Source organism: Abrus precatorius, unplaced genomic scaffold, assembly GCF_003935025.1.
Source record: "Abrus precatorius isolate BTA unplaced genomic scaffold, Abrus_2018 Scaffold6, whole genome shotgun sequence".
NCBI classification, from domain to species: Eukaryota; Viridiplantae; Streptophyta; class Magnoliopsida; order Fabales; family Fabaceae; genus Abrus; species Abrus precatorius.
Window position 1 is genome coordinate 13,024,081 of NW_020874406.1, and position 70,436 is coordinate 13,094,516.

Genomic DNA, 70,436 nt, shown 5'->3' on the forward strand with positions numbered 1-70,436 from the left:
CACAAGCACAATACACAAACTCGTGCATATACACAACATCCACACTCACTATAGTACTGTGATCACAGATTTACACCATGAATGGTTGCCGGTTACCCCTACCTCACGGATACCACGTGGACAGTCACGAGTCGCTTAGCAAAGATAGTGGTCAGAGGTCTAGTTAGGAAGAGAGTGTGTGGCCCGGGGTACACCCGTTTCGCAGTCGGTGTCACCACCACTCCTTCTTCCCCAAGGTATTTCTACCATCCTCATCTCCCACATCTCCAGTGTATCGCTGAACCATTCACAACACTTTACAACGACATTAACACGCCCATTCACACATATTTCATTCACGCATGCAATAGTCATGCTTACACACGGCACATAGCCCACATTGCATTCAAATACACGGCACGAGGCCCACATTCATTTCACATTACATGGCACATAGCCAGCATTCATCTATATTACACAGCCCTCAGGCCCACATTTGTTCACACACCGCAAAACATAGCAAAATTCCATCAACCACATATTCTCTCATCCATACACATAATATTCATATATCACGGCACATGGCCCACATCATATTTCACAGTAATTTCCTATCTTCTAGTCAGCCACATCACAATATTCAACTAAATAATGGTAAATCGCATACAAAGAGTAGGATAGAGTTTCTCCCTTACCTTGGATTGAAGATCCACATGCTAAATCAACTAAGAAGTGCTCCCCCTCACGGATTTCATCCTAAACACATGGAAAACTCCATGAAAACCCAAGGAAACCACGAAAACAGAGAAAGGAGATGAAAAATCGAAACCTTAACCATTAAAACTCACCTCCAAGCTTCCCCCACACGAATTCAACCTTCAATCAAGCACCCAAACGGCTTTGGAGGCAATTAATCAGTGGAATAGGGCTTTAGGAAACGAGAGAATCGAAGAGAGAGGGAGAAATAACTCTCCTTGAACCCTAACCCCCTTTAAATTCTTTTTTGGTCGCAACACTCTCGCTCCAACGAACGCCCTCTCGCTACAGCAAAAAAATCAGAGAAAATTATACTCTAGTTTTTACAGAATCTCGCTACAATGAGACCCTCTCACTACAGTGAGACTGCACCCAGAAATGCACCCCAAACTCTCGCTCTATTGTTACAGCGAGACGTCTCTTGCTACAGCGAGAAGGCGACAATTCTGGTCCTTCCTCCCAGGGCCCTCTCACTACAGCGAGAATTCTCTCACTATAACGAGAACAGTCCAGAATTACAACATGCACTTAGGCACTTAGCCTATTTTAGCTCTATCCAGTCATGCATACACATAAACATCATTATCAAATAAATCAACACACATATGAATATATATATATATATATACATATATATAATAATAATAATAATAATTAATATTACCAAAATTTAGGGTGTTACAACATGGAAAACTATGAGCCATATCATCAATCAACTGATGAAGGTTAATGTCAGGTATAAAATTAGAAAAAAAATTAGTTAAGTATTAAAATAAAAAAAATTAGTAGGTAGTAATTTGCCTTATTTAGAGGTAGTTAAAACATATTTAAGCCAAAAAATTATAACTATTATATATATATAGAGTAAGGCACTTAACGCAACAGTAAAAAAAAAAACAATGGAATAAGTTCAAATGGAAATTGAATAGTTTGTAATAATATTATGTAATAGATTGCTAAAAAGTTATAATCTCAACAAACACGTAACAAGCACGAACATAAGAAAAAAAAAGGAAATAGTCTGAGAGGAAAGAGTACAAAGAAGAACAGAGAAAAGAATGACAATAACCCTAGTATGCCTAAACTCTCATCTCAACTTCTTGTACTAATCTATCAATCCTTCATGAAATTCCTCTGTTGAGAATTTGGTATTTGCGTCCTTGCATCTCTGCATACCACCTGAATTATCCTATCATGTGACACTTGTCTCATCTCAGTAACTGACTTGTGATTATTCTTTTTGCTGACATGTCCTCCTATCTCATCATTTCAGCTCAGGTCCTAACTTAGCCTCCATTTCATTTGGTCATGTAACAATATCCCTCCCATTAAAATTAACCTTGTCCTTAAGGTTAAGATTAGGATAGTTAGCAAGTATCACATCCTTGTCTTCCCATGTAGCTTCATGTGGAGCAAATCCTTCCTATTGCACTAAAACTTAAGAAATAAGTTGATTCCCTTTCAAAACCGTCATCAATTGTAAAACAGCTATCAGTTGTAAAATTGGACACTACTCTATTGTTAACAAGGACAATGGAATATAAGGAGTTAAAGGATCTCCTCTAAAGGCTTTCAGAAAGGAAATATGAAAGATCGAATGTATCTTAGTAGACTCAGTTAGCTTCAGCTTATAAGCAATCGATCCCACTTTCTTAATTATTTCAAAGGGACCAAAATAATGCATGGCTAGCTTCTGATGCTTCATCAGTGCTACAAAATGTTGTCTATATGGCTACAACTTAAGTAAAACCAAATCTCCTAATCAAAACTCTAAATATCTTCTCTTTTTATCTGCTTGAGCTTTCATATTATACTAAGCTCTATTGAAATTTTGTCTAAGCTAATTAAGAATCTCATCTCTTGGCAATAACAACTCTTGAAGTGAGGGAAGATCCTTCTCATCCTAAGTATATCTAGTCAAAGTAAGGGGTTTGTGACCATACACTTTAAAGGGAGTCATGCATGCGTTACCATGAAATGCAGTATTATACCAATATTCAGCTCATAACAATACCTTAAACCAATTCTTTGGGTTATGGAAGGTGAAACGCCTTAGATACATCTCTAAACATTTGTTTAGAATCTCTAATTGACCATCATATTGTGGATGATAGGTTGAGGACATAGCTAAAATAGTTCATTGTAACTTGAATAACTGCTGCCAGAATTGACTGGTGAATACATTATCTCTGTCAAAAACAATGGACTTAGGCATCCCATGAAGTTTTACTATATGTTGCATAAACAATTCAGCTACTTGTTTGCTCGTATAATTAGTTTTCAAAGCTGCAAAATGCCCATATTTAGAGAGTCTATCAACTACCACCATGATGACTGTATACCCAAAAGAATTAGGTAATTGATAAATCTGTAATTAGGCTATATTTTACAACCTATATATTCATATTTGACCTTTATTTTATTTGGGTTTTACACTAATTTATATATTAATTATGCAGTTTGGTATAAAGAGGCCGCAAGTGGATGTTGGGTGCATTTTGGGCCCAAATTGATAGAAGATTAGAGCTTCGCAGCAGTCAGCATGTTCAGACCCTTTCAACAAGCACGGGGTGCTTCGAACTCATGCACGACCGTGCTCATCTGCGGGAAGCCCAATTATGAAGAATCTTTAGAATTTTCAAACCCTATTAAAAGGAAGACCGAAGGCACCATTGAGAACACTATTTTTACATCAAGTCTTTGGCTTTGGGATACACCTCTCATCTCGTCTCTCTTGCACAGGATCCTTGGCACATGTTTGGCAAGACTTGGAGCTTCAAGCGATCGTACTTTAAGACCGGGAACACATCTCATACTCTAGTTTGCTATTTATTTTCATTATGGCTTTGTTTATGATTGTTTTAGTTCTCTTCTTTAGCATGAGTAACTAAGTCCATAGCTAGGGCTATGAGAACTATTTTTCATGAATTTATAGAATTTTGATGTTTGAATCTAAATTTAAATTCTGTTAAGTGATTAGATTTTATCCTATTGCGCTTCTCTTTTAATGTTAATTAATTATATCATCAAGCGACCGTACCTCGGTTAATTAATAGATCTATAGGGTAAAACGAGACAAATGATTAGGTGGACCAAACAAATCTTTCTCTTCTAATCGTTATTAAATTAACAAGTTCATAGGTTCCTTAAGCTTTCTTAAATTGATGTCTTGCATGACCATTAGGGATGTTAATTTAGAGAAAAGAATATTAAAATTGCATGACCGTTGGGTATTAATAGTATTAGTATGAATGATTGGTAATCACAAGAAAATCAGATTTAGAGTTAAACAGAAAAATAACATAAATGATTGAATGAGAAAACCCATATGCCCTAGGTTCCTCTCCGATAAATTTAATCAAGACATGCATTGTATTCCTTGCTCTTAATTTTATGATTAATTTTATAAATTTTTGTTTTAATTAATCTCATATCTCTGAAGCTTAAACAATTGAATTAGGAAATTCTTAGTAATTGGAAAACAATCCTTGTGGGACGATATTTCAGGAACTTAATTTAAGAACCTTTTATTACTTCTCGATGGGTATACTTGCCCTCCAAACAAGTTTTTGGCACCGTTGCCGGGGATTGCTTTTTCAATATTAAGAAAATCTCAAATTTAATTGATTTAAGCAATTTGTGTTTTATTTTATTTTAATTCTGTTTTGTTAATTGTTAAATTTTTCTTTATATTTTATAATTTTCGTTTTTATTTTTTTTTAATTTTTTTTATTTCACAATTTATTTTAATATATGCTCACTCGTTCTAAGTGCTCTACAACTTGTTTATTTGATCTAGAGATTGAAAGAACAGTTCGTAGATAAAGAAAAGAAGTGAGAGCGCAAAGAATGGCAGAGGGAAGAAGATCAATTCAAGATTATGAAGCAGAATCCTTATTCGAGGCATAAGAACGATTTGGAGAGCTTTTGAGGAGATGTCCTCATCATGATTTCTCAACATGGAGACAAGTGCAAATCTTTTATAGTAGCTTATCAATTTCCACCAGGGCTACAATTAATGCCGCAGCAAGAGGGTCCTTCATAAGAAAAGATCCAGATGATGTATACAAGCTAATAGATGAGATGACATTTTCTAGCTTCCAGTGGCATATCTCTGACTCTTACGACATCAAGAGGAAAGAGACCGTCCTAGTCTACCAATCAAAGAGCAGCAGCCTACTAATGAACCAAATGACAACCCTTACAAAGAAACTAGAATCTTTGATGAACGCTTAAGACCAACCTGTAAGAGCTCCTACAAGCCCAGAATCTAAGCAAGAGGAGGCAAATTTCATGGGTAATCACAGTTCAGGGTGGATGAGTAATCCTCCTAATTCTTGAGGGAATGGCTTTGGAAGTCAAAATTCAAGTGTTTATCGCCCTCCTCATATGCAAAGTCAGGGAGCAAGACTAGAAGGAAAAGAAGCTCCTAGATCTTAGTCCAACTTTCAAGAAGAGATGATGCAATATATGCATTATTCTCATAAGATGATGACATAGCTTGAATCCAAATTGGACCAACATATTGAGAGAACCGATAAGAAGTTCGCAGAGGTCAAATCTGAAATACAGGCCAACTTTTCTAAGATGAGTGCATAATTGGAGCAAATTATGAACCTTCTGAATCAAAGAGTGATGAGAACATTGCCATCTCAGCCTGAACTTAATCCAAGGGAACAATGCATCGCCATCACCCTTAGAAGTGGAAAGAAATTACAAGAATCGCAGAATAGAGGCACATGCACACCCATGCTTGTTGAGACACACGCCCATGCTGATTCTACATGCGCGCCCGTGTTGAAATTGAAGCACGACCATAGTTATACAAGCACGCCCATGACAGTGACAAAAGCACAACCGTACATGATCGTGCTTCAAGCGAGGAGCCTGAAAAAGAAAAGAAGGAAGAGCCTTTTGTTCAACCAAGGCCCTATGAGCCTAAGATACCTTTCACACAGCGGCTGCACGGTCACCCAATGAAGAGTTCCACAAGTTCTTAGACTTATTGGGCAAAGTGCACATCAATATGCCTTTCATTGATGCTATCTCCAAAATGCCCAAATATGCTAAATTTTTAAAGGAGATTTTGACCAATAAAAGAAAGTTGAAAGCATATGAAACTGTGAAGCTCACCCAGGAGTGCTCAGCTATAGTCCTTAAAAAGCTTCCGCCTAAGCTTAAGAACCCAGGGGGTTTTACTATTCCTTGCACAATTGGAAGAACTCATATTGATAAGGCTTTATGTGATTTAGGAGCAAGTATTAACCTTATGCCTTATTCTGTTTTCAGGAAGCTTGGAATGCATAAACTTAAGCCGACCTCTATGTCAATTCAGCTGGCAGATAGGTCGATCACATACCCCAAAGATATAATGGAGAACATACTTGTAAAAGTTGGAGAGTTTATATTTCCTGCTGACTTTTTGGTACTTGACATAGAGGAAGATGATGATGTCCCCATCATGCTAGGGAAACTCACACTGAGGCTAGATGATAAGGAAGTTGTATTTCAAGTTTTCAATTCTTTCAAGTACCCTTCTAGCTAAGAGTCTTGTCACTTTGTGAGTACTGTAGATGTTGTTTCTCATCCTCCAATTTATGTGAAGCATGGGACCACAAGAAGAAGGCCAAGGTGAAAGCAATATAAGAAGAAGAAAAGATAAAAGCTTAAACCATCCATTAATAAGCCTCCTAATTCAAAGCTTAAATTTTCTTCTCTTTATTCTAATCTCCATCTTATAAATATTTTTTCTGATGTAATAGGTGTTGGGAAGGAAAAGCTGCTGGGGAGGCAATTACATATCAAGGGAGTCACCTCTGAGACTCGTGTCTTCTTCCTACCTTGATTTAACAGGAATGTCAGGCTCGTGACGTTAAACAAGCGCTTCCAGGAGGCAACCTGTGTCTTTTATTCTATTTAAATTTTATTTCTTTTTGTTTATTTTAATTTTCCTATTGTTATTTTATTTTTAGAATAAAGAATAAGCATATTGAAAGATTGCAAGAGGGAGTTGATTGTTCCCGCACACACTTTTGAGCTCTGATATGAAAGCACACGGCCGTGCATTCAGTCGCAGTTGTGAGAGAAGCTTTACATCATAAGCATGGGTGTGCTTAAGATTTCAGCATGGTCGTGCTCCCTTACTCGAAGCCGTCACACTAAGAATTATCAGGAAACTTCTTTCCTTTTATTCAATTGCCCTTTTTGCATGTTTTTAATTTGATTGCTTTCAAACATTCAAGACAATATTTTGCTTTAAGTATGGGGGAGTAGTTCATGATTATATAATTGTTATTGCATGTTCTTGAGTAAAGTGTCTATGCTTTTTTTTTTTATGATAATTTAAAACTTTTTTCCTCATGAAACCCAATTTTCCCAGATAGAAGAGCATGTTGAGTGATTATTATTGGCATTATACTTTCATTTGGAAACTAATAACTAGCTAAGTTCCTTACTTTTATGCTTTACATTAAACTTTAACCCACATATGTGAGTTTTGAGCCTTAAAGAGGATTTCTATCTTAATTTAATTAATTGTACCCCTTTCCTCATTGTTTTGTGTTATTATCTCCTTAGGATTTGTACTCTAGAACTTGACTTGGAACCAACTTAAGACTTCTCTTTTAATTGAATGTTTTTAATATGATTGAGGCATAGTAGGATTTTTATTCTTAGCCTTTAGCATGTTTGAGATACAACTAGTTGTCTACTTTGAGCTTTATTGATTTTCTCGGTCCCTTGCGTTAAATTTATAAAATATTTTGATGACCTTGAGTTTATGAAAGGAGCAATTGAGCTGTTGAATTGTTTGATTAATTTTCCTCTATATCTCTCATGTGCAAAAAGAAAGTAAGAAAGTATGAAAAAGAAAATGAAAAATAGTAAAAAAAGAAAAAGGGTTATATATGATTGAAAGGAGAGAGGAGTAAAGATATTATTTATATACACAAATATAAAAATTACTCCAAGAGATTCATTTGTAAACTTAGGGGATGCTTATAATTTTTATAATTGATTACTCCTTTGTATTTTCCCTTTCTTTCATTTATCTCACCTCAATTATTGTAACTCCTTGGCCACATTATAACCTGAAAAAGACCTCATGATTTTGACTTGCATTTAATTTATTTAGTGGAGAGTCGATTTATAGTCAAGCATATGGTAGTACACTTTTCTTTAGGAAAACTGAGTGATATCTTATTTTGTCCCTTAGTGAGAGACAAAAGTAAAGTACCTTTGTTTTGACGTTTGAGTGAAAAGTATGGAATTGTAAGATTCTAATTGGGAATCATTTTGATTGCTTATGCTCATTGATATTACTCTTGTTGCTCTATTTATCTCTGTTGTTTCGGGTTCTGTGTGTGGTATTATGTTTTAAGTTATTATGTTATTCACTTAACTAGCACTTTGCTTGAGGACAAGCAAACAGATAACTATGGAGGAGTTGATAAGTCTGTAATTAGGCCTTATTTTAGAACTCATATATTCATATTTGACCTTTATTTTATTTGATTTTTACACTAATTTATATATTAATTGTGCAGTTTGGTATAAAGAGGCCGCAAGTGGATGTTGGGTGCATTTTGAGCCCAAATTAATAAAAGATTAGAGCTTCGCAGCAGTCAGCATGCTCAGACCCTTTCAACAAGCACGGGGTGCTTTGAACTCATGCACGACCGTACTCATCTGCGGGAAGCCCAATTATGAAGAATCTTTAGGATTTTCAAACCCTATTAAAAGGAAGACCGAAGGCACCATTGAGAACACTATTTTTACATCAAGTCTTTGGCTTTGGGATACACCTCTCATCTCGTCTCTCTTGCACAGGATCCTTGGCACATGTTTGGCAAGACTTGGAGCTTCAAGCGATCGTACTTTAAGACCAGGAACACATCTCATACTCTAGTTTGCTATTTATTTTCATTATGGCTTTGTTTATGATTCTTTTAGTTCTCTTCTTTAGCATGAGTAACTAAGTCCATAGCTAGGGCTATGGGAACTATTTTTCATGAATTTATAGAATTTTGATGTTTGAATCTAAATTTAAATTCTGTTAAGTGATTAGATTTTATCCTATTGCGCTTCTCTTTTAATGTTAATTAATTATATCATCAAGCGACCGTACCTCGGTTAATTAATAGATCTATAGGGTAAAACGAGACAAATGATTAGGTGGACCAAACAAATCTTTCTCTTCTAATCGTTATTAAATTAACAAGTTCATAGGTTCCTTAAGCTTTCTTAAATTGATGTCTTGCATGACCATTAGGGATGTTAATTTAGAGAAAAGAATATTAAAATTGCATGACCGTTGGGTATTAATAGTATTAGTATGAATGATTGGTAATCACAAGAAAATCAGATTTAGAGTTAAACAGAAAAATAATATAAATGATTGAATGAGAAAACCCATATGCCCTAGGTTCCTCTCCAATAAATTTAATCAAGACATGCATTGTATTCCTTGCTCTTAATTTTATGATTAATTTTATAAATTTTTGTTTTAATTAATCTCATATCTCTGAAGCTTAAACAATTGAATTAGGAAATTCTTAGTAATTGGAAAACAATCCTTGTGGGACGATATTTTGGGAACTTAATTTAAGAACCCTTTATTATTTATTGATAGATTCACTTGCCCTCTGAACAGTAATACTATGATAAAATCCATGACCAGATTTTTCCATATTTGATTGGGAATTGACAGTGATTGAAGCAATCCAAAAAGGGACGTAGTTAAGGATTTTGGCTTGTTGACAAACTACACACTCTTGCACAAAACTTCTAATATCATTCTTTATGTTTGACCAATAAAATTCACTTTTAATTTGAGCAATGGTTCTAGCGATTCCTACATGACATCCAATTGGAGAAGCATGATACTCCTTCAAAATGTCACGAATTATGGAATGATGTATCGAGATAACTAGTCATTTCTTCCAATAGAGCATGTTCTCCCTGACAGAGAAATTAGGATTTGAATTCTTATTTAGCACACACAACTTTAATTCCTTAGACAAATAAACATATTTTCTAATAGCTAATTTAATCTTCTGTAACAGGCAAGACTTAGGCTCAAACCAAGCCATTAAAAATGATTTAAAGAGTCCATCTGTTGAAAAATAAATAAATGGGAGAAAAGAAATTTGGTGCCCAGCATCTTGGATTCTTTTTTATTACTCTTTATGTTTCTGTGACTGATGTTGTTGTTAAACATTACAAACATTTATATAATAACTTGATTTCTAAAATTAAGAAAACTAAACTACTGGTGCAAATACTTTCGCCGTAAAACAATTATAGTAAAAATAATAAAAGCAAAATATTATTGTTGCTTAATGCAACATTTTTACGTTTACGTTTATAATTTTATTTTGATTAATAAACACTTTTCATATGCTTTATTTTTATAGTTTTTACCATTTTTTACTTTTTTGAAAAAATTGGGCCTATTACATATAAATGTTTTAATTTTGTATTTTTGGTTATTCTGACCTCTAACTACTAATTTGGTCATAACTTTTTCTATAGATATCATTTTTGTCTGATTCTGGTTGCATTGGATTCTACACATTTAGGGATTTAAAATGCATGTATGGATTGCTGGATTTGGAGTCATTTTTAATTTTTTATGATTTTTTGAAGTTGAGGTAGATTTGTTGAATATTTTTGCGAGATTGCATTTGGACCCTTCTTATTTAATAATTGTATTTGGGCTTTTAGATATTATTGAGGCCAGAATTTTGGCCACTTAATTTACCCTAATCAAAATCCATAAATAGACTAATAAGATTCTGAATTAGGGTATGATGCGATTGAACACTTTGAGATTTTGAGATTTGGCCGAAATGAAAATTCTTGCTTTTACTTTCTCATACTTTCGTAGATTAAGTGCTTCAATGGAAGGTTAAACCTCTCGTTCAATCCACAGAATCCAAACACTGTAATTTCGACTTGAGTTCTGCCCTAAATTACTCTGAGTTTGTTCTCTTTTTCTCTCTAATATCAGAATTGTGTATTGTGATTGTGATTAACTTTTCTATTGTTAGAATTCAAATTAAGACTCCATTGATGCTTGATTTGATAATTAATGCAGATTAGATTAAATAATTATTTGATTTAATTCATAACTCTGTTCAATTAGGTTATTCGATTGAATTAATAATTGAATTGGGTGATTGTTCAAACTTGGATTTAAATTTTTAGATACTGTAATAGTCTGAGTTACATGCATTTAGTATTCTGTGGATTGATGTTTCTTAATTTATTTTTACTTAATTTTATTTTGTTCATAATTCAATTTGATTAATTTGTAATTTTCAAAATCCAAAAAACCTTATTTACATTTTTTAAAAGAAAATCTAAAATTGAATTTGACTGAGAATGTATCTCTATGAATCGACCTATGTTTGGTTTTATACTACTAAATTTTTTTAAAAAAACTTAGTTCTTTTGATAGCGACTTGACATCGTCTATCATTGCTCTTTGAATTACGATAAACGGGAGAAATAGTCATTGCTATTTTAACACTTCCCTCAATGATTATTTCCTCTCAAAGTAGACCTTGTTGTCATATGGAACTGTCTTATGAACTCTTCAAACTTTGAGTTCTTAAACCTTTGCTGACATACTTCATCTTAATTTCACTTTATAGTACTTTTTCTCTGATAAAATGATAATGCACCTCGATATACTTGGTTCTGGCATGAAAGATAGGATTTCATTCCAAATGGATTGTGGACTGATTATCACAAAATAATTTAACTGCATAATCAGTCGACTGATATAGATCCTATAGCAATTGCATTAACCATGCACATTGCCGAGTTGCCATAGCTGCTACTATATACTCTGCCTCTGTACTGGACAAAGAAACTATTGGTTGTCTCTTGCTACACCAAGATATTACTCCTGACTCCAATGAAAAACTATAACTACTCGTCAAACATCGAGTGTCGTGATCACCAACATAATCTGTATCATAATATCCTACGACTTCACACTGTACACTATTTTTTATAAAATACACCATAATTAATAGTACCCTTAATATGTGATGAATCCACATTTTACTAAATTTTTATACATCATTCATTACTTTTTATAGAAAAGAATAGACTTAGATAGTGTAAATAAGATAAATATTCTAATTAGGCTAAATAATATAGGTTTCTTAGTTTTTGGTTAATTTACATTGATTTAGATAGTTTTTTTTTACATGTTTTGATCATTTGAATAATGTGGCAGGAATTCTCAAGCTTATTTTGAAGAATTATTGGATTTTGAGGAATTAAAGGTGAAAGTAACTACTTTCAAGATTGATAGTGACCACTATAGCAAGCTACTTTCAACAAAGGGACCAAAGTGATCACTTTCAAAGCTAAAAGTGACGACCACAGTGGCCCAGAATCCACTAAGCCTGCACGTGGCTACTATGAAAGTTCATAGTAGTCACTCTAGAGTGTGCAGAATTGAAGGTGCTGCTGGTAGCTACTATCAAAGTTCATAGTAGTCACTCCAGAGTGCAAAAAATGTACCAGTGCTGCGCGTGTCTACTATCAAAGTTGATAGTGGACACTACAGAAAGGCAAAAACCAACTGATGTTGCGCGTGTCTACTATGAAAGAATGAAAGTAATCACTATGGAGGGCGCCAACCTTAGTATAAATAGATTTTTGCCAAATTAGGGCAAGTGAGTTCTTACACTTTTCGTAACTTTTCTCTTATTTACTAAATTAGGACATTTTCCAGAGCCTGGGGCAACCTTGGGTGACAGCCAAGGGTCCAACCTAGGGTTTAGTTTCTCATTTCTCTTGCTTTTACATTAATGCTAATAAGTGTTCTGCATTTCTAAACTGTGTTTTTCACCCCCATTTCCATGGAAGGCTAAATTTTGTGTAATTCTTAGTGAGTTCACATGAATTCTTGAGTTCCTTAATTTTAATGATAATATAACTCCTTTCTTTTCATGGATTACTTCTTCCTTGCCTCTTGAATTGAATTAATGGTGAATGAGGGGAACATTGCTTAATTAACCCTAATTCGTTTAAGGAGATAGGTTTAATTCTAAGATTGCGTAATCTTGGGATGAGGGATTAGAGTCTAACAAATTGCATAATTTCGTTAGGACCATAAGGTTGATTTTTGCTTGTTAAATTAACCTCATTCATGGGAGAGAGGATGAGTATTAAACCTTGAGTGGAATGAGGATAGGATCTATGTGGATGAACTAAGGATTGTTACTTTCTATTGTTTGAATTAATTAAACTTGTTTACTTGTTGCTCTTTATATTGATTTGAAACCACAAACCCCCCCCCATTTTAATTGTTTGTTCAATTAATGCCTTCAACATGTTTAATGAAGATTAATAGCTAATGTTCAAGGGAGACAATCTAGGGTAACCCTAGTACTACATTAATTTGTTTAAATTTTGATGAGTATTTGTGACAAATCTTTTAAACACAACAAGAAACCGCTAATCATATATCTTAAAATTCAACGAGTTACTTCTAAATGTGACTTCTTTGGACTCTACATAAATTGGCTAACCATGCCCACTGTGTAAGATATATCAGGTCGAGTTAAAATAAGGTATTTTAGACACCTTACTAACTCTCTACACATTGTGCCATTTTTCAAGTCTTTTCCTTCAACTGAGCATAATCTTGTGTTTATCTCTATTAGTGTTGAGATTGGTTTACAATCTAACAAGCTAAATTTTTTCAATAAATCTTAAGCATACTTCTGCTGACAAAAAAAATTCCATTATTTGTTCTCTCAACCCCAAAAAGTGCTTTAATTCTCCAAGCTCTTTTATTTGAAAGCACACAGGCAAATTGCCTCTTATCTGGTGAACTTCATCTACATCATCTCCTATGATAATGAGATCATCAACATAAACTAGCACTATCACTAATTTACCCTCTCGTTCTTTTACGAACAAGCTTGAATATGTTTGTGCCACTTAATGTCCACTCTGCACTAAAAATTTTGCAATTTTTCCATACCATGCTCTAAGTTCTTACTTTAACTCGTACAATGCTTTCTTCAACTTACACACATAACTCATGTGAATATTGGTCTCAAACCCCTTGGGCTGCTCTATATATATTTTTTGATCTAATTCACCATGTAAAAATGCATTTTTGACACCATCTGTCATAGCTTCCAAAAGACTTGATAGTTGTCAAAGCTAACAACACACATACTGTAGTTATCTTCGCCACTGGATTAAATGTCTCATCATAATCCAATTAGTACTTTTGTGAAAAATCTCGAGCCACTAAGCGAGCCTTATACCTTTCCACTAGTCCATCTGTACGAGTCTTCACCTTATATACCCATTTACAAGAGATGGTTGTACTTTAGCAGGTAATGGCACCAATAGCTCCTCCTTCATTGGTTCTACCCATTCCTTTAATCGAGATGCATTTTCATATATGTTTGGCTTTTTCATATCACTGTCTTCAATTAATGCTATGTTAGCATATTTTGGATTTGGCTTTTAAATGCTTGTTGATTTTCTACATTGTAACTGAGGTACTTCCTCCACTATTTCTTCTAATTAATTAGCTTGGTCTTTCCTCCTTCGAAGACCTAGTGTGCACTCCTGTTTGCCAAGGTCTTTTCCCTTTATCTGGTGACCTTTCTCTTTCTTAATCAACAACTATTATCTCTTCTCGCATTGGGGTAACTTCTTTAATTTCTAGTTTTTCCTCCAACTACTCCTGTACCTTCTCGTTAATCTCCTTGGAATCTGGCAACAATACTGCTTAAGAAGACCATTAAGAAGATACTTCATCAAATACATTTATGGAAATATAGCAACATCCTATTGCTAGATCACAACAGCTCCATCCTTTTCGTTGACTATCATAGCCAACAAATATACAATGAATCGCCTTCTTCTCAAATTTGCTACGTTTGTTGACTTGGTATAAACACATAACAAACAAAAATTTGAATACTCGAAAGTAACTCACTGATGACTTTGTTCATAGCAATTTCTTATGCAGTGAAATGAAATCAAGCCTAACTTGAGGTAGCCTATTAATAATATAAACAATCACCTTCATACATTCTCCCTAAAACTTAGGCGAAACATTCTTAGCAACATGTTCCTGCAAGTTTTTGCCAGATGTCGATTCTTTCTTTCAGCAACTCTGTTTTGCTACAGAGTATTTAGACAAGTTAACTGTCACCTTATTCCGCACCTATGCAGGTACTCTGTAAACTCCTTTGAAGTATATTCTCCACCATTATCAATGCGCATACAATGAATGTTACATTTTGTTTCCTTTTCAGTCTTCTCCCTAAACTCCTTGAACTTCATGAAATCTTTTGATTTCTCTTTCATAAAGTCCACCCACACATATCTTGAGAAATCATCAATAAATGTGATCATATATCAATTTTTGCTTATTAAAGGTTGCTTCACGGGTCCAAAAACATCTGAATGCACTAATTCTAGTGGTGTCTTCACTATATATGTTGACTCTTCATAAGGGATCTCGTGAGCTTTGTCATACTGACATCCTGCACAAATATTATTATCTCGTATCTCCAAATTCGATACGCTCCTTAACATTGTTTTCTTCATCATTGCCTTCAACTTCTTATAACTCATATGACCCAAGCCTCGCATGCCACAAATCTACTATCTCATTATTTTTTATCTTGTCTACGTATGTCTCTTGTGCTAACATCATATAAATGACTCAATTCATTTTTTCTCCATCCATGGTGGACTTAAAGACTTCAAACTTTGATACACTTTTATATCTTTAGGCCCAAACACCACATAATTGCCTGAAGATGTTAATTGTGAAACTGACAATAATTTCTTCTTCATCCTAACTATATGGCACATCTAGTCCACTTGCACTTAATGATGTCCTAAGCAAGGAATAATAGTTGTCTTGCCAATATGAGCAATAGACAACCTAAAGTTGTTGGCTGTCACCGTCACACTCTCTTGTATTCTGTCTTATTTAAAAGTTTCTCCTCATCTCCTGTCATATAGTTAGAACAGCCAGAATCAACAATACAATCATTATCATAATTAACTATTTTGTCACTCACTGTAACTAATGTCATCTCTTCTGTCGGTTCCTCCATGCATGATGCTATAATTTCCTCATAGTTAATTTGTTATAGTTCTTCATAGTCTAATTCTTTGTTAAAATTAGATTCTTCTACCACAAATAATGCTTGAAAATTCCACTATTCATCACTCTCATTGAGTGTAACGACATTATGTTTTATCTTCTCAGCTCGGCAGTCTCGAACAAAGTGTCCTTTATTGCCACACTTGTAACATAGACCATCTTGGCGGTAATATTTCTTTTCATCTCTACCATCTCTATATCAGGGTTGTCTTGTTTCTCCTTGTTGTGGACCTTCTCCACATCGACCTCTCTACCAACCTTACCTGCTCCCTGAGTTTTCTCTTTTATTACTAAATCTGGTCATTGTATTGACTTCTCTAGGCACGTTTTTTTTGGCAAAGAGTGCCTTGTCCTCCTCATTTATAGACACATTAGACATTTGTTTGTCTAAAGCTTCTTAGTTAGCCAAAATATTTTCTAGCTCCATCAAAGAAGGTTTATTTGTTCATCTTCTTGTAGTTGTAACAATCCTATGATATTTGGGATTCAAACCATGAATATTAATTCTTCTTGTTCTTACATAATTAATTGTACTCTCTGAATCCAACTTTGCAATTTCATGGCAAATAGACTTCACCTTGGTGAAATATTGGCTTATTGTCATGTCACCTTGCTGAGCTGACATGAGTTCATTCTCTAATATTTGCAGCTTTGCATCACTTTTCCTTACAAATAAAGTTGCTAGGGTATCCCAAGCCTCTTTCAAAGTTTTCAAGTCCTTGATTCGCTGTAAAAAAACTCATCCTCCATAGTGATGAAAAATACATACATAGCTTTCTCAGCTTTTATCTCCCATTAATTTTTCTCTCCCTTGTCAATTGGTTTGATTTTTTTGGCACCACTACCAACAACACCCCACAAGTCTTGTCCAAGCATAGAATATGCGTGCTTTAGGTATTGTAATTGTCCTTGTTCAACTTCTCCATCGACCTAGTTGAAGTTGCAATGTCTGTCATGGTCCCAAACCAACGAATATGAACAGCACAGTCCCTTGACTGTATGTCGTTGACAATACTTCATAACGATCCCTAACCGTAAAGAAAACTCACACTGTATACTGCTTGGAGCAAGTCAGCCCTCAATTGTTTGCTCTGATACCAAATGTTGAAAAACAAATAAATGAAAGAAAAGAAATTTGGTGCTCAGCACCTTATATTCTTTCTTATTACTCTCTATGTTTTTGTGATTGATGTTGTTGTTAAACATTACAAGCATTTATATAATAACTTGATTCCTCAAATTAAGAAAACTAAACTAATGGTGCAAATACTCTCATCGTAAAACAAATATAGTGAAAATAATAAAAGCAAAACATTGTTGCTGCTCCTTGAATTAAGGCAAATGGAAGAAATAGTCATTGTTATTTTAACACCACCCGCTGCCATATTTTCCTTTCCTGCTTTATACTCAATTTGAAAGTCAAACCCCAAAAACTTGTACAACCAATTATATTGTTCTAGAGTTTGAATCGTTTGGTCTATAATGCTTCAAACTTTTTTTTATCTATACAGATCAGAAAATGATTCCCCAACAAGTAATGTCTAAATTTGGCCAAAACTTTAGTTATTGCATACATTTTCCTTATATATGTGGATTGTTTCTGTAGCTTAGGAGACAGTTTCTTAGAAAAATATGCAATGGGATGGTGATTCTAACTCAACACAACACCTATTCGTAACCTAGAAGCATCAGTTTCAAGTACAAATGATTGGGAAAAAATCTGGAAGAGCTAATACTGTGGCATTAGTAATTGCATGTTTTAAGTTTTCAAATGCATCTTTAGTATTCTTGTCCCAATAAAATCTTTCATTCTTTAGTAATTCAGTCAACAGGGCTTATCCATTGCAATTCCATGTCCTGAAACATTGTGGCCTACGTAATCCACTTCTTTCATACCAAAATAACATTTTGACAACCGAGCAAACAATCTATGCAGCTAAAAAATTTGTAACATTATCTCCAAATTGTGTAAATGGGAGGACTAACACGAGCTATAAATTAGAATATTATTAAAGAAAACCAAAACTACTGCTGAAAAATCTAGTTCATCAAGCTTTGAAATGTGGTTGGAGCATTGGTAAGGCCAAGTGGCATCACTAGCCATTCATAATGTGTATGGTGAGTTCGAAAAGCAGTCTTCATTTGATCCTCTAGCTGCACCAATATATATGGTACCCTGAACGCAAATTTAGTTGAGAAAAGTATTGAGCCCCATACAACTCATCTATTATAGGCATAGGAAAACTATCTTTAACAATTATTACATTTAGAGCTTTATAATCTATGCAAAATTTTCAAGTCCTATCTTTCTTTTTCACTTAAGTAATTGGAGAGGAGAAGGGACTACTGCTATGCTAAATGATACTCTTTTCTAACATATCGTCCACCATTCTTTCAATTTGAGCTTTTTAATTGTGTGGATATCTATCTGGTCTCACCTTCATTGGACTTGATCCTTGCATTAAGTTAATTCCACAATTGTGGTCTCTATCTGAAGGTAAATTATTGATGGAGTATAAAAAATCTTTCTATATTTGTGTAGCAATAAAGCTAGCTTAAGTTTCAAATTAGTGGAAATACCATGTAATTGATTCATTGGTGTTGCTGGACTCTCCAATTACAACATAAAAATTTTAGCAATAGAATGTGTTTAGTAGAGCCTCTTAAATTGATGAAACTCAACTTGGGCTGCTTGCCATGATTGCTGCACATGTATGGTGACAAATTGTCCATTAAGAAAAAATCTGAGAGTCTAAGTACTGTAATCCGCAACATGTGGATCCAAAGTAGCTAACCAAGAAGCTCCCAAAACAAAATTTACGCCAGTAATAAGTAGTAAAAATGCTGCTAATTGAATAATATTGTCTTGTAGCTTAACTTGCAAATTCTTAACATAGCTCTCAGCTGTCAAGGTATTGCCATTACCCACAAATACTTGAAATTGAAGGGCAAGTTCAATGGGTAACATAAGAAAATGAGCAATTTGAGGTTGGATAAAGTTGTCATGGCTGCCATTGTCTGACAATATTTGGATATTCACTCCATGAATTTGTCCATGAAATTTGATAGTCCCCAAACCATTGACACCTTTAAAGGCTTTAAACGATAAATGATGATCAATGTCGGGGTTGATATCGGTTATAATTTGGTTATCCAGTGGTTTAGGTTCAAGGGAAACAAAGTTAGTGTCTCCAATTTGTAATAAGGACGTGTTTGTTCAGAGATCTATAAGTGGGGGTAAATTTTTCATCACATGTGAAACACAAACCTTTCTCTCTTCTAATTTGCATTTCAGAAAAAGTCATTTTCCTAATACTGTTAAGCTTTGTATTTAAAAGTGAAGGTTTAATAGGAGGGGTAGGTAACAAGGGTAGAGGGGAAGCATTTTTGGGCATTGTGTTTGTGAAAGGGTTATGGTATTTGTGGGTATTAGAGGTAAAATATGGGTGAGGCGTTTTGGTGTATTTTTCTTCAAATAATCGAGCTAACGATACTACCTTAAGAAAGGACAAGGGACCTTGAGCAATAACATCTCTTCTAATATCTGGTTTAAGACCACTAAAAACAAAATCCAACAGAGTGTCCCAAGTCAATTTGGAAACCTATTTAAAGAGAGTTGTATAATATTCATTCATCGATCCAGTTTGACATGGCTTAAAACAAGTAGATCAAAGGCATTTATATGGGGATGAACCAAATTTAGTTTCAAGAGCCTTAGTAAAATTGTTCCATGATGGGAATAGTTGAGATTTCATTATCATTTGAAACCAAAGAACAACATTCTTGTCCATATGTAGAGTAGCAATCATTAATCGTTGTTCTTCAAGTATATTATAGTAATCAAAGAATTGTTCAACCTTGAAAATCCAATGCAACACTTCTGTTCCATTAAAACGAGGAAAATCAAGCTTAACGTTCCTTACTTAAATGGCTGGATGATTGTGTTTTCCACTCTTAAGTTCCATCCACCCGGCAGTTGTTGATTATGCAACTCAGCCATTACTAGCTCTAATCTTTCCAAATGCTTGCAATAATCCTCATCATGTTTCAAAGCTTTACCATCTTACTTCTCTATCATATTTAACATTCATTTCACGTTACTTTGAAGCTCTTTTAATCTTGTATTTTCGACCATGAAGGTAATGAAAGCACTAAATGTAACAAACTTAAACGTAACAGTAAAAAAAAAAAAAAAAAGAACAAGTCCAAATGGAAATCGAATAGTCTATAACAATATTATGTAACGGGTTTCTAGAAAGTTGTGATCTTAGCAAACACATAACAAGCACAGACATAAGAGAAGAAGAAATATCCAAAGAGGAAAGAGTACAAAAAAGAGCAGAGAAAGGAATGACAATAACCACAATACACCTAAACTCTCATCTCAACTTCCTATACTATATCTATCAATCCTTCACAAAACCCTTAGTTGAGAATTTGGTATTCGTGTCCTTGCACCTCTATGCACCATCTGAATTATCGAATCACGTGACACTTGTCTCATCTCAGTAACTAACTTGCGATTATCCTTTTTATTGACATGTCCTCCTATCTCTTATTTCAGCATTTTCTAGCTCATCTCCACACACATACACACACTCTAAACGATATTGAAACAAGTAAATACCATTTTCAAATTGTCTCATCAATTCTATTAGAAAAAAAAAAGATTCTAAAGTAAAAGAAGCACAGACAAAAAAAAGGCATAGAGACCGCTTAATAAATGAAATACATAAAGACTTTGTTTTCCTTTTAGTTATTTGAGAATTATCCAATTTTAGTTATGGGGTTGAAAATATGCTAATATGCTTAACTTATCATAAATTTCATAATTTAAATAGAAGTAAATACTTAAAAAAGAAGTTAAATCTTTACTTTCCTTTTACAATATTAATAGTTTTAGTAATAACAATATTAATAGTTTTAATAATAATAGAAAATATAATAAAATTAACCATAAAACAGTTGTGTTTATTTTTTATTTTTTGTCTAGTATGGTGGAGAAAATGGATATTATTGCAGTCCAGTCCAATATGCCCTCTAAGACAAAAAGTTCCAATAGTCTGTAGAAATTTCTGATATCCAATATTTTATGCAGCCTTCAATTCTACCATATTTCATTCTGGCCCAATAAAGCTTTGGTAGCTAACGTAGCCCATGGCTATGTTGCGTTGGCATTAGGTGAGCCACAAGCTGGCTTGAACATCGAGCTTAAAGATTAAAATAATGTAATTTTAAAAATTAATTACTAAAATAAGGTAAAATCAAAAATAATTCCTTGTCTGGGGCATTTTAAGCCACGTCAGACATAATTTCGTATAAAAGCCAGACGAAAGTAATTTTTTTTATATTTTATTTGCTCATTTCATATCAAAGAGGGACGAAACACCTGGGCACGTGGCTTTAATTTCGATAACAATGAGATGAAACCGTAAGATAGAGATACGTGGTTGAATTGCAACGAATTCGCCTTAAAATTGGACGAAATTAACAAGATGTTGACACATGTCAACATCCTATTAATTTCTTCATCAAGATGGACGAAAACACTGTTTTACCCATTGGTCCTTCCACTTCTGCTGCACCCAAATATCCAACAAAATTTTAGTATATGAAGTGCATATGGGGATCGATTGAAATCAGATTGAAGCATTTCTGAGTTCGTAAGTTTTGAAAGAAGAAGTTCATTCAGGTTAGTAAATTTTAGATTTTTTTATGAGTTTTTATGTTATTGAAAATTAATGAAATTATAATGTGAAATGTAGTAGTATATTTGTGTATGTTAATAATAATTTAAATGAATTATTTATATAAATAAGTATAGTGTTATAATTGTTTATTGATAATTTTTTTTGTTTATAAATGCAGGATGAGTAAGATTATTATTATTGTATATTGGAATGGAAAAATTGATGTTAGAAATGAAGGTGTGACATTTGAAGGTGGCAAAAAAATGATAAAGATAAAAAGAGGAATAAGTTTTATGAATTTAAAAAAAAAAAAGATTAATGACAAGTTGAATCTTAATAAAAATCATTTCATATCCAGAATAATTTGTCGTTTTATGGTTGATTCAAGTGCTAAACAATATACTGCATTGGATATATGTGATGATGAAGACATTGATTGTATGATTAGTGCGTATCAACAACAAAGTTTTACAACTATTATTGAATTATATGTGGATATTGCATTTGGTGAGAGTTCAAGAGTTAGGTCAAATAGGTTGGACTTAAGCTTATCAATGTCGCCGCCTAACCTTATGGAAATGGGAAATATAAATATTACAGAAGGTATAAATTATATTAAAAATTTAAATTTTTTTATATTTAGTGAGTACACATATTGAATAAGTGTATGTATTTTGAAGGATGTGCAGAATTATACAGTTATGAAGATGAAATCAATAGTGATGATGATCATGATGATGATGATGTTGATGAAGGACATATTCCGTTAGATAGCTCATCGGATACAGATGTAGATGGTGATTTTGATTTAAACTTAAATTTACAATAACAGGATGTTAGAGGTAATATTTATAGAGTATACTGATTAAATTAATTATCTTTTTTAATGATAAATAATATCCGTTTATATATAGTTGTAGGTGAAATACTTTTTTGGAATATAAGTCCACACTACAATTATGTAAATTGGGACCACCCAGACCAAGATATTGAAGGAGAAGAAATTAGTGCTGACAATTCATGGGTTATTGGAGATCCGTTACATGTGGGTTTATTATTTGACTCCAAAGAGGAAGTTAAAACTGCCTTAAAACAACATGCAATGAAAATATACCAGAGTTATTTTGTTGTTGAGTCAAAGCCAACAAAGTTGTATGTGAAGTGTTTAAACTATAACAATGGTTGTCCTTGGAGAATAAGAGCATCATTGCTTAAAAATGCAACAAAGTGGAAAATAACAAGGAGTGGGGGTAAGCATACATGCCTCAACCCAACAATTTCTCAAGATCATACAAAGTTAGATTCAGATTTGATTTGTTCATGCATCATTGGTAAGTTCTGCACAAAAAGTAAATGGGGTTAAGCGTTTTGACAATAAAGGGACTAACCAATTTTGTTTTGTTGTTTTGTACGTATGGTTAATCTTGAATCATCATTGCCTATAAGTTTAATTCAAGAAAGAATGACAAGTCAATTTGGATATAAAATTTCATACAAGAAAGCTTGGAAGGCGAAACAAAAGGCGATAGTACGAATATTTGGTGACTGGGATGAATCATATGGTACATTGCCAAGATGGTTAGAGTACATGCAATTTCATGCTCCAGGGTCTGTTTATAAGATTGAAACGAAGCCTTTTGTTATTGGACATGAGGAGGACAACAGATTTAGAGTATTTGAGCGATTATTTTGGTGTTTTCATCAATGCAAGGAAGCATTCAATTTTTGCAAGCCTATTGTTCAGGTGGATGAAACATTTTTGTATGGTAAGTATCGTCACACACTGTAGATTGCAACGACACAAGATGAGAATAATTGTGTCCTACCACTTTCTTTTGCAATTGTTGAAGGAGAGACTTTGTCACCGTGGGAATGGTTTTTGGCAATCATTCGGGTGCACGTAACAACCAAGACAGGATTATGTTTAATATTTGATAGGCATCAAAGCATCAAAAGTGTTGTTTCAAACCCACATATTGGATGGCAACCTCCTAATGCATATCATGTTTATTTCATATAGCAAGCAATTTCAATCATAGATTCAAGAACATTGAATTGAAGAAGCAGTTGACGAAATTAGGTATAATGTCTCTATTTATTTGGAAGTTGTCCTCTTAACTTATTTTGATTTTAATTGTTTGTCAATGGTGGCTTAATTGTTATTTACAGCATATTTACCTACCAAGATTGTATTCGAAGAGAAGTTGAGAAGATTTCGCAATGAATCACCAGAAATATAGAGGTGGATTGACAACATTTCCAAGGAAAAATGGGCTTTGAGTCATGATGATGATGGATGTCGTCATGGGCACATGACTACGAATTTGTCAAAGGCTGTAAACAAGGTGTTGAAGGGAGCAAGAAACTTACCTATAACTGCTCTTGTCAAATGCACTTACGGACGCTTGGTTGAATATTTTGTAAAGCGTGGAGAGGAGGCTTTGAATGACCTAAACGCTGGTAAGAGGTACTGTTCAAAACTGCTCTAGAAAATGCAGAAAAATCAAGAAGAATCATCATCACATCAAGTGAGATGTTATGATATAGAAAGAACAAGATTTGAAGTTGAAGAGGCATTCAATCCTATCACACAAAGAGGCAGTAACAAATGGATTGTTGTTCTGTGTAGAAAATACTATAAATGTGGGAGATTTCAAGCATATCGATTTTCATGCTCACATGTTATTGCTGCTTGTGCATCAGTAAGTATTGACTTTTGGCAATATGTTGATGATGTTTACTCCATACAAAATGTCGTCAACGCATATTCATCACAGTGGTTCCCCTTGGGAAATGATAGTAATGTGGTTACACGCAGTGAGTGGAAGTTAGTTCCTGATGAGACGAGAATCAGAAGTAAAGGAAGACCAAAATCAACTCGAATTAGGAATGAAATGGATTGGATTGAGTCACAAAGTAGATCAAGATGTAGTCAATGTCATCAAATTGGTCACAATAGACGTCAATGTACTTTGATTTCGCCTAACGAGTAGTATATCGAAGCTTCTCGTATTCACGTCGAATGGTGTATTAGGTTTATTTTCATATGAGATTGTCTGTATTTATTTGGAAGTTAGTTCATTATGTATGTTATTATATTCATTAATATTATGCATTTAAGAACATATATAGTAAATCGAGCAGTATATGCATTTAAACAAAGTACTAAATATCATATCACTAAGAGGTAAAGCGACAAACATTTCGAACAACAGAAATATAACACTAGCATACGTCATGTATACAAGTAGTGGGCGGAAGAAATGTCAAGGCCAATCCTCATGTGGCTCGTGGGGTTGATGTGGTGTTAAGATGCACTCCCTAGGTCGATCTCTGGCTCTACGATATGGGTTACGACGTACCTCTGGATGTGGAACATCTAAGGCTGATTCGAAGTCAGCATTCAAATCAATTCCATGACTATATAGGATATTGTATGAGGATTGACCAGTAACAAAATCTGGATCTGGTGATGGTGGTGATAGTGTAGATGGATGAAATAGAGTCGGAGTGATGAATGATGATGGACATGGGATATAACAGTTTGTGGTGATGGAGGGGTCTGTGGCGGATGTTGGGTGGCCTGAGATGAGTGGAAATATGTAGGTGGCCTCACTGGCTGTAAGTGAAAAGGAAACTGCGATGGAACGTAGAATACTCTATCAGGACGCTCAGGTATGGGAGGAAGAGACCACTCTGTGGCTTGAACCTCAGTGTGTCTACGGTGTAATCCCCTGCCTTCCTTACGGTCGCTAGGTTGATTCACATGTATGACTGGGTCCTCAGTATTGCCACTCTGTACCGGAGGGTCAGATGAAGAAATAGGCTCCATAATACGATTCAAATCATTCTTTAACACTAGCATAGACTCACACAAGTCTCGCATCTCATCAAATGTGAAAGAATCCTGGCCATCAGTCATCAAATAGTGGGCTCTCTCAAGACCATCACCCTACAAGTTAGAAAGGGAATATGTTAAACAACATCATTACGTCTTAAGAACACAAAACTTAAATGAGTGCATATAAGTACGTATGATTACACTTACAAGCAAGAATGAGACAACTGCATCCCTTGTCATCCAACGTCTAGTGTGGGCTCTATACCACTACATATACTCTGAATTCGAACTTAGCTGACCAATCTGGGGGTCATTAGTAATGACCCAAGATCTCCTTCTCTCCCATATGTCTAACACATCCCTAAGCTTCTCTTCCCAATTTTTTGATGCCTTCTCTCGCAAGGTCAAGTCATGTAATGCATCTGGCTGGAATGGGCCACGAGGTATATGTTGAACCATACCAAATTGACGCATAACTCGATCTGGTTGGTGTCACTCACACACCTGAAAACATATCAAAGGCACTATGGCCCTCCACAAGTCTATCCCCTCACGACATATAGGAGGTAACGAATTTATCAAATCAACTGAATATGGTTGCCAAATTATCTATAAATAAGGAACAAATATTAAGGTTAGTTTTCATAAATGATTAACAATTTAAAGTATGACTATAAGTTATAATGAATTAACAAATCAAGGTTTACTTCATCACGATTAAGTATGTCGAATTCATATCTATAATAAGATATGTCCTTCCTCCCTTTCCTATTCCATTAGTTTGCCAACCACATACAAAAATATGATAAACAGTTTAATTACAATAAATATGTTAATAAAAGTTGAACAAGAATTAATTATAATATTACCTGGTAGCATATGGAAGATGGAGTCGTATGTGAGGGGGATTATTAGGAGCTAGAAAGGGAAACCTATCTCATGCCCACATGACAAGTAAAGCAGGTAATCCACCTATCCCATGCCGATCAATATTGGTAGCCATACACATTTCTCTATACAATACGGACAATACTGCAAACCTCCAACTATATTCACCAGTAACAGCAAAATTCTCTAATAAAGGTAAGTACCTCACTGACACTCTACTGCTGGAGTGATCGTTCAGCATAAAACCCTCAATCAACCGCAACATATAAGCCCTAGCAAATCAGGTGATCTGTACAGGATTCTGTGCATGCATCGCCACATGGGTAAAATGCTGGTCTAGCCAACTCGTCTTCAAGAAGCTACCAACAAAATCTACACGTGATGGTCTAATCCCTAGACTCTCCTCAACAATATCAGCATAATTACCTCTAATAGGTGCTATCAAAAGTCTTCCATCAATCCGTAAACCTAACAACACAGATATATCATGCAGAGTGATCGTACACTCACCTTGAGGCAAATGAAAAGTGTGTGTCTCTGTCCTCCATCTCTCTACTAATGCAGTGATCAACGAGAGGTCCAATGGAAATTGACACACGTGAGCAATCCCGGTAAATCCCGCAAGCTCTAAATGTGGAAGGATCTCCTGTGGAACACCATCAAAACCAGCTGGTATAAACTGGCTCTTCCTAACCTTTAAGATAAGATGTTCCCGACCATTCTAAATATGTTCAGACACGTGAATCTTCTGTAAACGCAATAATGAAGGATCATCTGGTCCTGGATGAATGAATTTATTCTGTCCAGAAGATGAAGTCATCTAAAAAAATATTATATATAAATGTGTGTTAGTTTAATTGTTTATATCAAATATAACATGTTCTATAAATTCATAACATAAATCCTAATAAAAAAATGCTCATATATATTTTTTTATATTAGTTATCAATCATTATAAATTATATGATTAATAATTGATTTTAACTAATTTGTATCACTCTAAAAATTTATATTGCATAACTAATATTCTTATTTTATTAACAAAATTTAATTAAAATAACTTAATATTCAAGAAATTTAATAACACTCTAAAATAAATTTTTAATAAATAAATTTATAATTTCATCATAAATAATATTACATAAATAAATTATAATTATTTATTCTAAACTATATAATATGACTCCAATAACTTAAATAACCTAATTAAAGTTATTATTTCATTAAAAATTAAATAATTTAATTAAAATTACTTAATCTCATCTTATTAATATCAATCTAAATTAACAACTCAATAAATATTTTTATAATTTAATCATAAATAATATTACATAATATAATTGTTTATTCTAAACTATTTAATATCACTCCAATAAATTTAATTACATAGCTAAATTTCTTTTTTCCTACCAAAATTAAATTATTTAATTAAAATAACTTAATCTCATCTTATTAGTATCACTTAAAAATCTAAATTCAATATATACATTTATTATTTCATCATAAATAAACTTATACAATTCTAATTATTTATTTTAAATTATCATATATCACTCCAATATTTTTAACCATAAACCATAATTAACCATAATTAAATTTATTTTCTTCTTTTAATTATTTAATGAACTCAAATTTTTGCTACTATAATTTTAATATAAATGTATATGCTTAATTTTAATGCTCTCAAATTTTACCTTTTTTTTGTAATTATCTGTTCATTAATCATAAATCAATCCTTTTATTAAAGTGTATATTCTTAAATGTTATTTAATCTAAAAAACATAATTTATGTTATAATTTTTTTACACTTTTTTCTATTTATCATTTCTTATATAATTAATCAACCATACAACTATTTTATATTTTTCTATTTTTAACTTTATTTTAATATTTATTATTATGTTTAATTATTTTTTACAATTTTTTTAATTTTTTACTTCAAATTATAATTATTCTAATTGCAAACTCTAATTTTTTTTCTTAAAATTACTATTAAAATTTAATAATACAAATTCTGATTATTTTGATATATGTACAAATTTTTAATCTACTATTACTCTAATTTTTAATCTAATATTACTATAATAACCTATTTTAATCAACCTTTTACTATTATTAATAAATATAAAATTTAAAATTTTTAAAGAAATTGAAAAACCTGGATGGGGAGGGGGCAGCGGACGGCGGCAGGGGCAAAGGGTGTGTTTTCTGGCGGCAGTGGGTTCCCAACGACGGCAACAAGGTCACTGCACGGTAACTCTCCGGCAATGAGCTCCTCTTCTCCGTTCAGCCCGTTCTCCCAAGGTCTTCAAAGTTTCAGACAAACAATAACCACAAATCACTCCAAACCTAATCAATCTGGACAGTTTTATGCAATAGAACACGAATCTCACTCAAAACTCACTCTAAAATGATAAAGAAAAATCCCAGCGAAGCTCCAAATCGGTAACAATGGCAGTTTCGAAGAGGAGAAATGCAGAAGAGCAAATGAAGAGGGAGCGTCGGTAACCGTTGCGAGACGACACGTGGCCCAATCAACGTGTTTCGTCTCTGCGTCAGATGAAAAGATGGTTTCGTCTTATGCAGTGACGAAACACGTTGATTGGGTCACGTGTCGTCTGGCGAGAATTTTTATTTCAAATATTTTACCCTTTTTGTCTTGGCATTATATGAAATTACTGTCACGTGTAACACTCCAACTGTTTCATTTTTCTTTAATACGAAATGCTTAAATAAAAAAAAAAAATTAGTTTCGTCTAACTTTTATACGAATTTATACCTGACGTGGCCAAAAAATATCCCAAACAAAGAATTATTTTAATTTTTACATTATTTTAATAATTAATTTTTAAAATTATATTATTTTAGTCTTTAAGCCTGAACATCGTCATAAGCTGGCTTGGACCCTTGACCCACAAAAACAAAACTGACTTGGACCAAAAGTTAATTTTAAAAAATATATTTATTGACCAAAATAATCGAAAAAGTAAACACAGAAAAAGAAAAACCGGAAGGTCCGAATATGACGTTAAGCCATCTATAAGTAAGCACCATTAATTTGTCAGTTTTTCTCATTCCAAAACTGAAAATACTAAGAAAATAAATCCAAGAGATTGAATTTCACACTCAAAATTATGATGAATAAATCCTTGCTTGATAATAACCTATTAAAAAAGTGTTCAATTAAATTATCTATCCCAGTGCACCAAATTTCAGATACTTGTAGCTAGTTACGATTGTATTTTAGTATGGCAATTTAAAATTTCAAACATGGGCTAAATCCCTCTAGATTTATTATCAAAATTTCATATTCTTGAAAAGCGCCATTTTCAGCTAGCGAATAAAAAACAATCTCACTGCATATCGTGAAAAGTGGCAACTGAAGGAAGAACTCCTTGCTACGTTGTATTGAATGACAATTACGATAATAATTATTTCAATTAAAATATTGTTAACTACTTTTAATTTCAAATGATCATAAAAACACTACAAAATGTAACTAACTCGTGATTATTCACAAATATTTATAATTAATACACAGCATATACGATAAGAAGCGTATACAACGTAAAGCCAGTATCGTAACTGTAGCTTTTATAGCAAAGTTCCAGTTTTTTGTCAACTTTGTGGAAAGATGATCTTCACTGGATATGGATACGGTTAAGCTTGACAAACTAACAAAAAAGTGCTAGTTTCTTTACATTTAGCAACATGCACCTGCCATGGTTATGGAAAATTCATTTGCAGCAGACACAATCACTCACTGTTTCTTATAGAATAGGTTTAAAAAGAAAATGTTAAATATATATAGTTTATAGAAGACAACGAAAAGGAGTTGCCACAAAGGTTGTGGAATTCTTCAGTGGAAGTTGACGGTTGTGGAATAAGTTAGTCCCACATTCCAATTGGAAGGAGCAACATTCCATGCAATAATGGTCTCTTTGGTGGTGTAAGAAGTAACCCTGAAAGAAAGAGCTTGGCCTCTTAGAGTTGCAAATGCTTGATATGAAGCCCCCCAATTGTGGCTCATGCTAATCCATCCACTTCTGCTTCCTTTCACAGACATGCTTGAAATATCTCCTCCTCCTCCAACATTCATCACGTACACCAATAGCCAGTACCCATTTCCTTGGAAAGAGAATCGAAGCCCTCCCTTCCTTACACATGGCACTCTGATATAAATTAATCATCACATAATAATACACGTGTAACCAGGGACACATAAGAATATTTATACAAGAAATTTAGGATAACCAATTAATATCAGACTAAATTATATGTGGTTTGAATAATTTCTATCAGGTGATTTAAATCATATTTGTACAGTCTTGTTGTTTGTATTAAACAAAATAATTAATACTGCAAAAAATACTATAAGGTTAAACTTTAAATTTGAGTTCAAATTAAATATAGATCCTAGGCATATTTGATTAAATCCGATACCAACTTAACAAGCAAAATTTTAAAACAATTGAATTATTTTACTCTTATAAAATAAGCAACTTTTTTTATTTTCTTTTTCTTATTTTTTACTCATCAAAATAACACATATTTTTCACTTTATTTATCTGTTTCTCATTATTTCACGTTTCATCCAACATTTCCTAAAAGTAAATCTAAGAAATCGAGTGTTATTCATAGTTTATTAACTACTTTTTCTTGATTATACCTGCGGTACATAACTGGAACTATGCCAGCTTTCCATTGCGCGATTTTCATGAAGGCGGGTTTGGACATGTCAAAATGCACTCGAGGTGGGTTGCACCAGCCACCATCATTGGAAGGTTCGGCCCAATTTGGAGGGCAGAGGTTGGTGGCAGTGACCGTGGTGAAGGGCACATTTTTGTAACATGCACTGGAATGGTAGCATTTTATCTGGTAACATGTCCCGCATGCATAACCATTGTTGAACAACGTCGAGCTTAATGCCGCTGTATCTGTCCCATAACCATTTTGAAACAAATTCCCGTACCCACATGCTCCTCCTTTAAGTCCACCCATTTTCGTAATAAGAACAAAAATTCACGTTAATTAATGCTAACTATATAACATTGGTTCAAATTAAGTAAGATGTTATTCACCAAAAATTAAGTTGCTGATTAATATGATAACACCCCCTTTATTTTATTTCATTTTGGCTGATAAAAATAAAACACTAATGTTGAAATGGCTCGTAAATTAGTGATAAAGGAATTAACATACCCATGGTAGCAGAAGCAGTCTCATCACCATAAAAAGTGGCATGGGCAAGAGCCCACTGACTGGGTCGAAATATTCCTCCAGCTATTGCTCTATCTCCCATGAACATGAACATCGTTGTAAAAGCAAGCAACAAGGTACAAGCTTGAAGAATGGAGGCCATGGTTTAGTTTTGTATAGCTGATAGCTATCTCTTTCTAGAGGAAAGGAATTGTAACGCGATGCTCATTGACAAGTACATGTATGCTTTATATACAAATTACAATTCCTATATAAGAAGTTGCTTCGTGATCCCCACGAAGATATAGCGTCTCTCATATCTCCAAAGTCAACAATTAATTAATATTATTGTTATTTTTGTTTTTTGCCCCGCAGCTATACTGATGATGATGATTATAATATAAACTACTCTTTTGTTTTTAGTTAATGAAACTAAGATGATTGATCCACAGACCAGAATCCGTAGCCAGGGAAGGAAAAAGAAGAACATCAGTGAAAAACGTGCGAACATGTTTCATAGGTTTACGTGATGTATCTCATCCACCGAGCAGCCATAAGAAAATTCATTCTCCTTAGTCATTGTATCGCTTCTTTAAGATTGTTAATTAGTCAATAAAATTTTAAATATGGCTGACTTTCATTTTTAATTTGCCCGTTCTGGTATAACCACTAAATCCACTTTTCGAACTAGCGAAGTCCAATTATGAACTCCCAACCAAGAACAAATAAAATCACCTTTATGTATTCCTTTCTAGTGGTTTAAGAAACACATTTTTGTTGGTTTAATTGCACACGTTTAATCTATTTAGTTTGAATTATGTGTTATTTTAGCTTTTTAGAGTATTTATTTAAATGTTTTATTTTTGAAAGTAAACAAATTTGATCTTACAGTTAATTTAATTTAAGTACAAATTTAATTTTAATTTTTTCTATCAATTTAACCCTTCAAAAAGATAAAATTAATGAAAAATATTTTTTAAGAATAAAAGTGGTATTTTTATTTTTATTTTTTGGAACTGAAAGATTAATCCAGTATCTTCTATGATCAAAATGAAGTTTTCCTCACTAGTTGAGGTTATGAAAAATATCAATCAGATTATCTCACCATAATTGTAAATACATTTTTTACATGAATAAAATTTTTAATGTATTCAACTCTCTTCCCTTTCCTCAAGATTTCATACGACATAACGGAAATGAACTTAAATGATTTTAACTTTTATTCAAAAAATAAAATGGGTAAATAAATATAGCCTTATCCATAATTTGGTATAAGTAGTAAGAAATTATATAATTAAGAATACGTCTTTACCAAGAAAAATATAATTGAGTCTACGTGTATTTATTAAACCTCGCCGTGAAAAAAACAGTATATATAGCTGAAAGAAAGTTAAGTGTTAATTATTTATCTTCTTTTTTATTAAATTATACCCCCAACCAAAAAAAAAAACACCTTGATCAACGGTTTTAAGAATCCTCGCATAACTCATCTCTCCAATGGACGATTCTGCTATACAAAGTTCTTATAATAACAACTTCCTATTAGATATGGTGGTGGCACATAACACATTATTATACATTAGAGATCACACAATAATTTCATAGCCTTTAGGGGATCAATGACCATGCAGTTTCCTGACTTGATAAATTAGTCACTAGCTTCTACCTATGATGATCTCATCTCATTGCTGGTGGTACTAGCATGCGTGTATGTATAAATAAGAATACATAGAATATGTAGATCAGAATGTCCTTACAGATCTTGAACAGATCCCGCGACAGACAAATTATGATGAAGATGCAGGCTCGAGAATATATCTTACAACAGATTTAGCAGCGATCCTAGAAGATTGTACAGGGCATGTAACTCCATTTAAGCATTACTTCCTTCTGGTAATGTAATCAATCTTGTAGTTGAATCATACACCATTTTAGTACCACAGCTGAGGAAAAAATTAACTTTGGATGGTTAAACTAATGATCTATTATAATTCATAAATCATATCAGTTTAATGATGTGTAGGAAAATGAATAATATGGAATGGCAGGGATCGGATAATGCAGGGGTAGTTTTATACTTACCTTTCACATTTGACAGTGTTGGTGGAATCGCCACTTGAAATTGACAGTATAGTTCCAAAGAAAGAGGTATTTTCAGTGCCACAGTTAGGACAGGGACCCTTTAGAGGATACTATGTTAGTATATGAAATGGTTCAATATAAAGGAGATAGTGTTGCCAAAATTATACCTTCAAAATCAAAAAATCTTTTACAATTGCACTTGTAATTGACTGAGCCAGCCACACAATGAGGGGAACAGCGGCAAACCAAGTGAAAATGAAACTAAAAGGCTCTGGAAGCTGCACTCAACAATTCACAACATCTGTTACAATTATTACAGGTATTACCATTTTCAAATTTAGAAGAATTTATTTCTTGTCCATGAGATTAATCAATCTCATTGTACTAGCTTTGGTTTCTGCTCACCCTCAGATCCGATTGCTCATAGGTAAAACTTGATTGGTTAATAGCCAAAATTCAATACCAATGTGGCTTACTTCTTTGGGATTTAGTGTCTGGCCACAAGGTATTTAAAAGGATGAATAGATATCAAGTACTACAACAATATCCAGAATGAAGCACGTTACAATGTACTTAGATTTTATCAAATGGTGATCCACTTTGCATTTCACTCTAGAGAATCTTTTTCTGTTAAGAAGATATAAACAATAAAGATAAACTGCTTCCTGATCCAAAAGGCAACGGCACATAAGAGGGGACTGTAAAAGTGAAACTATTGTCTCACACATAAAGAATCAAACTACATCTAAATAACCAGTTAAGAATGCTAGAATGAAGGGAAAATAAGGAGAGCATACCTTTAGAAGATATGAGATCTCAAATCCAGTTAAATCATCGAGGAAAAAGAACCTAGCAGGGAACAAATGGAAAATACAAAAAGTCATGTGGGTGGTTATATTAAATGGCAGTAGCCGGAATCAAAATTTGCGCTAAATGCACCATGAAGTCATGCACTCTACACACAGAAAGAGAGTTACTCACAATCCTAATGCAATCACAGTTGCTGGAACGTTCAGCAGGAACATCTTTAAATAATCAACAGAAAGGTCACTGTAAACCTGTAAAAGGATGTCAATTGGTAAGGAATAAACATTTAACAAGAAAAGCCACTTCTATGTATGTTTCTATCTAATGTTTCGAGAATGATTATTCAATCCACTAAACAGCTTTACACAAAGATTCATGAATAAGTACAATTGACAACAGTGCAAATACTTTTTCGACTACAACAGTTTATAAGCAAAAACCAATTTGACAAGCAGTTAAGAGGAAAAGAATGGTCTATAATTGTTTAAAAAGTATAAACAGTTTCAAGTTTCAACTGTTAAATTATTTTATTTTATAATTAAAAATAGGTCTAAGCATGAATACTTTTAAGCCAACCAAAAAGAAACTGCATGCCATGCACTTTGAACTTATACAGCAATGGATTAAAATTCAAATAAAGGATTTGTCCAAATTGTGCCTTTTCTACATTTTCGACAGCTTTAGTTTTGCTTGTCCGAAGTACTTTTTTATATATTTTTATTTAACATTTCTAAAATGATTTAACCCATGAATCGGCTACACATAATAAATAATACTTACCTTTCTACTACGAAGACTGCACCTTGGACCCTCAGCCACAATTTCACTCCCTTCCATCTAAAAAATACAAAACATGTAACTAAATTTTCAAAAGTTTGCATTTAATTTAGGATTAGTACACTCTTTTTTCTAATTGATGAAACGTATTTTTATAGAATATTTAAAATGTTAATACTTTTAGTAAAATCTATAATTAATTTATAATTCATTTCCTAATTTCTATAAATGGATAGTTGCTTTGAATCAGGGATAGATCCAATAAATATTTAAGAAAAGGGCTAAAAGAGAATAAGGTTTACTTCATTCCCACATCATATACTTTTCGTTTCTTTTTCTCAATTTACAGTGAGATACTAATAATCAATTCACACCAGTTCATATTTGCACCCCGCCACGATTTAAAAAAAAAATCGTATAAAAATTGCAAACCTTTAGCCTGAGTTTCAATTCATCAAACTCTTTGTCGCTCACGATTGGTTTTCCAGACACATAAGCCATAGACGCTTCCAGAAATTTTTGCTCATCAGAACCTATATACATTGAACAAATAAAGACTCAAAAACAATATACAGTTACAGCTAGGAAGGAATTCATACGTTACTATTCATTACAGCTGCAGTTATACTGTTAGTGAAGTTGTTCCATACTTAGCATCACAACGCTGCTCCCTTCCCACATAAGTTCTTCCTTGAGATTATCAAATTCCTCGTTTGACATAATAGCCTTCCCCTCATAATAGAATGCCTTTTCAACAAAAAACAATTAATTTTCTTAGAATTATAACACATGAATCAAGATAAAGCCAGCAACAAATTAATGGGTGTTAAAAAAGACCTAGTTTTGAGCAATACCTGCAGTGCTTGAAGAAATTCTTGCTCAAGTTCACCAATTGATTTCTTCTCTTTTTTATCTAAGCTACAATAGGGTAAGATCTTACTATCAACAACAGCATCTTTCTCAACATTGCCTGAAAGAGAAGAGCGAGGGGAAACAGTGTGAGACCAATGTATGATATAAAAAGATGGTGTTAATATAAGACAAGACCTTGTTGATCGGTGGTGGCCTTGGGGGAGAACACAAATAACCGGCGGCGAAGGCATAAGTGGCGGCCATTGAATTGAATAAGGAGGATTCTAGAAGCAGAAATGGAGGAGAAGGAAGAGATTGGAATCAAGGGTGTTGGTGTTGGGGCAGTGAATGGACGCGGGTGTGTCAATGTGAAGGCTAATTTGCTTGCCATGATGATTACTAAAAAAACAGTGTGTTGGTGTTGGCGCTGTTAATGTTAATTATTTGTGGCAATTGGAGGGAGAGAAATAAAGAAGAGAGCCACAGATAAGGCAACAACGAACGTGTGGAGGGAAGGGAATTGCAACGGCTCATTCTCCCTTTCTTCTTCGCTTGCTTTCACATCATTTAGTGATCCTATTCCTACTTTGGTACTTTGTTTCGTTTCACGAATGTTTTTGACATGTCTTGTGAACTGCATCGTGTGCCCAAATGGAATCTCCGGTTCGTGGCTACGCGTTCGCGATGGGTTATCACGTGGCAGAGGTGGATCCTACAAAACGCTAAATATATTTATTGAGATAACCTAATCAAACTCTTTCTTAACTAGATTGGTTATAGCTTACTTAACGTCAGTTTTAATTATAGAAGTGTATGCTGTTAGTGAATGTCACACTTCATGTAAGTTTTTTTTTTTATTTAAATGTTACTATTATTAATTTGATTAATCAATAAAAAAATATTTATACAAACTATTCTAAGAGTTTGTCTTAATAAATATTTTGAAGTGATAATAGACTCACCCTTAACTTTATACATAGACTTTTTTAAGGAATTCATCATTCTTATAAGTTATTTTCAACTCATTTTAGAATAATTTAAATAAATTCATTAAACAAATACTTACATAAATAGATATTTAAATATAACATTTTTTTGAATTTATATAATTAACCTTGTCAAATCAGATAAAATTTGAAAACTTAATTATATATATATATATATATATATATATATATATATATATAAGCCATTATAACTATAAGTTGTTCCAAAAACATCCTTAACGACTTCAGACTTTTCCCAATCGGCCTTGAATATTTTGCCTTTTAAGTTTGGGGCTTTCATCATCGAGAGAATCTACTGTAGCTATGAGCTTATGACCCAAACAGAAGCTTTCTTTTGTGGCGAGGATATCCACAAACCACAATCGGCCTTGAATCTTCTTTTTCTTTAAGAACAAAATGGGCTTTAATGATCAAAATAATATAGAATTGTAGCCTTGAACTTATGATCCATACACTTTGATTTGAGAGAAGGAAAATCTCTCGCTCTATATATATTCGATCAAAAACAAATAATAATAAATTTGTGAGAAATATTTGGAGGAGATTAAAGAGAAAAGCAGGTAGTAAATTTTTATTACCGTCTAAGATAGTTGTTTCCTCGTTTATTTTTGTAATTGGAAAAATATTTGATATATTTATACATTTAGGAGGAAGTTAAATTTTTATTTTTTGGAAGGAAAAGAAGGAGAAATATTTATGTTATGAATTTTTATTTAGAACATATTGTGATAGTATATTTTTAAGTTCTATTAGATTTGAAAGTTTTGTATAAATTCTTTTTTTATTATTATCCTTCAAACTCTTTTTTTTTCTCTCTCAAACAAAATTTTATAAAAAAAATGCGGAATGTGATATATATTATAGATTTTTCTTTAAAAATCTGAGAGTTACCAAATAAGTATTACTATTAGTAAGCATCTAAAATCAAAATTGTTGGTAATTTATAGGAATTTTTACTCGTTTTGATTACGTACCTTGGGTGAGAATTTTAAAATTTTAATATTAGATATTTTTGGTAATTTATAAAAGTGACTTTACTCAAAATTATAATTTGTTAAAATAATATGGTTTAATTTTTTATTTTGAAAGTAAAATTAATATATATTTTATTATTTAGGAAGTCAAGTATTTACAAACTTACTCTCCCTTGTTGTTACATTTTAGTATTAAGATTAACTTGCACGTGTGAATTATACTCTCTTTTATTATAATGATTTTACTTTTTATTTATATTTTTTAATTATTTTTTAAAATTTAAAGATTCAAATTGTTACTTAACTTTCTTTTATTATTTTATATAAATTTTTTAACTTTTTATAAATACTTGTTTTTATATTTATAAAAATTTTGTTAATTTTTTAATTTAAAATTTACTTTTTAAAATTTTATATCTTAAATTTATGAATATTAATATATATATATATATATATATAAATTATTGACATGGAATACAATAAAAATATTATTTCAAAATAAATTATATTTTAAATTATTTTTTTATTACATCCTTTTCATTTTGATACATAATATTCATAATTATATAATTGTGTTAAAAATATTTATTTTAACAAAATACTATTTAAAATAATTTTATTGTATCTATACATATATAATTATTTAAAAAATTATAATTTTTTTCTTTAATTATTAGATTGTACATATTTATTTTGAAATAAAATAAATTTTAATTGAATGAAATACTAAAGTAGCTATAATTAAATATAATTTGAAATTCTCGAAGTAATACAACATTATGTTTTTTTGCTTCTCTACTTCTTATCAAACACACGTTTAGAAATGAGCTTAATTTCAGTATATGTTTAGATCTGTCTTACTACGTCAAATTCCCGCGCATACCTTAATATAAACTTGATTTTGTATTATGAAAATCACGCTTGATTGTTTTTAACTGTTTTTTTATTATTTTGCCAGAAGCAAATTAGGCTGAGAAACAACAAACTTTCGTGTTTGATTAATATTTTTTTATTAAAAAACATAAATTACTTTACTTCAAAGTCAATTTTATAGCAAAAAACAATTATATTAAAACTAAGCTAGCCAAAATCTTACAAATTACACTCACTTAAGTGTGCAATTTGCAGCCACTATACGTACTAAAAAAAAAAAGATGCGAAACCGTGTTTGTTGATTGTTATATTTCAATTTATGGTCGATTGGGTATTGAAGACTACAAATATTTTGAAGAGAAACTCGTGTTAGAGATGAATAGTTGGCTCGAAAATTCATGTTGCTAACTGGGATTTATTGGATAGGATTTGTTTATTTGTATATTTTAAAAAATAATTTAAGAAAATCCAATTTTACTTTAATAGTGTAGGTCTTGCTAAGTAGTAATTAAAGATCAAACGATAGAATTTTTTCATAAAATATTATCCGATTATGCATTTATTTTTTTTAATAAATTGTTTAAATTTTTGTAAAGCATACGAAAGAATCTAAATAAAATAACTCAAGTTAATTTCTTCAGCCAATAAATATTTTCCTGTTCACAAGGAAAAAATAAATTTACTTGTATTTCACCCAATAAATAATGTATGCTAATCCATAATATATATAAAAAAGTTATACACTAAATCTGGAAAGAGAGAGGGATGAAAATGAGATTTGATCTAAAGTTTCGTAAAGATGATAATTAGACCTAAAATTAATCCACATTTGCAATAATAATAATAATAATATTGACAAAAAATTATCCGTTAAATAGTTTATATTTAAATACAAGTATTTATTTGTAAAAATTGAAATAAATAATCTGTGTTATATATTGTGATAAAAGTATGAAATAATTGTTTTTATTGGATTAAAATGCAAATAATAAGTTTGAGATATGTATACAAGAATAAACACTAAAACTATTATTTTTATTATTGTTTTAAAAATTAAATCGGTCTAGTTAGTTCTCTGATTTGTTCGATCCAAAAAAATAAATATTCTATTAAAGGATATTTTTATTTAAAATATTATCATAAGATATGATAATGACTTTTGAAACTTTAAACGTCAAATAAACTGTAGTTATCGTCGTTGTTGGGATTATTAACGTCTCTCTCATAATTTTTGATGTGGTGACTTCGTATTATCAAATATCAATGGCAAGAACTCTACGAAGGATGAATGGATGGAATACCAATTTATGTATGTGGCTGATGGTTTTGGTCGTTTGCCTCTCACTTTGCCAACCATTCTCTCATCCAGAATACATAATTATGTCGTTTACTTATCTATTCTATCTCTGTGGATTAATTTTGGTTTTTTTTTTTTTTTTAATAAAAATAGTTTTAGTAACCATCTAAATATAAACATTGGCCTACTTTTAGAAATTTTATTCTAAAAAGAAAAATATCTTAAAAATTAATAAAATTTCTCTCATAAATCACTCATATATTTTTTTAATTCTTTCATTTATTAGAAATAATTTTTAATTTTTATTTTTTAAAAGTTTTTTCATTTACTTTTAACGATAAGAGAAATTTTATTACATTAAATTGGTTCTCTTGCTATAATTTTTCTAGAAGTTCATTCGGTTATTTTTAAGATTTATTTTGTTATTATATTACGTAACTATTTTATATTTTAAACTAAGTTTAATTCCTTTTTAATATTATCTTTTATTTTACTTTTAAACTTAATTTGATTTAGTTTTTCAATGTTAATAAATTATCAAATTTTTTGTTAATAAAAAGGGCTCAAAGCCCAAACAATAGCAAAAACCTAGGTAATACTTTTAGGGTACCAAAACCTTATAGCATCCAATAATAAAAGAGAAAGTAAACTTAAAGGGGCTGAATCCAAAAAATAAGAAGACATCTTGCCATCAGCCCCTGCCTTAGTTAGCCAATCAGCACAATGATTGGCTTTTCTCAAAACATGACTAAATATAATAAAACGAATATGTTTTAACAAATTCTTAAGCTCACTAATTATAAGAAACAAAGAGTGATTACAACTAGGATAATTGACAATAAGAAAAATGGTCTTAGAAGACTCGTATTCAATCCAAATCAACTGAATCTTTTTCTGAACAACCATCTTGAGCCCCCAATATACTCTCCAGAGCTCAGCAGCTATAGGAAGATAGGAATTAATGGCCCTACAAAACCCAGCTAAGAATCTTCCTTTACAGTCCTGTATAAGACTTCCGCAGCCAATTTGGCCAAAAATAGGATATGAAGCTCCATCCACATTAAGCTTTAGATGTGACTGGATAGGGGCATGCCACTTTATCTAGCTTTGGGGATCCATCACACTCCAGATAAAACCTGCCACAAAAAACAAAGGAATCAAACTCATGAAAAATGCTTTGTAACAAACTTCCAGTGAAAGAGGTTGATTCTGGAAAATAGCTTGGTTCCTATTTCTCTATAAATTCCAAAGAGTTATCCCAAACAACACATCTATTATAATCTTGAGAATGCAAATTATAAGAAGCCCAATTTTCAGGAAGAATAAGAGAATTCCAAATTTGATAGACAAACCAGCAATTCTTAAGAATATGAATGACAAATTCTGCATCCTCATTACACCTAAAGTAATCAATAGACCTAGTCATTTCTCTTTTGTATCTTTCCACATTAGTTAACAATCTATTATGAACAATTTTCCAAAGAAACATAGAGATTTTGGGAGGACCTCCTCATTTCTAGATTTTTTTTTACTTTTATACTAAGTTTAATTCCTTTTTAATATTATCTTTTATTTTACTTTTAAACTTAATTTAATTTAGTTTTTCAATGTTTAATAGATTATCAAATTTAATATATGTTTTTAAATAAATTAAATATTAAGATTATTATAATCTTACTCAATCTTAATTTAAATTTAGATTTTAAATTTTGACACATCATCTTATTAAAAATAAAAATAATTTATTTAATTTATAAAATATATTAAATTTTAAAATATTGATTCACTTAAAAGTTTATTTTAATTTAATAATTTAAAAATTCACTAATTTTTTTATAATCCTCGAAATGAAAGGCTTCAGAAAATTACACCAGTTGTATTTTGCCCCTGCCGATAACTTCAATATCAATTGACTTATCGGTGCCAGTTCTCCCCTCACGCGTCACATTTTAAGGAGACTTAATTTCCTACGGTAGGCTGTTTGAATATCAGATGCCTTTCTCTTGAAATATATATAGTGAGAGTGAAATAATTAATGTTACGTTATTTTTTAAACTTTTGTAAGTAATTTATAAAAACGATAATCCGTCTTCCTACAGATGTGCACACACACCTTATTCATTATAAATAATAAAACAAACAAAATTTGCCAAAGAAAAAATTAAACATATTTTTTAAAAATATCTTTCATATACTTATTTTGAAAAAAAAAATTAACTATACTTTTAGTCTTTTTAGTTTGTACTAGGTATGATTTTCATATTTCAATTTTTTTAGGTAGTTAATTTTTTCTATTTTTAAATTATATAAATTTGGTCACTCTATCAATTTTTTTAATTTAAAATTATTTTTTTAGCTTTTAGCCAAATTTTTAGAGGTTTATAATAGAATTAGAACTTGAAATAATTTTAAAGTTTTAAATTAATAATAATATTAAAAATTTAATAAAATTTCAAGAATTTATGTGAGATTAGACTTTAAAGAGGATAAATTTTGAGATATTTATTTAAGTTAAAATTCAAAACATTATTAATATAAAAATATTTACAATATTAATTAATGAAAAATCACCATATGTAAAGCTTTTAAAGCAATTGTTATAGAAGTCTATAATTTTTAATGATATGATAATAATTATTAGATAATAGTGTAAAACATATTTGAATTGTCAAAAAAAATTTATAATTTTTTTTTATTTTCAATACAATTTGACATTTTAGTTTATGAAATTTGATTAAAAAAAATTAATCTATATGATTTGTAAAGATTGTACGTAAAAAAAATTAGTGATTTTAAATTAAAAAAAAATGAAAAAAGATCAAATTTACTAAATTTTTAAAATACAAATTTAAGTAGCTCAAATAAAATTTAAAACTCAAATCACCCATAGTTCAAATTCAAATAACAAAAACTATAATCAAACTTTCTTAATATAAATTGTAAGTTACACGTAATTCGCTCGTAAATTTGAGTGTTAAACAAATGCACTTATAATTCTGAATAATTTTCTCGTTGGCAATGAATTATTTATAGGTTAATATTTGTGAAATTGCTGAACGTGAAATTTATTTGGTCCAAACAAGTCCACAGGTGCTATAAATAAGGGAAGTGTTTTTCTGAAAAAAAAAGGGACCACAAAATAATGTCTTATTTGATTATTTAGTGCATTTTGCAGACATAGATGCATATAAAAAATGAAACTAGTTTGTTTAATATAATATCAGATACAGTAAATCGATAACGTTGGGGCAACGAGCCACACGATTCATTAGCAACAAATATACGAATCGCTAAATGTCACGGAAAAATTTACGATGCCTTTCGTGTGCTTTCCTCTTTACGCATTGTTTGAGGGGAAACTTGATTAAGGTTGGTAGAACTTGAAAGTTGGGGAAAGATTAAGCGGAAAAGAAAATTGAGACGGTTAGGCAGGGTTGTGTGCCGATCACGTGCTTTAACCTCCGGTCAACCCTAACCATTAACGGCAATTTTTTTAGAACATTTCACATGGTTGATTGTCTGGTTGAGAAGTTGGCCACGTGACCACCGGTACGGTGATTATCATTAGTTGTTACTACGGACATTGACAATTTGACATCACGTAGAATTATAGAATTCGACCAAGTATTATATATACCTTACTAACTCGAATTAGGCTTTTCAGAGTTGAAAGTGAAGTGACACTGGATACCAAGATACAAAGGCAACAACATAGAAAAGAAAATTTTAAGTAAACCTATATTTTTATGGGGACGGTGGCACCAAGAGTTGAAAGCTTGGCAAGTAGTGGGATTCGATCCATCCCTCGAGAATATGTGAGGCCGAAAGAAGAGTTGACGAGCATAGGGAACGTGTTCGAAGAAGAGAAGAAGGAAGGGCCTCAAGTTCCTACAATTGACTTGAGAGAAATAGACAGTGAAGATGAGTGTGTTAGAGCGAAATGCCGAGAGAAGCTGAAGAAAGCAGCACAAGAGTGGGGTGTGATGCATTTGGTAAACCATGGGATCCCTGATGAACTCATAAACCGTTTGAAGAAAGCTGGAGAAGGCTTCTTCTCTCTCCCAGTTGAGGAAAAGGAGAAGTACGCGAATGATCAAGCTTCTGGGAAGATTCAAGGGTATGGAAGCAAACTAGCCAATTCTGCTAGTGGCCAATTGGAGTGGGAAGATTATTACTTCCATCTTGTTTTCCCTGAGGACAAGCGTGACTTGTCCATATGGCCAAAGAAACCTGCTGATTATACGTGAGTCACTCCATGCTTCTCTTCTCTTCTCTCTTCTACTTTCCCATTTCATTCATTCATATTTTAAATAACTATAAACTCTCTTACCCTTTATTCCTACCAATCATCCTAATTATTAAATGAAAAAAGTATTTGATATATTTTATATTTTAACGTGATACTAAATGAACCTTTTTATTTAATATTTAATTTATAAAATAATAAAAATATTATTCGAGGACATAATAAAACTCTTTTATCTTTTGATTCCATATAGTAACTATCAATACCATTCCAGTGTACGTGAGATCAATTCTTTCATTGAATATGGTTAGGTATTGAAAGCAAAAACCTATTCCAACGTTAGTTTTTTCCTCGTGATCACATGCTTAAGGAATTAATTCCCTTTTTCTCGATTGTCTTTATTTGAAAGTACAAACTATGTTTATGAAATAAATGGTATTAATTGTTTCTTAAACTATTTTATAAGTCTTTATATAGTTTTATTAAAATGATCAAATAGATATATATAATTTTAAAATTTCTAATGGATTATCTATATTTTCAGAGGTTGATTTTTTATTTTTGGTTTTTAAAATTTACCATTCAATTTTAGTTTTGGTATCTAAATTTTAAAAGATTGATTCTAATATTTATTATCACTAGACTAAATATAAGTCTTGATAGTTATCTCTTCAATGATACATGCCAGCGCATGCCTTTGCTGCAGGTACTTACTTGGGACAAACACCTAAAATAATAAATTTATAAAGACCAAAAATTAAATTAAAATTGAGATATACATAAATTGTAAAAAAATAATGTTTACAATTTTAAAAAAATATGCACTTCGATTTTGATTTATATTTTTAAAGTATATATATTTTTTGTTCTTATAGTTTTTTAAAAGTTTTGCGCTATCATTAGCAAAATATGTCACCGCATGTAGCTTTTAAGAGACATACATCAAGATCAATGCCTAATTAATTAAATGAATCAAAATCTAAAAGAGTAAAAATATAGGGATTAAATTTTAAATAAAATGAAATTAAAGGGGTTAAAAGCTAAAGGAATTAAAATGATAATGACTAAGAAATAAACTTTTAAAGTATAAGAATTAAAATAAAAATTTATAGGAAAAAAATTAATCCGCTTTTAAATAACTCCTTAGTTAATGCTGAAGGTAAAATATGCTTAATTAGTGAATGTTTAGGTAAATTATTTTATTTAACCGGTATAAGTTTTTGAATCTTAATTATAAAATTTTACACAATCAATAAGAATTTAATTGAATTAATAATTTTTTTTAAAAAAATCTTTAAATCATAATAAGAACTTATTTAACAAAAACATAATAAATTATAGGTAGTAATTGAAACCTAATTGGAACTATTGCTTCATGTATGCAAGCAGTGAGGTCACAAGCGAGTATGCTAAAAAACTAAGAGGGCTTGCAAGCAAGATACTGGAAGTGCTATCTCTTGGATTGGGGTTGGAAGGAGGGAGATTGGAGAAGGAAGTTGGTGGAATGGAAGAACTTTTACTGCAGTTGAAGATCAACTATTACCCGATTTGTCCCCAGCCAGAATTGGCTCTTGGAGTTGAAGCCCACACCGATGTAAGTTCACTCACTTTCCTTCTTCATAATATGGTGCCAGGTTTGCAGCTTTTCTACGATGGCAAATGGGTCACAGCAAAATGTGTCCCCGATTCCATTCTCATGCACATTGGTGACACCATTGAGATCCTTAGCAATGGCGAGTACAAGAGTATTCTGCATAGGGGTCTGGTGAACAAGGAAAAGGTTAGAATATCATGGGCAGTGTTCTGTGAACCCCCCAAGGAAAAGATCATCCTGAAGCCACTTCCTGAGCTTGTTACTGAAACAGAACCAGCACGCTTTCCCCCTCGCACTTTTGCTCAGCATATTCAGCACAAACTATTCAGGATGACTCAGGAAGGTCTTCCAGAGTGATCATCATTCAATTGCATACGCATGTGTAATCCATCGTGTTTGTATCGTATGCTTCTGTCACCAATAATTCTCAAGTGTTGCACCAATAATATAGGCCATATATGTGCCCCGAATTTGCTTTAGTTGAGTTTTTGGCTTCCTTTATTAAATAATACTTATATATTCGAATTTTCATATTTGATTAACTTTTTTTTGCTTATGATTATCCAAATTAAGTTTAAATTTTCTTTTGAGCTTGTTTTGTAAATTAAACGTTGTTGATGGAATTTAATATATTCGATTAACATGTATTAGCATATATTTTTCTAATAAAAAGTAAATTATTAATATATATATATATATTGATAATATTATTATTTATTTGACCTCCATTATTTTTTTAATATTCTTTTGCTTGATTACAATCTTTAATTATTTTAAATTTTTAATGTGGTAACTCTAGAGAAAAATAAAATATTTTTGTGATAATAAAGAAATTAATCATATTATTTATTAACTCGAGACACATTTCATTATTGATGTAGAGATTAAGTTCATTCAAATTGTTTGAAGTCCTAAATAATTAATCACGTTACATCGTTAAAAAGTTATAATATTAGTTTGTTTCGACAAAACAAAAGTTACAAATTGAGTGTAGTTCACACAAATTTATTGAAAAATTCTAACACAACGTACCAAATTTCAGTCAGTATATTTTGAAGTTTTTTTTTTTTTTTAAATGTGTACAATATAATATATTGTTAAAATTTTAAATGAAAAATTTAATTTTAATTATATTAAGAACCAACATATCATAATTATTTAAAATGTATTAAATATTCATGTTTATAGTTAAAAGTAAACAAAATTAAAAAAATTACTTTTTATTTGAGTCGATTTTAAATAAATTTTATATTTTTTTAAATTTTCTCTATCATATTAAAAAAAGGATAAAAATATCTTACATTATACATACATAAATAATTAAAATTCATTTAATTTATTTTTTTATTGACAAAAATATTGTACGGTGCATATAATTTTAATTTAATCCTAATAATATATTCTACATATAAAAATGAGACTGAAAATGTTGTTAATAACTGTATTTTTATTAAATATTCATCAGTAAAAAAATAAAAAAATGAAAATATATTAAAGTTTCTTATTAATTTACAAAAAAATAAATATTATTATAATTGTTCCCCTTTATCGCTAAATACTAATATGTGCATATATATATATATATATATATATATATATATATATATTACTATATAAGTTTGGTAATTAATTTTTTTTTTCTAGTAGGGGATGAAAGTTTCATTCAAAATTTTAAAAGGAATGACTTAAAAATAATTTTATATAAACAGTCAATAGTTAATAATTTATAATAAAATATTTTTAATTTTAATATTATATTTATTACACATTATAGAGGCGTTCAAAAAATTTAATTTTATAAATCCAATTCATAACTAATGTTAAATTGATTTCAACAACACATGATGAAACTAATTTAATAATAATAATAATAATTTTGTTTTAAAAAATATAATTTTTATTTTAATTAAACTTAATGCATTTATTATATAAAAGTAAATATAATTAAATTTGTAAATTTATGATTAGTTAATATTTTAATTAATTAAAGAGTTTATTTTTTCCTGTAAAAATTTTTACATACTATTTTTATTAATTATTATAAAAATATAAAAATTATATGACAATCGATGATAACGTTTTTTTTTTATATTATCAATGTATTTAAACTAAATTTTTAATTAAAAACATAAAATATAAAAATAGTAATACATTACTATCTTTGATTTTATTTATAAATAGTAATAACTATTTTTATTCAAAATATAAGAAAAAAATTTAAAAACATTAGTTATTAATTTTTATATTTTTATTTATTGTAAAATTTGTCATACTAAAATTCTCACTATTTATTTATATAAATAAATGAATTAATATAAATAATTTTTTATTAATTTAGATAAATTAAGTAATTTTTTTATGTGCAATGAAGTATTTATTTTTATAACTAGACAAAAAGATGTATTTATTTTTATAAATAGGTTATTTAACTGAATAATTTAAGAAGATATAGTTAAAAAAAAAAAAAAAAAGGCAAGAGGGAAAATAGATAACAGTAAACACTTGCAGGAAAGAAAAGCCAAGAAAATAAAAGGAAAGAAGCAGAGTAGAGAGCATGGGCATTAGCCATTAGCGATAAGGATAGAAGAGGGCGAATCGAAAGTGATAACGCGCGCGCCAACTAGGGCTCCGACACCGCACTTCACCCTATCACAGTACTCATACTTCTACAGTTCTAATTCGAATCGTAATCTGTGTAGCGCGTGCGTCTTTTTCTCTCCTTCTCGGATAATGGAATGGTTGTGTTTGTGTTGAATCATGATTTAGTGCCAATGCTTTCACTTCAAATGTTATTAGCTTTGCAAGCGTTTCTCTCTTTGTTCGCTATGCTATGTCAATGTTACCTTCGATTCTCACACTTGTAACCAGTGCGTTACACTGTTCAAATGTTTTAGGTTCATCTGCCACTATCATGCTCTATTGATAATGGTTAGGACTCAGGGATATGTTACTCATCTCTGCTTCCATTTTTATAATTGATAATGCTGTGATGTATTTTAATACCCACAAATGATTATGGTTTATGAATACTGAACAGATGTGTGGATGTAAGGAACACATAGGTTATCTGTTTTTTTTATTTTTAAAACAAGATACTAAGTCCCTGTAAGTCCGAGAAAACAATTGTGTATCAAAATTGGTGTTGCACTCCATGTTTTCTGCGCGGTTGATTCTACGGTTCTCTTCGGTTTGGGTGGCTGTGATATCTATTATGCTCACTGATTTAAAATTTCTTGACAGGTCAATTGGGATTGGGATGTCTTCTGATAGTGCAAAGGAAAGTGCTTCAGTGGTTGATTCATCAGTGACTGAATGTAGACATGACATTGGAAATTTAGATGACCCAGGTTGTGATAATGTTCGTTCACTTGTCATTTACATGTCATGTGAGTGAATGAACTTGCATGGTGGGGATAAGAAAGGGAAATAATTCTTTGACACTCCAAGAGTGGGTGGAAGATGAGAGCGATAGGAAGAAAATTAAGAAGAAGAAGAGAGGTGAAGTAAAAGATGTGATATAAAATAAAGAGAGATAGAAAGAAGGGAAAGATGGAGAATGGATATGATAGAAAGTGAGTGTGAAATTAAGATTTGGGGTAAGAAATGGAATGAGAAAATCATTAATTTAAAACCACAGTACATTCCATATAAGATAAAATGCGTATAACAAAATGACGGACAAAAGATAGAGGTGAAGTTACAATTTTCTAATAAAAATCAAATATGCTTGGTCGTGTGTGTAAAGAGGGGTAATGCATCCCACTCCCTTTTACTGTTTAACTCTACTTCCGAATGTGAATCACCTTGTCAGTCCATCATATCTCACAGATCCAAACATACCCCGAATTAGCAAAATTTACTTGCAGTTTCGGTGTGTCCAGAGGATCACTGACTTCAACGGTAAGGAATGAAATAGGGAGTTTATCATATCCTCAAAATCATTTCATAGATGCATGTGCATCTCTATTTATATAAACATGCATGTGCGTTCTTTTCCTTTCATTTTTCTTTTGCATTAATATTTGATTTTTTTTCTCTCTTTTGATCTCTGATTTATGTCTAATCCTTTGTTAGAGAGCTCAAGTTGCAAGTTTAAGGAAGACATTAATTCAACTAAAGCAGAGAGAGTGGGACATTCTCATGGTCAGATAGTTCATCCGACTGAAATTGGAGTGGAAAAATTGCACAATATAAAATATTTTATCATTAAGAGTTTGAACTATCAAAATCTACGTTTGTCTATTGAGAAAGGAATTTGGGCTACACAAATCATGAATGAACCAATTCTGGAAGAAGCTTTTCATGTAAGACACCTCTTCTGATCTTAAATTATATTGTTGAAATTGTTATTTACTTCAGAATCTGTCAAGATTTAGGGAATGAAATTATCCTAAGATAAAAACAACTTTGATAATTATTTGCTTATATTACAGAATTCAGGCACTGTAATCCTTATATTTAGTGTCAACATGAGCGGTTCCTTCCAAGGGTATGCACAAATGATGTCCGCCATTGGATGGAGGAGGGACAATGTTTGGAGTGAGGGGAGTGGTAAAAGTAATCCTTGGGGTCGCAGTTTTAAGGTCAAATGGCTGTGTTTGAATGATTTGCCTTTCCACAAGACTCTACATCTCAAGAATCCATTGAATGACTATAAACCTGTCAAAATTAGCAGAGATTGCCAGGTTCCCTTTTATTTTTCCCTCTTGCACCTTTTGAAAATTAAGCATGTATTATGTGACTCTGAGTTAAGTGCCCTTTCTAGGAATTATCTCCAGATATTGGCCTAGCTCTTTGCGAACTCCTTGATGATAAGCATGTTACAGACGGCCTGCTAAGCAGGTAAATCTTGTAGAGAGGTGATAGATATTGTGTTTTGGCTGCATTTAAAGAGGCTCACTGCTTATTGGTTTTTGTATGTGCAGTTCATCGAGGGATGATTTTTCTTTGAAGGAGCATTATGCAAATACGCCAGGTTCAATGGGAGATGAAGACTCTAATTTTCCTCCACTGCATTTGTCATGGTCAATGCCCCTGCCTTATTCTTCCTTGTTTTATCAGAATCAACCTGAAGCAAATAGATTTCATTCAACAAACCAAAGATTCAGGGGGAAAATGTTCACTGAAATATTGCCTCTCTCTTCGGAGTCATCACAAGTGTCATCAGGGATTAAACGTTCTCATTTTAGTGAGCGCATTCCAAAGCTACAAGTGATCAAGGATGAGGCTTCTCAATTTGATTTTCGGGCTCTGTCTTCAGGAAGCCCTTTAGCTAGTACCCTAACCGAGGATGATTTTCTTGACATGGTACTGGGAATTTATCTTTCATCATCTAATCAATTATTTTTTTGCCCGTTTTATTTCAAATTATTGTTTAGTTGTCTCTAAGAAACTTATTTAGGGAATGACTTGCGATCACATGGACTTGGCAAAGTCAAAGCCAAGTCATTATACAAGCCAAGTCAAAGCCAACGCAAAAGAGATTCCATACTATGACTTGCATAGCCTTAACCCAGACTCCTTTGAAGGAACTCTTACTAATGTTTACCCTCATTATACAAGCTTATATGCATTTTGGTGTCTTAAAATTTTGTTAAATTGGATATTCGGGAAGTGAGAAGTTTCAACTTTGCAGTTTTAATTTTGTATAGTATCAGACTATAGAACCATTTTACGTTGAGTTCCTTAAAATACTCCCTGCCCTGTTCCTAGATCCCAAAGAAGACATGGAAGCCTGCTATCTTTACTGGATATTGAGTTCCTCTCTAGATTTAGGTCATGGAGCTGTTGATGAAAATTTGTTGCATGAAGCTACCCAGGGACAGGGTTTTTTGTTGTTGAATTCTGCACACTTGTATAATTGGTATATCTGTATTGGTTTCACGTGCATGTTTTTCTGCTAACTTTGTGTGTGTTTTGGCTGCAGTCCTATGAAGAATACCTGGAGGTCCATAGCAGATGCAGTAAACAGTTACGCATCAGTGTCAGTATGCAGATCAATATTATTTCACTATTCTCGTGTTTTTATCTAGACATGTTTGATGTATCTTTCACAATTGCACTAAGCCATAACCAAGCCATCAAAATTCTTTCAGGCAAGTAAACCATCTCAGAAACAACTGGAATCGTTGAGAGGTAATTCGACAGGTGAAGATCTTTCCTGGTGCTGTATTCCAAATCATAAGTTGTCAATTTAGTGATTCCGGAGCTGGGATTCATTTTGCAGGAACCTAGACAGTGTTGATAGAGAAAAGAGCAACTCCCGTGGGAAGATGCATTAGTCTTTGCCATGGATATTATAGCTCCTCCAACATCCTCACATGGTAACTTTTCGTTTACTAAATTTTGGACTTGAGTGTTGTCATCCGTATGGACGCCCTTTTCCAAAAGCAACTACGTAATGGAAGTTAATTGCAATTTATCTAAAATTAGGACTTGATATTATACCTCATTAATGTGATTCATTTCCAAGGTTAATTTGAGGCTGATTTACCAATTGTACAAAATTTAGATTTGTATTGCCCAAAATACGCCTTGTGTGTATATAATATATATTTCTCCAGTGCCCTCTGGAAAATTGTCAGTTAAGATGCTTATATTGGTTTAATAAGTGAGAAACTCAGATGTCTTCAATTTTATTAATTTTCTTGTTTAGACGATATTGAAATTTGCACATTATATTGAATCTCGTATGCGCGGCGGGCTGCCATTTGTAGAACATGAAGAAACATGCACAGGTTTTATCTAAATTTGAAATATTAGAAATTTAGATACCGGTAAGAACATCATAAGTTCAAAGTAGTTCCGATTTATCTAAATTTGAAATATTAGAAATTTCAACAGATATTTTCTCAACACTTGCTTTTATAGGATAAAATGAATAAGCTACAACATTTGCAAGTGTATCATTAATTTTCAATATTTTTTAAGTTTCTTCTGACATGTAAAATTTTAGCCATATCATTTTTAGACAAAAAAAAAAAAACTTATTTTAAAAAATAAAAAATAATTAATATTTAAATTTATGAAAAATTGTAATTAATATACTAAAAGTTAAAAAAAAAATGCTCAACCAAAAAATATATATAGCAATAAAAAATATACTAAGAACTAAAATTTTGTGAATCAAATCAAAATTATATAACAATTATGGATATATAAAAAGTATTTTAAAACTACAAAACTGAAAAATTACATTATTATGTCATCAGTTTATGTAATAAAACAAATTGAAAAATTTTAGTGTTTAAAAGTATTTGGTATGTAATATCAAAATTATTGATTGACTGACATAAAAGTGCAATATTTTTTTACGCAAAAATTAATATTTGTTCAACCTTATTATTCTAAAGTATCGTTTCTATATCAAATTATCATTTTTATTGTCAACGACACAGAGGATACTTGTATTTTAATTATTAAAAAAATAACTCATGGGACGATCATCACAATTATGCAACAACAAAGCGGGCTACATGAGCAATTTTCCGGTGATTAACAGGACACAAAGAATGCAACATACTCTAACTTGAAACATCGAACCTTGAACATGAGGAGCAGCGAAGGTGGACCATAAAGAAGCGCATTCATCAGCTCCACTATAATGAGGAAAAACCATGTCAATTTCGTCCCTCCTCTTAAAAAACTCTCCCCTTCTTCCCGCCATCTTCCATTGCAAGAAAAATTGCTACTCCCTCCCCTCTGCCTGCTATCTTCCGCACATTCATTGTCTCTCGTAACTAACAAGGAATGAAACTCTCCTTGCTCTTTTATGGAATTATTTCTTTTAATAATAAAAAAATAAATAATATTATGGACTATACTTATTATTTTATTATTAAAAAAATAAATATTATTCTTCTAAAAAACAATACTTAAAGTAATGGTAAAAATTACTCTAAATAAAAATATATTTTATTATATATTTTTTTGATACTTTTTTAATAATACCCTATTTTGACAAAAACTCTTAATAGTATAATATTCTATAATTATAGAAAAATAAATTTAATTTTGTAATTATTGATGCAGATAAACAAGAGGCTAAATAAAGATGAAAAGAACAGAGTTTAATTAGAGATGAGAAGTAGTCAAGTTACAAACTTGAGAAACATAAAAGTTATAAAACATAGAAATTCATAATTTTAGAATACAAGTTGAGAATTAAAAAAGATCAATGCTAGTTATTTTTTAATTTCATAGAATTGTCATATGAAATTATGATTCTAACTTTTAAAAGACTACCAAACATAACATTTAAAATTAATAAATCCAATTGTAATATTCTAAGCATTAATTTTATATCCAATTCTATGCGTCAAACGGAAAACGGGCAATTATAGTCTTTTTCTAAGTAGGAATTCTTTATTATCTTTTATGAAACTGTAAGAGGCAAAAGTTTGTAAACATTTGGAGTTCTTGGTATATTACTACTTGGGAGTCTTTCTGCACATTTGAAATTTATTGGGCTTGCTTTGATTTGTGTATTTATTTTTAAATTATTGACTAAAGTATAAAAGGCTAAAGAATAATATTAGTATTATATTGTTTTAGTACACATTCATTTATTGGATAAAATTTAATGTGGATTTCACTAAGTAATAAAGGTTATTCTTTAAAAGGGTGAACCTAAGATCATTTAATACTAGTATTATATATTTTTAATACAATTCATACAAAACTATGAATGAAATTTAAAACAATATATGGAGGCAGGAGATAAAAGTGATTCTTTATTAAAGAACTTTCAAGCAAGAATGCAACGTACTTAGGATAAGTTGTCGTTAACGAAGTTTTCAGAGGAACATTGATACCGATTCTTTCACACGGACTCGGATCGGCTATATTTTTAGCAGAAATTGTAGGCTGCAGTTTTGCGTTTGCTTAAGCAAAATTTTTTCGCTTATGTGAATTTTGGTAAAAAGTAATTTTGTCTTAAGTTAAAAAAATTTGCTTAAGCCAGAAATATTTGCTTAAGCGAAAGCAAAAATACACTGTAGCATCTTCTTCTTTCTGCGTATTTTCGCTTAAGCGAATCTGGATTAGCTTAAGTAAAAATATGCAGGAAGAAGAAGAAGATAATTCCTTCTCTCCGTTACTTCGGCTCCCTCTCTTTTCCTCTCCTTCCAATCCAGCCACCCTCTTCCTCCCTCCCTCTCACTCAGTCCCTTTCTTTCCTCCCCTTCCCCGTCTCTTCTTCCTTCAGCCCACCCAGTCTCTTTCTCCCTCTCTCCTCATCTAACTCTCCTCTCCTCCTTTCCCCTTCACCCCATTCATCCCCTTCCCCTTCTCTCCTCATCTAATCCTTTTTCCTTCCCTCTATTAGCCTTCTCCCGCTCTCCCTCTCCCTTGTGCTCTTACCCCTATCTCTGATCTCCCTCTTAGCATTTCTTTCTCTCTTCTTCTTCTAGTTTTTTGGCCACTCTTTTTAAATTCGCTTAAACAAATTTTTTTGACTTAAGTAAAATTGGCTTAAGCGAATTCTTTTTAGCTTAAGCTAAAATCACTTTTTACCAAAATTCGCTTAAACAAACGCAAAATTGCAGCCTGTAGTTCTTGCCAGAATTGCAAGTGATCCGAGTCCCTTGCACACACATATGCAAGAGTAAGATTATATCTGCAAAATCTAAATTCTTCGACTGCCCAAGAAAAGAAATACTAGGGTAACTTAAAAATTAAATTGGTGTTTAGAGGATGTGTATGAAAAGAATTATCCGAATAATATTATTTAGTTTTTGATAGTGACTACCATATATAATGTATGGCCTTATACCCAATATTATTTGTTTTCTTATATCGCTTTGACCCATCGTAGCCTTCGTAAATGTATTTTCCAGCTAATAAAGAACGTAAATTAAGAATGGCAATAAATATGTTAACGTATATTTAATAGAAGTATTTTATTGAGTTATACTTTTAATATATTTTAACAAATTTATAGTTGTAGCTTGTTAATGGCTTTTTTATTTAAATAATGTAGATTTTAAAAAACTCTTTATTTATTATAATTTTTAAACTATTTTTTTATCTGAGTAAATGTCGCTATGTGACACATATTTGCTAATACGGACTTGCAAAATTTTAAGATTTTTCAAATTAATTTTTGTTACAAATTGTCACGTATTTTTTTTACAATTTTCTCATAGGTTTAACTAAATTAAATGAAGTTTTGTTACGAAAACATTCTAATAATGCACATGGCACTATCTAGTGAGTTTCGCTATGAAAGTGACGCAATTTGTGAAGAATTGACACATGATACGAGTTTAGCGCTGAATGTATAAATAATATGACAAAACTTGTATACCTTTGGTCCAATATGTTATGCTATATATATATATATATGTGTGTGTATATATATATATATATATATATATATATATATTTTATGAGATATACCTTTCATTTAATTCAATTTGAAGAATAATTTTTTAGAGGGTTGTTAGGTTAGTTTTATTTAATTTATTTTATAATTTATTACTAATTTAATTTAAAAGTATGAAATTAGTTATTATTAATTTATTTTTAATTAAATAATATGATTAACTAGTGAATGATTATTATTTTTTATATTTTAATTTTAAATAAAATAATAAAGTACTAAATAATTATTATTTGTAAAAATGTAAGATGAGTGAAATTGTTATTATTATTATATATTAGAATGGTAGAATTTATGAAGGAAATGAAAGTGTAAGTTTTGAAGCAAATAAGAAAGTGATTCATATAAAATGAGGAATAAGTTGTGAAGCTTTAAAAAGAAAATTTTATTTGAAACTTAATCTTGGTCATAATTAAGTTATTTCTAGATTAATTTCACATTTTTTGATTGATGAAAATGTTAGACAGTATACAACTTTGGATATATGTGATGATGAATATATTGATTACATGATAAGCGCATATCAACATTAAGTTAGTAGAACTGTTATTGAATATGTAGATGTCGTTATTAGTGGAAGTTCATTGGTTTTGTAGCAGATAGTAGATTTAAATTTATTACTTTCATTGCAGAATGATTTAGCACTTGTGAATTTTGATTACTACAAAGGTAAAGTTGAAATTTAGAAATTTTTTTATTAATATATTTATTTGTTAGAATTAAAAGTTATGAATTTGTTGCAATAAATGAATTTGAAATGATGTTGATGAATAATATGAAGACTCAGATTATGATAGTTATAGTAATGAGGATGATAAAGGAGAAATTTCGTTAGACACTTCTTCTTCAACTGATGTTGAGGGCCAATTTGATTCCAACTTAAATATATAACAAGAAGAAATAGCAGAAGATATTGTGAAATAATGTTTAAAATTTGTTATTTTTAATTAATTATTTAGTAATAATGAGAACAATTTTTACAAAATGTAATGCAAGAGAGACTGTAATTCCTTTTTAGAAAGTAACCCCACAGTATAAGTATATTAATTGAAAATATCCTGATTAAGCGATGAATTAAGAACATTTTAGAGAAGTCAATTCATGGGTTGAAGGAAATCCTTTATTCGTTGGCTTGTTATTTGATGCTAAAGAAGATGTGAAAAATGCATTAAAACATTATGCAATGAAAATTCATCAGAGTTATTTTGTTGTTGAGTTTAAATTAATATGTTTGTATGTGAAATGCTTAAATCATAGCTCTAGTTGTCCATGGAGAGTAAGAGTTTCATTGTTGAAGAATTTAAACAAGTGGAAAGTTACTAAGTGAGGCGGTTTGCGTACATGTGTCAATCTTAAAATTTCTCAAGATCATCAAAAGTTAGATTCAGATTTAAGTTGTTTATGCATTTTGACTAAGACAAATCTTTAATATATTTTAATAATTTTATGATTTATTATGTATATATAGTTACATTTTTATGACTAAATTGTTTTAATTTTATATAGGCATGGTGAATGAAGAATTGTCCATACATATTTTATTGATACAAGAGAGAATAAATGCTCGAATACAAAATTTTATATAAAAAAGCTTAGAAGGCAAAGCAAAAAGTCATTGTTAGAGTTTTTGGTGACTGAGATGAATCATACACTATCTTGTCACATTAGTTGGAATACATGCAATTACATACTTCTTGATCTATTTGTAAAATTAAAATGAAAGAGTATGTAGTTGGTCATCAAGTGGATAACAGGTTTAGAGTATTTGAATGATTGTTTTGGTCATTCAAACAATGTCACAAAGCTTTTAAATTCTGTAAACCTACATTACAAGTAGATGAGATGTTCTTATATGGTAAGTATTTGTTGATAATACGACTGTTGGAATGGTCAAATAAAATTGCATATCCAATTTTTATGCTATTTGTTATTTAAAATAAAAGTCATGTTGACTATTAGGATAAATTTGTTTTAGTCTTTTCTTTTAGGAATGATTTGTTAATAGTTTAATCTATCAACAAATTCTATTTTAGATTTGTTTTATATATAATTGCTCTACATCTGAATAAAATATGCCTTTTGAAGTTACATTTCTCGATTTGTCTTCTTTCACCCTTTACATCGTACAAATAAAAACAATAGTATCATCACACATTGCTCATTGCAACAACTCAAGATGAAAATATTTGTATCCTTTTAGTAGCTTTTGTAATTGTTAAAGGATAAATTTTGTTAGCATGAGAATGATTTTTGGCAATGATTCATCTACATGTTACTGATAAATCAAAAATTTGTTCGATATCAGATTGCCATCAAAGTATAAAAGGGGCAGTGTTAAATCCACATATTGGGTGACAACCTCCAAATACGTATCATGTATATTGCATTCTCATATTGCTAGCATACCCATAACTGCATTTGTAAAAGTCACGTATGGATGTTTGGTTGAATATTTTGTAAAATGGGAAGAAAAGACTATGTCTAACCTTAACAATGGAAGCATGTTTTGTCCTAAAGGAATGATGCAAATTCAAAAAAATCAATACAAAGCTTTGTCATACCAAGTGTATCAATATGACATACAAGGGACAAGTTTTGAGATTGAAGAAATGTTTAATCCAATAACACAAAGGAGTGGTCACAAATGGACAATCATATTGTCTAAGAGATTTTGTGAATATGGAAGATTTCAAGCATACCAATTTCCTTGATCGCATGTAATAGTTGCATGTACCGCTGAGTATTGATTTTTGGCAGTATGTTGATCTGAGTTTATTCAATGCAGTATGTTGTAAATGCATACTTGCCACAATGGTTTCCTCTTGGGAATGAATGCAACATCCTTACAAATAGTGAATGGAAATTGGTGCTAGATGATGAAAAAGAAAGAAGTAAGGGGCAACCAAAGTCAACTCGTATTAGGAATGAAATGGATTAGGTTAAGTCATAAATCAGACAAAAATGTAGGATTTGTAACTAAGTTGGTCATGACCGATATCATTGTCCTCAACAAAATCAAGTTGGTAAAATGTAAGGCAAGTGTTTTTAACCATGTAATAGTTGGTAGTGATGAGAGTTAATTCAGTTCCTAGAGGATAATAAAATTAGTTTTTTGTTGTATTAGTTAGTTTGTTAGGAGCTTATTAGGGACTTAGTCCCTAATGTGTAACTATAAAAACAAAGTCTTTTGATCAATAAAAGTGTGGCTTTTCATTTCTATTCTTTCTCATTTTTGTGTGTGAAATATAACACCTTAAATTTAATTTCAAATAATGAATTTCACAAAATGGGAATAATAGATGTTTTATTTAAATAAACTTTCTCAATACAGTTTCGTCAAAGTATTTTAAAATAAGGATGAATTACAATTTGAATCAATAATTGCTATAGAACTTAATTAATACATCAATTTTCAAAATAAATTCCTAAGTCCGATAGCACTTTCATCCACTCCTTCATTGAGCCCGATGTTAATCGTCTTGGTCACCTGAAAAACAAATGTAAGGGTGAGTACTCTACACTTTCCATCATACCAACAACATAGAGACTCACCTTGCACACTTACATTTTTTCTAACACATTCTACTCAAGTATAGGCAACCATAGGTAACCCTGTCAAACATTTTATTTTAATTCACAACCGATGCACTCACGGCACCAAAACATTTTACACACACGTGGACTCACTGCACGTAGTCATGCTCATTATGGCATTGTGATCATAGATTCACACCATGAATGATCACCAGTTACCCCCACATCACGGATATTACGTGTGCGGTCACGAGTCGCTCAACAAAGGTGTTGGTTAGAGGTCTAGTCAGGAGGAGAGTGTGTGGCCTAATGTGCACTCACACTTATTGTTAGTGCCACCACCACTCTCTCTTCCCTAAGGTATTTCTACCGTTCCCATCTTCCACACCTCTAGTGTATCGCTGAACTATTCATAGCATATTCACAACCGTATTTAACATGCCTCATTCACACAAATTTCAATTGCATACGATATTCATATTTGCACACTACACTTGGGCCTACATTCATTCACAGCACACGGAACTCAGGCCCACATTCATTTACATTACACGGCAAATATGCTCATATTCGCCCACATCACACTTAAACATTGAATCCTTATTAATCAATGACATGTCACAATACACAATCACCCTCAATAGGTTCAACCATCTCATCACACATCACATTGCATTCAAACACAATTTCCATCAATACACATTTTCTACCCTCTATCTCAGCCACATTTCAATATTTAGCAAAATAAACAGAAATCAATACACAATGAGATAGGGTAGAGTCCATTTTACCTCAAATGAAGACCCAACACAATTTAACGGTAGAAAACTTTCTCCACACGAATTTTGTCCCTAAAACACATGGAAAACTTCATAAGAACTCAAAGAGAACCCATAAAACAAAAAAGAGAGACGAAAACCAAAACCTTAACCATTAAAACTCACCTCCAAGCGTTCCCAACATGAATCTAACCTTCAACCTAGCTCCCAAACAGTTTTGGAGGCAATTTAATCGGTGAAATATGATTTTTGGTTGAGAGAATCGAAGAGATTTTGAAGAGAGGGATGAGAAATGAATTTTTCAAATTTTAACCCCTTCAAATATTCCTTTGGTCATAACACTGTCACTACAACAAGACACTCTTGCTGCAGCGACACCCCTTGTCACTACAGTGAAAATCTCATAGAAAACTACAGTTTAGTTTCTGCAGAATTTCATTACAGCAAGACTGCACCCAGAAATGTACCCTTGACTGTTGCTCTCTCACTGCAGCGAGACATCTCTTGCTACAGCGAGAATACCTTGCACTAGACATTTAGCCAAATTGCCATCAATCAAACCAGTCACAGTCTAACATTCTTAGCACACACACACACACACACACATATATATATATATACTCTTATAATTGCATATTTATCTATATGCATTCATACACATAATCATTCTATATTCAAATTTGTACACAACACACAGACCCACATTCATTTACATTACACGGCACTCAGGCCCACATTCATTCACATTACCACGACATATATGTCCATATTCGCCCACATCACACTTAAACATTGAATTCTCATTAATCAATGGCATGTCACAATACACAATCACCTTTAATGGGTTTAACCATCTCATCACACATCACATTGCATTCAAACACACAATAATTTCCATCAACATAGATTTCCTACCCTCTATTTCAACCACATTTCAATATTTAGCAAAATAAACAAAAATCAAAACACAATGAGATAAGGTAGAGTCTCCCCTTACTTCAAATGAAGACCTAACACAATCTAACAGTAGAAAATGTTCTCCACACAAATTTTGTCTCTAAAACACATGAAAAACTCTATGAGAACTCAAAGAAAACCAATAAAACAGAAAAGAGGGATGAAAACCATAATTCTAACCATTAAAACTCACTTTCAAGCGTTTCCAACACGAATCCAATCTTCAACCTAGTTACAACGATGTCCCTTGTTGCTACAATGAAAATCTCAGAGGAAACTACACTCTGATTTTTGCATAATCTTGTTACAGCGAGACTTTCTAGCAAGAATACACCAAGAAATGCACCCTTGACTGTCGCTATCTCGCTGTAGCAAGAAGGCAACAATTTCATGCCTTTCTCTTAGGGCTTTCTCGCTACAGCGAGAACACCGTACACCAGACACTTAGCTAAATGTTCATCAATTAAACCAACCACAGTCCAACATTCTCAGCACACACACCCTCGTACACATATATATACTCTTATAATTGCATATTTATCCATATGCATTCATATACATCATCGTTTGATATTCATCACTCACTTAAGTGTACATTCCAACATCTATTCACACACATATTCATATCCATATACATATGTAAATAATTAATATTATAAAATTTGAGGCGTTACATGAAATCATCATTATGAGTAGTGATAGACGATATCGAGTTACTATCAAAACAACTAAGTTTTCTAAAGGTTTTGTAGTATAGAGCCAAACCTAGATCGATTCACAGAGACATATTTTCAGTCAAATTCAATTTTAGGTTTTGTTTTAAAGAATGCAAATAAGGTTTTTCAGGGTTTTGAAAATTATAAATTAATTTAATTAAATTACAAACAAAATTAAAGTGAGTCAAAATGAATTAAGAAACATCAATCTACAAAATACCAATTGCGTGTGACTCTGACTATCATAGTATCTGAAGATTTAAATCCACATTTGAACAATCACTCAATTCAATTATTAATTCAATCGAATAACCTAATTGAATAGAGTTATAAATTAAATCAAATAATCATTTAACCTAATTCACCTTAATTATCAAATCAGAACATCAATTGAGTCCTAATTTGAATTCTAACAACAGAAAAGTCAATCACGATCGCAATATACAATTATGATATTAGAGAGAAAAGAAAACAAACTTGGAGCGATTTAGCATAGAACTCAAGTCAGAATTACAGTGTTTAAATTCCACGAATTGAATGAGAGGTTTAGCCTTCCATTAAAATGCTTACACCACGCAAGAATGAGAAAAGAACAAGAGAGTTTGAGAGAAAGTAAAAACAAAGATTCTTACTTCGGTCAAGTCTCAAAATCTTAAAGTGTCTAATCAATTCCAATTCAGAACCTTAGTAGTCTATTTATAGGTTCTAATTAGGGTAAATTAAGTGGCCAAAATGTGAGCCTCAATAATATCTAAAAGCCCAAATACATTTATTAATTAACAAGGGTCCAAATGCAATCTCACAACAATATTTAGCAAATCTACCTCAACTTCAAAAAATATAAAAAATTGAAAACAACTTCAAATCCAGATATCCATATATGAATTTTTAAACCCTAGATGTGTAGAATCCAATGCAACTGGAATCAGCCAAAAATGATATCTATAGAAAAAGTTATGGCTAAAAGAGTAGCAGAGGTCAGAATAACCAAAAATATAAAATTAAAACATTTATTTATAACAAGCCCAATTTATTCAAATAACTATAAAATGATAAAAACTCTAAAAATAAAGCATATGAAAAGTGCTTATTAATCAAAATAAAACAATGAATATAAACTTAAAATATGTTATCAAATTCCTTCACACTTAAGATTTTTTCCTCCGGAGCAAATCACAAAATCAAACCATAAGGGACCAAAAACAAATTAGGCTATGTACAAAGCACATCAAGTTCAAATATCATGGCTAGAATGGAAATCAATCCTCACACTTCAAATTGACAAATGAACTTATCAAATTAAGTAAATGAACCATAAGAGATAGAATCCTCACACGATATACTCTCAATCACTCAAGTGTATATAAGGTAAAGTGTGTCACTCAAAATGCACAACATGAAGCATGATCATCCATAAGCTTTCCCATTGCCTATTTCTTTGCTAGAATTCACACATATACATAAAAATCAAGAGGAATTTTCTAGGTTATAAAGGGGCACAGTAAAGGTGAAAAAATTACATAGGTAATCAAGCTAAGACCAAAGAGGATATAAGAACAATGGGGAATGAATCCAAAGAAACTAAGCATGAAAGTAATTTCCTAAACAAAGATATAATGTAATACAATAAAAAAAACAATCATCTTTTACTTTTGTTAGCCATCCAATGCTTTTTTTCTTTTCTCTTGCATTTTTTAAAGTAATCTCCCCCACACTTTTTTCTATGATTATTCCCAAAATAATTCCAAAGTTCTTGTATCCCCTAAAGTTGTATCATTTTATTATTTTACACATTTGGCTTGACATGAGCTAAGATCACAAGAAATAGGACAATTGGCTCAAGGGGGCTTAAACAATGGAAATAATGCAAGATTGACTTTTTGGTTAATAGTTTGCAAGAAATAAATAATTCCTCTATCATGTTAATGCAAGCATATAGAAATATAGTCTTAAAAAGGCTCAAGACAAGTTCTAGTATCATACAATCACACAATGAAAAAAAGTAAAATGACATGATATTGTCATTTATATGGCTCAAAAATCTCACAAGGTATATATTCTATCACAAATAATCAAACACACAAGATATCAAAGTCCACTTATTAAACCAAAGAATGATTTAATCAATCCATCAAAACCATGAAATAGTCACTTAATTAGACTATGTACACACCAAAAACATAGTGCTCCCCCTACTTGAAATGAACACTGTCCTCAATAGAAATCACAATAAGCATAAGGACAATTCAAACAATCCAATAAGTGAGAGAGAGATAAGAAAATTCCCTATAAATCGGGGTAGGTGGCCCATTCAAAAGTGACCTCTTGTTCATGTTCCCCCAAGCCCTCATGAAAAACCTTGAACTGATACCCATTAACTTTGAAGCTCCTTTGCGATCTTATATCCTGAAGTTCAACAAGACCATAAGGAAAAACGTTAATAACAAAAAAGGGACTATCACACCTAGATCTTAATTTATCAGGCATCAACTTAAATCTAGAATTATATAAAAGGACTTTGTCACTAATGTGAAACTCTTTACGCCCTATTAGCTAATCATGAAAAGCCTTAGTGCGCTCTTTGTAGATGTTGGAGTTCTTAATTGCTTCTTTATGAATCTTCTTCAACTTTTATAGTTGAAACTTTCTATGCTAGCCAACTGCCTCTATATCTAGGTTACATTGCTTGATAGCCCAGAATGCCTTGCCAAAAACAACTCGATAAGGAGACATTCCTATGGGTATTTTATAGGTGGTTTTGTAAGCTTACAGAGCTTCTTCCAAATGTAGACTACAATCCTTTTTATTGGGTTGGATAGTCTTCTCCAAGATTTACTTTATTTCCCGATTGGAGATCTCTATTTGTCTGTTAGTCTAAGGGTGGTATAGTGTGGAAACTTTATGCATAACCCCAAACTTTTGAAATAAGGCAGCCATTGTGCGATTGCAAAAGTGTGATCACTGGTCACTGATTAATGCTCTGGAAAATCCAAACTTGCAAAAAATATATGATTTTACAAAATCTACAACATGAGCATCGCCAGTATGAGTGGCCTTTGCCTCCACCCACTTGGAGACATAGTCCACTACTAACAAAATATAGGTATAGCCAAATGAAACAGGAAAAGAACCCATAAAATCTATGCTCCATACATCAAATACCTCACAGAAAAGGAGAGGTAATTAAAGCATCTCATTCTAGCGCGAGATGTTTCCAGTCTTTTGGCATCGCTCATATGTCTTACAGAAGTTGTGCATCTTGGAACATGGTAGGCCAATATAGTCTAGAATCTAAAATCTTTCGGGCTATACTTTGAGGTCCAAAGTATCCACCACAAGCCAAGGAATGGCAAAATCTAAGCACAGACTGAAACTCAGGTTTGGGCACACATCGTTTGATAATCTTGTCACTGCACATCTTTCATAAGTGGATCATCCCAAATGTAGTATTTAGAATCACTCTTTAGTTTGGAAGCTTGAGCTTTGGAAAAATATGTAGGAATCTCCTTAGCAGTCAAATAATTCACCAAGTATGCATACCATGGATCATGCCCTCCAATATGGTAAAACTGCTCATCTAGAAAGGTGTCTCTAATAGGGAGATTTTCCAGTGGCTGCTGAATTCTACTAAAATGGTTTGTAACTAAATTTTTTGCATCACTTCCATCTTTGATCTCAATGTCAAACTCTGGCAGAAAAAGCATCCAGCGAATTAGTCTTGGTTTAGAATCTGACTTCTTAAGCAAGTACCTCAGAGCTGCATGATCAGAGAAAATAATTACTTTAGAGTCAAGTAAATATGAACGAAATTTATCTAAAGCAAAAACAATGGCTAAAAGTTCTTTTTCTATAGTGGTGTAGTTTATTTGTGCTTTATCCAATGTTCGAGAAGCATAGGCTAAGACATTGGGTCGCTTCTCCACTTTTTGATCAAGGATGGCACCAACTACAAAATTTGAAGCATCACACATAAGCTCGACTGAAATCTCCCAACTCGGAGGCTGAATGATTAGAGTAGAAGTGAGACATCTTTTCAGTTCATCAAAAGCGTCCTTGCAGGTCTTATCAAAGATGAAATCAATATTTTTCTGCAAATGGGTAGATAATGGGGACGTGATTCTGCCGAAATCCTTGTACTTCTGCATCATATTGAGCTGTATAAAGGCTGCCACATTCCTCCCCATGTCAACTCTTTCATCCCCTTTCAGTTTCTTCTTGTTAGTGCATAACTATTTAAGTAACTTTGCATATTTTAGAATTTGTTTTATTGCATCCAACAGTGGAATGTTCATTTCTACTCTTCTGAATGTCTCTAAAAGCTCCTTATCAAAGTTTGTTAGTGGCCTTGGCTTGGCCACTCTATTCAGAAAGGGAAGGGGTGGTTTCTGCACAATTTTTGAACTGCTAGGGGCAATTTGTTGCTTTGTGTTTTGCTACTTCTTTGCCTCCACATCATCTTATACCTCTTCATCTTTCTAGTTTCCTGATAGCTCTTTCCCACTCCTCAATATTATGGCACTCACGTTTCTAATATTAATCTCTGGTTGAGAAGAGAGTTGTTCAGAACCTTAAGACTTGAACTGGTTTACAATGGTAGCAAGTTGGCCAATCTATGTCTGCGTGTCTTGAATGGAGGCATTGATATTTTGTTGGAATTGCATATTGCTCTTGGCTATTTGTTTGACCAAATACTCCAATGAAGGCTCAAAATTTTGCTATGTTTGTTGTTGCCTCATAGGGAGTGGTATATAGCTATTACTTGCTTGGCTAGTCTGTTGTTGATCCTGCTCAGAGGTACCATATCTCATATTTGGATGATCATTGAAGGTAGGATTATGAGATTGGTACTGGATCCTGTACTGCTATTATCTCTGAGGTTGTTGAAAATTTGAAGCTCTATATTGGTCTTGTCTTTCACTAAAAACTTCGTGGATAGAGGCTTATTGACTACCATCACGCAACAAAGGACAACAATTTGAGGTGTGCTCTATAGAGAAACAAATATGAAAGTCTCTGGTCACTCCTCCTTGTGGAACAGTTTGTTGAGCAACAACTAGCTGTCCCACGAAAGTAGTGAGCTCCGCAATTCTGCTCTCAAGTTTGCTAGAATTTGCTGCCATATGGGTTGGTTGATGCACATTATGCACCTCTCTCATTGGCTTTTGCACATTATCCACCGTTTGATTCATTAAGCATACTTCTCTCCATTGGAGCAATGCCTTCATAGAAGTACTGAATAAGAAGCTGGTCACTGATCTGATGATGCGGGCAGTTTGCGCATAGCTTCTCGAATCTTTTCCAGTACTCATAAAGGCTTTCTTGGCTAAATTGTCTAATGTTACTGATCTCTTTTCTTATTTTGGATGCCTTGGAAGCAGGGGAAAACTTCTCCAGGAATATCCTCTTCATGTCTATCCATCAAGTGACAAACCCTGACTGCAGGTAATATAGTTAATCTTTCACTGCACCGTCTAAGGAGAATGGAAAAGCCTTCAACTTGATGTGGTCTTTTGGAACTCCTTGAGATCTTATTGTTGAGCACACTATGTGAAACTCCTTCAGATGCTTATGAGGATTCTCACCTGCACTATCATTAAACTTAGGCAACAAATGAATTAGACCAGATTTTAACTCAAATGGAGCATCAACTTCAGGATATTTGATGCCTAAGGGTTGGTATGTGACATCTAGTGCAGCCAATTCCTTAAGAGTTCTTTCATATTGATTATTAGCCATAATATCAGAATGCACAGATATACTATCAGAATGATCACAATTAGAGTGTACCCCAACACTATCAAGAGTATCACTACAATGACTATGCACACTACCTTCCAATTTAAGTCTATTTAACATTTTCCAAGTGCGTTCAATCTCAGGATCAAATGCGAGTAATTGACCAAAATTGGTGCTAGTCATACACCAAGAAGCAGATCGGTCGAAGTTAACAGGATTAACAAAGTCAATAATAAATAAAATAAAAATAAAAATAAATTTAGAAAAGTGTTCTAAACGATGAAATTTGTGATTTTGAGCAGCACCGCACGTAAAATGAATAATATAATATCAATGATTTCTGCAACTCACAAAACAATAATAAATAAAATAAAAAAATATAGCGAGATAATAAAAGAATATACTCCCACAGTATTCTACTACGGTTCCTAAAATTCTAACCTAATGATTTATGATATGCATTTTTATTTTGGATAGTTTGTAAGCCTCAAGATAAAAGGTCACTAGAGTTCAAATCCATTCCATAAAGTCATCTTCAATTAGCAGAGAGTCTACTAGATGTAGAAACTTATATAAAGAAGATAAACTCTAACTGAAGTTCTCGTGATAGAAAAACATGACGTTCATCCAAATTGCTATAATTACATAATTTCTCTAAACCTAAAGTTTACTCAAACCCGAGTATAGCCTCGCTCATGTTATGCATGATTAGTGGTGTGTGAGGGAACAAACAAACCTTATACAAATCAATTAATAAAAATGTGCAAGGAAAAAATAAAAATCAACTAAATAAATTAAAATAGAAAATATGATAAAAAAATAGAAATTGAAATTATTTTAATTTATTATTTTTAATTTTTTTAAAAAATATTAATTAATTTTTATTTTCAAATTTTTTAAATAAATAAAAAGTTTAAATTTAAATTAGCAAACTAGTTAGATAAAGTTTTTTTTTCAAAATTTAAATTTAAAATTAATCTATCTAAATAAAATAATCTTATCTTTAAACCCCAAAACAAACTAAATCTAATCTAATCAAATCTTAACTATAATTTAAAATTTAAATTTAAATTTTTTTAAAATAGAATCTAAATTAAATCTTAGAGATCCTTATTCGTTGTTCTTTATCTCTGCAAGATCTACAAAAAAACTCTGCAAATCACACAATTCTACAACAATACATTATTAATCCAACATTTAAAAAATATAGAATTTGAATCTAAAATTCAAAATTAAAAACTCAAAATGAACTAAAACAACAAAATTTAATGAAACAAAAACAAAATGAAAAAAATTGATATTAAACACACCCTATAAAATGAACAAATAAGAATATCAAATAGTGGCAACAAAGACAGAAATGAAACAAAGATGAAAACAAAATTGCAAATTAGATAGTGAATACGCAATACTAAACCCTAAAACGAATTAAAACTGACAACGCGTTCCTAGCAACGGCGTCAATTTGATAGACGATGTCAAGTCGCTATCAAAACAACTAAGTTTTTTTAAAGGTTTTTTAGTATAGAGTCAAACCTAGGTCAATTCACGGAGACACATTTTCAGTCAAATTCAATTTTAGGTTTTTTTTTAAAGAATGCAAATAAGATTTTTTGAAGTTTTCAAATTTGTAAATTAATTAAATTAAATTACAAGCATAATTAAAGTGAGTAAAAATGAAATAAAAAACATCAATCAACATAATACCAATTACGTGTAACTCTGACTATCACAGCATCTAAAGATTTAAATTCGGTTTTGAACAATCACCCAATTCAATTATTAATTCAATCGAATAACCTAATTGAATAGAGTTATGAATTAAATCAAATAATCATTTAACCTAATTCGCCTTGATTATCAAATCAGAGCATCAATTGAGTCCTTATTTAAATTCTAACAACAGAAAAGTCAATCATGATCGCAATATATAATTTTGATATTAGAGAGAAAAGAGAACAAACTCGGAGCGATTTAGCGCATAACTCAAGTCAAAATTATAACGTTTAGATTCCACAAATTGAATAAGGGGTTTAGCCTTCCATCGAAACGTTTACCCCAAGCAAGAATGAGAAAAGAACAAGAGAGTTTGAGAGAAAGTAAAAACAAAGATTCTTATTTTGGCCAAGTCTCAAAATCTCAAAGTATCTAATCACTTCCAATTGAGAACCTTATTAGTCTATTTATAGGTTCTGATTAGGGTAAATTAAGTGGTCAAAATGTGGGCCTCAATAATTTCTAAAAGCCTAAATACAATTATTAAATAACAAGGTCCAAATCAATCCTACAACAATATTCAGCA

The 70,436-nt window shown here is 31.7% G+C and overlaps 5 protein-coding genes and 1 long non-coding RNA gene across 11 annotated transcripts; 3 read left to right on the plus strand and 3 right to left on the minus strand.

The window, feature by feature from the left end:
• Window positions 1-26,603: 26,603 nt before the first annotated feature.
• On the minus strand, window positions 26,604-28,989 carry LOC113870204. The gene is made up of 4 exons (XM_027506800.1): window positions 28,973-28,989; window positions 28,482-28,629; window positions 26,834-27,044; window positions 26,604-26,791 (listed from the first exon to the last, which is right to left on the minus strand). The coding sequence occupies exons 1-4, from the start codon at window positions 28,987-28,989 to the stop codon at window positions 26,604-26,606; spliced, it is 564 nt and encodes a 187-aa protein (XP_027362601.1).
• A 1,193-nt stretch (window positions 28,990-30,182) lies between these two features.
• Window positions 30,183-31,685, minus strand: LOC113869113 (expansin-A7-like). The gene is made up of 3 exons (XM_027505262.1): window positions 31,526-31,685; window positions 30,993-31,308; window positions 30,183-30,495 (listed from the first exon to the last, which is right to left on the minus strand). Exons 1-3 carry the CDS (start codon window positions 31,683-31,685, stop codon window positions 30,183-30,185), a joined length of 789 nt encoding a protein of 262 aa, XP_027361063.1.
• A 1,296-nt stretch (window positions 31,686-32,981) lies between these two features.
• LOC113870015 (PGR5-like protein 1A, chloroplastic) lies at window positions 32,982-36,583 on the minus strand. 3 transcript variants are annotated; one of them, XM_027506607.1, is made up of 10 exons: window positions 36,236-36,583; window positions 36,043-36,158; window positions 35,839-35,935; window positions 35,621-35,721; window positions 35,192-35,248; window positions 34,586-34,662; window positions 34,402-34,453; window positions 33,772-33,882; window positions 33,605-33,702; window positions 32,982-33,465 (listed from the first exon to the last, which is right to left on the minus strand). In XM_027506607.1, exons 1-10 carry the CDS (start codon window positions 36,429-36,431, stop codon window positions 33,396-33,398), a joined length of 975 nt encoding a protein of 324 aa, XP_027362408.1. In that variant the 5' UTR covers window positions 36,432-36,583; the 3' UTR covers window positions 32,982-33,395. The 3 variants fall into 3 exon arrangements, with proteins under 3 accessions (XP_027362408.1, XP_027362409.1, XP_027362410.1); XM_027506608.1 differs by having other exon boundaries at window positions 33,053-33,465; window positions 36,043-36,147; window positions 36,231-36,431; XM_027506609.1 differs by having other exon boundaries at window positions 33,100-33,465; window positions 33,605-33,637; window positions 36,236-36,482.
• On the plus strand, window positions 33,400-54,107 carry LOC113870017. Its single transcript, XR_003505519.1, has 3 exons — window positions 33,400-33,539; window positions 38,699-38,701; window positions 54,098-54,107. It is a non-coding gene; the product is annotated as an uncharacterized LOC113870017 (long non-coding RNA).
• LOC113870014 (leucoanthocyanidin dioxygenase) lies at window positions 43,884-46,388 on the plus strand. Its single transcript, XM_027506606.1, has 2 exons — window positions 43,884-44,434; window positions 45,827-46,388. The coding sequence occupies exons 1-2, from the start codon at window positions 43,938-43,940 to the stop codon at window positions 46,386-46,388; spliced, it is 1,059 nt and encodes a 352-aa protein (XP_027362407.1). The 5' UTR covers window positions 43,884-43,937.
• On the plus strand, window positions 48,552-52,668 carry LOC113870013 (YTH domain-containing protein 1). 4 transcript variants are annotated; one of them, XM_027506604.1, is made up of 9 exons: window positions 48,566-48,733; window positions 49,272-49,931; window positions 50,106-50,335; window positions 50,465-50,716; window positions 50,797-50,873; window positions 50,957-51,338; window positions 51,958-52,014; window positions 52,127-52,178; window positions 52,258-52,661. In XM_027506604.1, the coding sequence occupies exons 2-9, from the start codon at window positions 49,784-49,786 to the stop codon at window positions 52,263-52,265; spliced, it is 1,206 nt and encodes a 401-aa protein (XP_027362405.1). In that variant the 5' UTR covers window positions 48,566-48,733; window positions 49,272-49,783; the 3' UTR covers window positions 52,266-52,661. The 4 variants fall into 4 exon arrangements, 3 of the variants coding, with proteins under 3 accessions (XP_027362404.1, XP_027362405.1, XP_027362406.1); XR_003505518.1 differs by having other exon boundaries at window positions 48,589-48,685; window positions 50,810-50,873; window positions 52,258-52,668; XM_027506603.1 differs by having other exon boundaries at window positions 48,552-49,378; window positions 52,127-52,166; window positions 52,258-52,612.
• Window positions 54,108-70,436: the final 16,329 nt, after the last annotated feature.

Coding starts and splice junctions, on each gene's coding strand:
- LOC113870204 (XM_027506800.1), bottom strand. Junction 27,045..28,481: donor GCTGCCCCCTCCCCATCCAG/GTTTTTCAATTT, acceptor GAACATATTTAG/AATGGTCGGGAACATCTTAT. Junction 26,792..26,833: donor CACTTTTCATTTGCCTCAAG/GTGAGTGTACGA, acceptor CTGTGTTGTTAG/GTTTACGGATTGATGGAAGA.
- LOC113869113 (XM_027505262.1), bottom strand. CDS start 31,685: ATGGCCTCCATTCTTCAAGCTTGTACCTTGTTGCTTGCTTTTACAACG. Junction 31,309..31,525: donor GACTGCTTCTGCTACCATGG/GTATGTTAATTC, acceptor GTGGACTTAAAG/GAGGAGCATGTGGGTACGGG. Junction 30,496..30,992: donor GTTCCAGTTATGTACCGCAG/GTATAATCAAGA, acceptor AATTTATATCAG/AGTGCCATGTGTAAGGAAGG.
- LOC113870015 (XM_027506607.1), bottom strand. CDS start 36,431: ATGGCAAGCAAATTAGCCTTCACATTGACACACCCGCGTCCATTCACT. Junction 34,454..34,585: donor ACTGTGATTGCATTAGGATT/GTGAGTAACTCT, acceptor GTTCCCTGCTAG/GTTCTTTTTCCTCGATGATT. Junction 33,703..33,771: donor AAGATTTTTTGATTTTGAAG/GTATAATTTTGG, acceptor TATCCTCTAAAG/GGTCCCTGTCCTAACTGTGG.
- LOC113870014 (XM_027506606.1), top strand. CDS start 43,938: ATGGGGACGGTGGCACCAAGAGTTGAAAGCTTGGCAAGTAGTGGGATT. Junction 44,435..45,826: donor AAGAAACCTGCTGATTATAC/GTGAGTCACTCC, acceptor GTATGCAAGCAG/TGAGGTCACAAGCGAGTATG.
- LOC113870013 (XM_027506603.1), top strand. CDS start 49,183: ATGTTTTCTGCGCGGTTGATTCTACGGTTCTCTTCGGTTTGGGTGGCT. Junction 50,717..50,796: donor AAATTAGCAGAGATTGCCAG/GTTCCCTTTTAT, acceptor TGCCCTTTCTAG/GAATTATCTCCAGATATTGG. Junction 51,339..51,957: donor AGGATGATTTTCTTGACATG/GTACTGGGAATT, acceptor TTTTGGCTGCAG/TCCTATGAAGAATACCTGGA.